Below are 72,089 nucleotides of genomic sequence, written 5' to 3'. Positions count from 1 at the left end.
GCATATACTTGACCGATAGAATTTGTGTGCTAGGTGAAAAATGAATCTAACATTACCATGCATCATTCTGATATTGAAACTGTTTGCGTGGTGTATGTGCACTCCCCTTTGCTCTCTCACTAGCTGGTGTAGCTAACCCCATTGCGCAACCCCCTTTTAGCTTACAGGTGATCTATGATGGCGATCCTTTTGATTGGAGCCCGTGACTTTGGACCTTGATGATAGCGTACACTCATGGCTTGTGCCATAGGGCACAATTATACCTTTTCATTTTGTTTAGTATCAGTATTGTATGTATTTAGTAGTATTTCTACTATTTCAGTTTTTAGTTAATCTTTTGGGTCATAATGTAAGACATTAAACTACCTATCACGTAGACTTGAACCTTTTGTATTTGTAACGCTTCCGCTCATTTTTAATCTCTTGGGAATGGAATATTCATTTACTTTCCGCGTTCTAATATTATTGTAATTTAATATTAGTGTAAGACTATTCGTTGGTCACTGCATCGAGATCCTGGTAATGGTTAGGATGTTGGTAAGCATCCTATCATACCCCATTTATAGTATTTTATCCTTTGATGGGATGGGGGTGTGACAGAGTGGTATCAGATCCGTGATGCTCTGCACCAATCACAGTCTAGCAGAGACCCTTGATTTACTTACTCTACACAATTAGGTTCAGAACTTAAAAGCTTGCAAAACAATAAGTTGATAAGTACACAACCTAGGTAGAAGACTAGTTAGGAGTGAGAGCCGATAACATCAATAATAAACAAAATAACAAGGCACAGTAATGAAGAAACAACTGTTTAGTCATAATTTCATCTGAACTTCTTGATCTCTTACATAAATGGGAAGAGAAATAAACTACTACTACTTGAACTAAAATAATGTAAAGAGCATAAAACGTAAGAAACCATAAAAGAAATAGACTCTAAGCTTAGGATTCCACGTCACTGTCACTGTCACTGTCAGTCTCCGTGTTTGAATGTAGACCTTTCTGGGTGGTTGATCAAGTGATTGTATGATCTATTTGTAACTTACACTTCAACCATCCAATCCAACTGTGGAATCTTTGACTAGCTTTCTTGGCCAGTCCAATTCTAACTCATATTATGTTTTCCCATCACTTACAACTTGTTATGCATGCATATGTGTGTGAGAACTCATTGACTTAAACTCTTCTTTTGTACTTTGATGTTTTGGCGTATTTATGTTGAGGGTGGCAAATGAGTAGGTACTTGAAATGGTCCATACCCATTCTAGTGGGAATCGTTCCCCTCCCCATGATGAGGCTGCAGACTCCTCGGGTGCGGTTCTGTTAGAGACGCCTCCAGTTCAAAATGATTTGGAGCTTACCGCAATGCTGGGGAACATGTTGCAAGCTATGCTACAGGATCAGCGGGTTATGCAACAAGAACAACGCTTATTCATGCAACCATGAATACCCAACTTCAAGCAATGGCAAGGGAAAGGCAGCTAGTGCCCCCATCGTAGGTGCCACCACCTGTACCTCCCCCAGAACCTGCTACCATGGGTGCACAGGGTAATCCACCCCTTGCATCTACTGCACAACCCATCCACACTGCTCATGATGTCACCGCTATGGTGAATGACATGATGAGAAGTTTCCTGCGATGCCAAGATGAATTTTTGAAGGACACGTTCATGGATATGCTAAAAGACCTTCAACAACGTCAAGAACTATTTATGAATGAGGTAACTATTACAGTGCAACATCAGCAACAACAGTTTGTGGCTAGTCTGAATGCATAATTTCACACTGCACAGTGGGCACAGACTGTATCAGGTACTCCTCCAGTGTCGGATACGAACCTCGTACCTGATAAGTCTGGGAAGGACAAACAAGAGGAGGAATATGTAACTCAGCCCAAATCTAGAAAGAGACCTATAAGTCCATAGGAACCCATGGGACCCAACAAGAATTTTAAAAGGGCCTACCGTGGTTCAATTCCAGTGCACCCTGAGAGACAGAATGCAACTCCACATGATCTATCATCACGATCCACCAATACCCCTCAAGTATGTGATCCAAATATTACTTGCTGTAGATGCAGCGAGCGAGGGCATCTGATTAGGAATTGCCCATACCGTAAGGCCAAGTACTTGCCGTATCTGAATGTTATGTATCCTGAGGAGTCACAGTGGGATAGTGGATCCCAAAGCAACGTCTCACCATGATTCTAGAGTGGACAGAGTCACCATCAAGCGCAGTGACAGGTATCTTATTCCTAATGCCTGGCATGCATTATTTTCTTCACATTGCTAACATGACTTTAAGATGAAGTTCATTGTGTCAGGTACCATATGTTCATACCTATTACATGTATATGCTCTGTTTTGTTTAGAACTTTGAACTCAATTTTAGTTGCCGATCATTGCTGTAGGAATCCCTTAGTGCGTAGCCTACTGTCGGTGAGAGACTCACCAAAGGACTTGTTACATAGTCTAACGATTAGAAGGGGGCTATTCTTTTCTTTTCTTTTATTTTCTCGTGGCCTCAGTGATTGGCCCGGGCTTCTTTGGGAGATATCTGAGTGCTGAGATTGGCCCTAAATACCCTTGGGTATGCCTATCCTTGGTCTTGTTCGACCCTGAGTATCACTTAGGAGTATCAGATGGAGATTTCGGTCTCAACCCTGAGCGATCCTCGGGAGAGCGGCTTGGATCTTGCCTAAGCCTGAGTACCACTCAGGAGTATCAGATGGAGATCTTGGCGTCGGCTTTGAGCGACATCATGAGAGTTGATTCTTAAATCTTGCCTGAGCCTGAGTATCACTCGTGAGTGTTAGATGGAGATTTCGGTCTCAGCCCTAAGCGATCCTTGGGAGAGCGGCTTGGATCTTGCCTGAGCCTGAGTACTACTCAGTAGTATCAGATGGAGATCTCGGTATCAGCCCTGAGCATCCTCCTGAGCTGATTCTTGAATCTTGCCTGACCCCGAGTACTGCTTAAGATTATTAGATGGAGATTTTGATATTGGCCTTGAGTGTACCTTAGGAGAGCTGATTCTTAAATCTTGCCTGACCTTGAGCATATCTTAGGTGAGTCGATCGAGTTTGAGCATCGGCCTTATGCGTCCCTTTGGGAGTGCTAGTCTTAGAACTCATTAGTGACCGTACTGGAAGCACTAGGAGTGGTCCTAAGTGCTCTAGAGTGAGCTATGGCATCCATGGCACTTGGGAGTGCCATTCCTAGGATTGTCGGTAACCCTACCAGAAATGCTGGGAATGACTTGGTATATGGACCTAGTCCATGGACCTTGTCCGGTAGGATCCCAGATGTGTGTCAAAGTTCTGGAGGGGCAGTGAAAGGCTGTAAGGCATGTAGTGGAGAGTTAATATGGCTATTCTCCCACAACTGAAGGATGGTTAGAAGAGGTAGTCTAGACTAGAGGTAAAGAAGTCGGTAATAGCTTTTCAGATGGAAGTTGGTGTAGAATATTTTGTTGGGAGTTGGTCTTGTAGTCTTACATGGTTGAATAGCTTTGGAAACTAGAACTGAAGGATTTGACAGAACTTTATTCAATAATAGGTATGAGTGGAGTAATGGGTCACTGAATGTCCCCTCCGATAATTGGAGCGAACAGCATGGGATCCATCAATATTCCAATTCATTCTAAACTTGAGTTAAGTATTGGAGAATCAGAAGTGAGAGTCTTCAGACCAAAAACCTCAGGAATAGAGACATTGGGCGTGTTACATAGAGATAGTTAGATCTGTTGATTCTTGAGGATTATTCGAAGTCGATCCTCCCAGAGCCTTGGATATGTTGAACATAAATCAATCGAACTCAGAGAATTTCAGGCCACCAATGTAAGAGTGTAAGGATGATATTATTAAAGAGAGGATTTTGGACTGTTGACAAAAGGTACCGCTAGGTCATTTACAACTTTAGTGGTACAATCATCATTGATGGAGAAGATCAGAAAAGCTTGACCTACTAATGTGGCATTACTAAAGTCGATAGACGTATTCGAGAAAAGAAATAGTAGGAGTGAAGCCAAAGTATACGTGTTGGTACTGTCACCATCCTTGACAGGTAATTATGATGTGTTCCATATATCGATGTTGAGAAAGTACACTCCCAGCCCGATGCTTGTCTTGACTCGCGAGTCGCATTAGCTTGTTGTGGACTTGGCAATAAAGAGTTATATCCCAATGGGAAGGAAGGACTTGGAGTTTGCCGTAGGAGATGATGTGCTACTTCGGGTATTGCCAACCAAATGGGTGATAAGGTTCAGTAAGAATGAGAGTTGAGAAGATCACTAACCAAAGGCGTAAAGGTTGACACTACCTTTATTGGCAGGAGTCCATGACATATTCCATACATTGATTTCGATGAGGTACATCCTAGACTCAACTAATGTTTTGAATTTGGAACGACTTGAACTTGTTGCCATCTTGACCTGTGGTGAGAACCTGAAGAGAACCTGGGGTACAATAAGCTCAGTCTCCACAACCATACTATCTCATTGAGAAGGTACCATGGAGTGAGCATTTTGATCAAGGAGCTTTTGGGTGATGAGAAGACGAAAGGTGGTCGGAGTATCCTCATCTATTTGAAACCTCAGACATGTCAAATTTTGAGGATGAAATTTTTAGTAAGGTTGGGGGGATGTTACACCCGCACCCAAAATATTCCCTAATACCCCGGGGCAATTTAGACCTTACAGAAGGGTAATGCCCTATAGCTATGGTCAACACTGATAATCTTGGACTCAAAATATTATAATAAAAATCCCCTCGAAGTTTTGGAAGTGTAGGCCAAAGCCCCGCAGCTTTCCTTGAAATTTGGGCCCTGACAACAGCACCGGAGTCACGATAGGATCCACTGTTGGTGAATCCGATCGATAATCCGCCCGTGCTATTACTTGCCCTTTTGATTTATTTTTCCGTGGGACCCACATTCTCGTATCCCAAACACCCTAATTTGGCCTTTGGACCATGTGGACCCTTACTCTTACCATTAGTTGGGTAAGTGGACCATGGAAGTGGGGCCCACAAAGCCTAACTTAATTAAATAATGGGTTTTAATACCCTAACTAAAACCAAACACACCCTAACTAATTGGATCTAAGAGCCTTAACCAAACTGGCCCCAAGGCCCATCTTGAGTTAAAATAGGTTTTGGGATTTAAGGGCCTAGGCAAACATGCCCTAAGGCCCATTTCAAGTCATAAGAGAAGGGCATGAGCTCCTTAGCTCTTTCATTTCTCCCATTTGCTGAAACCGGACAAGAAGGAGAAGAAGAAGAAGAAGAAGAAGAAGAGAAGGGAAGGGAGAAGAGAGAAGGCTGCCCTCTCCTCCTACAGCTCATCTCCTCCCTCCCCTCTTGCTGTCCAGAGAAGGAAAAGAAGAAAAAGAAAGGAAAGAAAGGAAAGAAAGGAAGAAGGAAAAGAAGGGGAGAAAAGGAAAGGAAGACGAAGAAGAAAGAGACGACGAAAAGAAGGAGAAAGGGGGCTCACCTAGCCCCAGATCCTTGTTCTCCATTGGAGGTGAGTGATTTCCAACTCCCCCTCTCTATTTCTCTAATTTTTAGTTTAGGTTTTGGATTTTGGAACTTGGGTTTGGCTTGGGTTCCATTTGGGACCCAATGCTCTTGTTGGAGGGATGATTGTAGCCCCTTTGGGATGCCTTAGCATACCCTTGCACCTCTCTTTGAAGTGCCCTTGACCTAAGCCATGAAAACCTATAGATTTCACCCAAAAACCTAAGTTTCGATTGAGGATTTGGGTATAGACCATAGATGGCCTAATGCTTTGTGCCATTAGGATATTTGGGATCCTAATGAACCTTGGAAGTCATCCCTACAAGCGCTTGAAGCCATTGGGGGCATTGGGGATCAAGTTGGATGAAGTTCGGACTTGAAAAACCCCTTCCTATTGTGAGCGGACTCAGGGGCGGACTCAGAATCGTGTATCTGCCCGTGGATCCGTCCATCTTGGATGTGTCCCGGGTGTGTCTCAGGGTTCGACCGGGATTCAGTTATGCATTTATTTAGGCCTCCATGCAAGCGATTATTCTTTTCAGGCTAGGAAAGAATAATGGGCCAGAAATAACGCAAGCCCAGGCCAGTCTGAATTTTTGAAGAGTTATATTTGGCATCAAGGAAGACAATTATGATCAAGGGTTGAGATCCTCTCAAGCATTTACCCTCTTTTTGCATTTTTCACTATTGGAGGAGAGAGAAAAACCACATGGAACCTACACCTGTTCACATGTGACCAAGGGTAGGATGGAATAATTCTCACTGAAGCAACAAAGAACAAAGGAGGAATTTTATATTCAAATTAGAAGTTTGACCAGAAAGTGGGCTGCAAGCAAGGATCGGCCAAGATGGGATTTGCGCAAGAAAGAAAGGAGAAATAGTAAGAGAGATAGGAGAGGAGAAAAGAAAAAAAATTAAAAAACAAAAAAACTCTCTCCCACTCACATTTCACTTTCCCTCTTTCCTAACTTCTTCTCTCTCTCCCCTATTTTATCTCCCTTTTCACGGTCTCTCCCATCCACTTTCCATTTTTTATATTTTATTATTTTTTTTCCTTATCCCATCTCATTCCACGGTTCTCATCTCTCTCTCTCTCTCTCTCTGTTATTTCTTATCTCCTATCTTATTTTTTTTCTCATCCACTCTCTATGTTTTTTTTAGAGCACACAAGGCTCCACGATTTTTAGAGGACATGATGGGTATTGTATTAATTGATTAAGTGGAATCCTAGTCATCAATTTCTCTCTCCTCTGACTCTCCAAGGGTATTTTAGGGATTTGACTATAGATAGATTTCTTTTGAAGAAGATTCCCTTATCCTTGGAAGGTTGAAAAGTCATTGAAGATGCCTTGACCACTTTACTTGGAGAAGACTCTTGCAAAGAAAAGGAAGCACAAGAATAGAATTAGAAAGCCCATTTTTTTGAAAATAGAAGGTTTATGTAGCTAAGCTTTGTATCTCTCCCTCTTTCTATTTTTTCTCTTTTTTCTTGGGATTCAAGCAATGTAAAGGAGGAAGGAAAAGAGAATATTCTCTTATTTTTGGGATTCTCTCTCTCTCTCTCTCTCTCTCTCTCTCTCCTCCACGATTTTAGAAGGAGAAGAGCTCCCAAAATCGTGGAGCCCTTCTCCCTCTTCTCCCTCTTCTCCCTTCTACTCTCCTCCTCTATAAATACCCTATGCTCTTGGGTTGTAAGAGACAATTCTAGTTCAGTTTTAGTTCAGCTTTTAATGCAATTTTTAGTTCAGTTTTTTATGAGTTTTTTTCTTCTTCTCCATTTAATTTGTGATTTCTCTAGTTCTAGTTTGATTTTATGAGCTTAGTTCAATGGTTGTAATGAGTTTATGCAAGTTTTAATTTCAATTAATGTCTTCAATATGGTTGTAATATCTTAATTCTAGTTTAGTTTTAAAGTTTTCTAGTCTAAGTTCTTAAGTTTGTGAGAAAACTTGGAGGATTTGGAAGAGGAAGCCATGCAAGGATTATTCAAGTTGTTCAAGCTTCTTCAATTACATTCTTGTAAAGTCTAATCAATTCATGCACTTTTAACTTTGGTAGAAGGGAGTATTAGTTCTTATTTTTATTTTTATTTTCTTCTTCTTAATCTCCTACCTCTTCCATTATTTTAATTTTAATCTCACTCTCATCCCCTCTATTGCTTCTATTCTAGTAGGACTTTGATTCTTCACTTTTTATTTTTATTCTCATTCTCATCCCCTCTATTCCCTCCATTTTAGTAGGACTTTGATTCTCCATTTTTTTGTTTTATTCTCATTCTCTTTCTCTACCTCCCTAATTCTGCCATGCTTGTGGAATTCTATTTTTTTATTTATTATCATCATCATGCATTAGGTTAAGATTTTAATTTAATTATTTTTGTTTATTTTTCAGATTTGGTAGCGCCATTTCAAGCGTGGTAGAGAAGCAAGCAATTTCAGTTTGGTTCAAGCACCTTCGGGTTTTACTTCTCTAATCTCTTAGGTTTGCTCTCCTTTGTTTTTATGATTGTGATGTGTGGCTATGGTTATTTAATCCTACAACTCTACATTAGTATTGGTAGATTAGATGCTTATGTGTTAGGACGCTAATTCAATTCGTTAGATGCGTAATTTCGCTAGATGCTTGTGAGTTAGGACACGTTAGTTTAATTATCATTAGTTTAATTCAACCCTTTAATCAATTTGGTTCACTTTGCATTGTTTTTAAGTGAGTAAAATAGAGTGGCGTACATCTCCTTGAGTACGACCCATAGCTACGATTGATCCGTACGCTTGCGGTTATTATTTCTTGCAAACACCCTCCCTGGCCGAAATTTATCTCTCACAACTCTCTCTCTTTCTACAAGTGTGATTGTGGTGTGGTGCTTTGAGGTTTTGAATCTCAAGTTGTTGGTGATAGTTCGAGTTGATTGTTGTTGAATATCTTCAAATCCCATTGTTGCTCGAGTATGGAAGAACTATTATCTAGATGAGAAACTACACTTGCGGTTCTCAGGTAACCTATGTCTCCCGTATTAATTTTGGTTATGGGAAGAGATCTCAAACTTATTGCAAAGGTAAAATACCCGATCCAAATTACGTTGTACATTCAGGTAACCAGGTTGGTGGTTAAATTCCTATAATTGGTATTAAACCCATGTCTTTCTATTCAAATTTGAGATGGTGTGAAACCATTTAATTCTTCATGTTTTTCTTATTTCCCATAAAAGTTATGAGATGTTATGTGTTAGGGCTTCATTTTGGTTTTTGGTTGGAGTTTTCTTCGGGAGTCAACTTGGCCAGATGGTGCACCGACAGAGGCCTTGGCTAGACCGTGCTACCAAGTTGGCAGCATTGGCGGCTGCTTACGTTGCCAACTTTGCAGTATGGGCAGGGGGCTTGTCCGACCACGCTGTCAGGTTGCAGAGCAGCCCAATCCACACTACCAGGCTAGCAGCATGGGCAGGGGCAGTGGTTTGACCATGCTGCCAACTTGGCAGTGGGGATAGATTTGTTAAACCCTACCCGTAACTGACTGGAATCTTGACTGAAGGACAAGAACCCCTGGCATGGCATCCAAGCATACTGTGGTGTATCACTTGAGTGATATAAATTGATGAAGAAACCCTGAGGATGTCTTCTTCATATCTGTCAGAAGATGGACAGCTGATCCCTGCAATTGCATAGCTCACAGCATAATGTATTGCCTGAACTCCATGTATTCTCTCTCCTCTCCATAAATGTGGTCCCACACCTGAAAATGAGTGCAAAAAACTCTGAGTGGCATGTGGGTGCAAGACCCTAGGCCTGGGTCAAACCTTTATGCAAGCCCACAGAGAATCAGCCTTGCTGAAATCTCTGGGCGATACAGACATCACCCAGAGACATCGCCCAGAGTGGGAAATTAGTATTTTTTCTATGATTTGATCTATGGGGACCACCCTATTGGACATCGGCACCCCCCATAGTTTGAGGGAGGTCCCCCACCTGAGAGCCCGGAATGGCTGTGAATGCAGTAAAAAATGCATTCTTAAAACAAGCCTTAGCAGCCAAATAGGCCCTAGTCATGGGATGGGCTATAAATAGTAGTGCTTTGGGCTCATTTAGAACCCTTAGCACTATTGAAACCGTGGAGGGAAGCAGAAGAAAGAAAAGAGAGAAAAGAGAAGGAGAAGGAGGAAGAGGGCAGCCTTGCATCCAAGGCTATGATTCGAGCAGCCTCTGATCACTTCAGGTATAAAATTATACCTCTAAAATGCTGTTCTTGTACTGCTACTGTTCACCACTTCATTTCCTTGGTGTTTTGATGGGTATCTGATAACTGGCAACCTAGAACAGCTAGGGGCTGCCATGAACTTTTTCAGATCTACCATGCAAGCATGATGCATGGAAGATCTAAACATTTTGTGATGATTTACATATCTGTTTGTACATCTGGAACTGAAACCTGAGCTGTAACTGGCTGCATTGCTATGTTACACTAAGAACAGGTAGTTTGGAGTCCAGATTGTATACTCTGGCTGCATGTGTCACACCCCTATCCCAATAAGGGATAAAATATTATAAAAGGGGGGAATGACTAGGATGCCACCCCACATCCTAATCACCACCAGGATCTCGATGCAATGGCTTACCTCACAGTCACATGGTCGAGAATCAGGACTAATATCAGAGTAGCGGAAGACTAATAATAAATACCGCTGATTTTCATTTAGGGAAATAACTACAGTGATATTACATGTACAAAAGGATTATCTTTAAGTACAATACTTAGCCTACAAGTTACTACATTTAATGGATGATTTGAAATACTAAGAAAAGAGAACATTACATTAAAATGCAGCAACATATACAGCATAAAATACAGAAAATAATTAAAGTATCAACATCTAAAATCCAGCTTTCGCATCCACTGCGCCCAAGTCCTCCATCGTGCCTCGATATGGTACTACCTACATCACAATCTAAAAAGAAGGGTTCCCCGAGGGGTGAGCTTCCACTAGCCCAATGAACAGAAAGTTGAACCACACACACACAACAAATATGAGACTGCAAGTCAAACCTGATGGGCAAACTTCCTTGACGTCCCATCAATGATGACTCGCACATCAGATCCAATTTACAGTCATGCAACATATACAACAATATGATATGTATATGAATATGATGATAATGATGATGATGATGAGATGTAATGTATGTATGAATGCTATGCAGTGTAGAGTACTAGAATTGTATCCCTGGTATCGGAACTTACCCTCGATCCCCAGTGATACAACACCATTAATCTACGACATAGTAGAGTCATATCCCTGGTACCAGAACTTACCCTTGATCCCCAACGATGTAACCCTAGCTACATCAGTGGAAGACTGTCGGTCTCAGAACACACCATTGGTCTCTTAGCAAACCTCCGATAATCTAAACCACGGTACCAGAACTTACCCTTGATCCCCAGGCTGGATTATCAGTAAGGTGATCACAGTGTAGGAACTTACTCATCTACCTCCCGTGTCCCTTTAATACAAAATACAAATGCAATATTGTGCAAAATGCTATATGAATCTATCGTATCGAGAGGTATTCCAGGTGCATCAACGTCCCATTCCATCTATTATTCGGGTACCAGCACGACACGACACATAACAAACCAATAATAATACATGATGAGAGACATTAACAATCACATAATCATTTCATCCATTTTCAATACATTCACAACATATAGCCATCAACTAACATTCACATGATCATAATCATAGGTAAATAATGCAAATATGCGTTATGAATGAAGTATGACAAGTAAAGTGATTGAAATGAAACATAGCAATTAAACACAGAATCATTCAATAAACAAACAAAGTCTAACCCCCACTCACTATTTGCTTTCTTGTCGTTTGGTGTGTTCGGTAAGATTTGCCTTGGTGCACACACTCCCATACCAGTTATGAAGTCTGAGGATGCGTGAGAATATTGTTAGAAGTGTATAAATGGGTCCCATGAAGGATCCCAACAATTTATTTTAAGTTTGATTCAAGACAGTAGGGGTGGATGAAGGAACGGAGTCAGTCAGGTGAGTTTGGTTGTTCCCCTGCCGCCATTCTTTTGAAATCTGAGAAGATTTTCACCTTCAGCCTTTCGTCCATGGAACCACAAGGGTCCCAGGGTTAGGGAGGTGAGTCCAATCCTTCTTTGGAGGTCCAAAATATATAGTCCTTTATAGGACTTGGAGGATATAAGGGATTGGATCCAACTCCAAGGTTTTCCCCAAGTGTTACTATTGTGTATAGCCAAACACAACTTCCTAAGTCAATTACTTTCAATCTTCATCGCTATAGGTGTTATGGTTTTTAAGACCCTAAAAGGATCACTTCAAGGTCCAACAAGGCCACCAAGGCCTAGCCTAAGCATTAGCCTTGGGATTCACGGGTTTGGAATTACTTTCAGGCTTTTTTATTTCTAGGTTGAGGTCACAAGTCCCTTAGGACAGTAAGGGGGTTTTGAGGGCATCAAGGGTAGACCTTGGCACCTAAATAGGTCAATTAATTAATATATTTATGGGGCCACTTTAGGTGGTAATTAACCTCTATTAAGATTTACTAGGTCTTACACAAGCAGCCACTGTGTGGGCGAAGTTACCGGATTACAAACATGTTCCTAAGTTGCTATCAAAATATATCATCTAGGTTTGGGCCCAATTTTGAAGGTCTTTAATTCATATTTGGTCCAAGATTCCTTCATATAAATTATAGCCCTTTGAGTGTGTTTTACAACGTAACTTGAACCGCATTGATACAATATGTATAGACAAAGTTATAGCCAAAACACTAAATAGTGGTCATACTGTAAAACTACGGGCGGATCCACGAACGGATTCTATTGTGTGAGTCCGCCCATGCATCCGGTCGAACCCTGAGACACACCCGAGACACACACAAGGGGGTGGAGCCACGGGAGAATGCACGATGGTGAATCTGGTCCTTAGTCCGCTCGCAGCAAGAATGAGTTTTTTAACTCCGAATTGCATCCAAATTGATCCCCAATGCCTGTTCATGGGCATGTAGGGATGACTTCCAAGGTTAATTAGGGTCCTAATAACCCTAATGGCACAATTCACTAAGCCATCTATGGTCCAAACCGAATTACCCAACCCAAACTTGGGTTTTTGGGTGAAATGCCTAAGTTTTCATGGCTTGGGTGAATGGCACTTCAAAGAGAGGTGCACGGGTGTGCAAAGGCATCTCAAAGGGCTAGGATCATCCCTCCAACAAGACCATTGGGTCCCAAATGGAACCCAAGCCAAATCCAAACTTCAAAATCCAAAACCCTAAGCTAGAAATTAGAGAAATAGAAAGGGAGATGGCTTCCCTTAAATGGAGACAACCATGACAGACCTAGGTGAGCCCTCTTTACTCTTCTTCCGTCTACTTCTCCTTCTCCTCTTCTTCCTTCCCTTTTCTTTTCTTCTTCTCCTTCTTCCTTTCTTTCCTTTCCTTTCTTCTTTCCCTATCCGGACAGCAAGAGGGGAGGAAGAGAATGTGAGTGAGGGAGTTGATTTCTCCTTCCCCTTCTCTCCTTCTTCTTCTTCTTCTTCTTCTTCTTCTTCTTCTTCTTCTTCTTCTTCTTCTTCTTCTTCTCTTTTCTTTCCTCTCTTCTACGGTTTGGGCATTTGGGAGAAATAAGGAAAACTTAAGAGATTCCTCCTCTTTTACCCTCTTAAGGCCAAAATAAACAACAAATGTAAACTCCCTAAACTACCCTTACCTTTATTCCCTTTTTCCTACAACAAACCATGGTCCAACTATTGGGCCAAGATTAAACCCATGGCCCTTGAACCAACCCAACTACTCAAACCTAAAAAGAATATATTGGCTGTGAAATGAAATGGGCCTTAGGGCCAGTTTGGTTAGCAGCCCAAATCTCCAAAAATCCATTATTTGTTCTAGTTAAGCCTTGTGGGCCCCACGACATAGCAAAATCAACATTCAAAGGTCAAGGGTGAGGTCCACCATGTCCGGGGGCATAGCCCTGAGGTCCGAGACACAGGGACGTGGGCCCCACATAGGAAAATAATAAAAACTAGCATGACAACACGAACGGATTATCGGCCGGATACACTAGCAGTGGATCTGGTCGTGACTCCGGTGCTGCTGTTATAGCCCAAGCTTTAAGGAAAGTTGCGGGGCTTTAGCCCACACTTCCAAGGCTTCGAGGGGATCCTTTTAGTAATATTTTAAGTTTAAGGTCTTTACTATTGACCATTGCCACCATGGCATTACCCTTTAGGTAAGGTCTAAATTGCCCCGGGGTATTAAGGTATATTTCGGGTGCGGGTGTAACAGCATGAGACCTAACCCTAGGTGGTACCAGCCTTGGATTACTGTTTTACACATAAATTCAGCTTCACATGCAGTCAAAACTTTGATTTGCAGATGAAGATACCCTGGGTTACTATTCACTGGGCTGTTTGGGCAGCTCCTGGCAGCCAAGTCATGGGCCCAGGTGAAAATCCACATGGACCAATGCAAAGTGTGCCCCTGGGGGACCAAGATGACCTGACATGCAAGGGGAGAGGATCCATGCACTGCCTATAGCTCAAAACCTTGGAATCTCAGCCTGATTCCAGTTTTACAATCTCTAGGTGATGCAGACATCACCCAGAGACATCGCCCAGTGAATGAAACTTTGCTGGATTGATGATCTGACTTGGGGGACTCTACTCATAGGCCATGAAACAGTGTAGGGAGGGGGGAAATGACCAGAATACCCTCCCCACATCTGTCCACATGTATGAATGCTTTGGGTACCCAAGTGGGCCCCGTAGGACTTGGAAACCCTGTCTGTGATGGTCCTGTTGCACTGCCAAGTTGGGAACTATACTGTGAGACTAATATAACCTAGGGACATGTACCAATGAGACAAATGACCATTCTACCCCTTGACCACAACTCTAGATGATGTTGTCGAAGAGGACCAGCCGGTTCCAACATCTCCCTACCCAGGTTAGCCCGACCGGCCCTCTGGATTAACTCCTGTGAGGTAACCGACTCAATATCGATTCACCAAACCGGTGCATAATCATTACATGTGGCATTCTGCCAAAAATTCACCTTTCGGTGCTTCCCAAGCTTGTAACCTGAGGCTTCCCGGCATATTTGCCCTGGGGCATCCCAGCTGTGCTAAGGCTTCCCGGCGTAAATGCCTCTAGGGTTTTACGGTAGTCCTCACAATTATCCAACACCCTAACCCCTGTTGGCAAGGGTGCGTAGCACGGGTGATGAAACTCTAGCCCCATGTCTATATGGCATCGTATGAGTCAGACGGTGTCAACCGTATCCCATACTACGGGCTACCACCGGCCTCATTTCCAAGCCGACTACGGCATCTAGTCTAACATTCAACGTCATCATGTAAAAATCACAGTGTTGATCAACAGACAATGAATGTGTAGTAATTTGAGTAATTGAACAGAATTTAAATAACATAGCATTAATAATTTAAGAATTTTAATTGCCGGCATAGTAATATAGTTACACATAGATATATGATAATACTTCACTCACCTGGGTCTGCTTCTAAGAACTCAGTTGGAAATTCAGTTTAGGCTGCAGTCTGGTTGTAGGCCTCGAGCACGGGATCAAATCCTAGATATAAATCAGAAATTGTCATTTTAATATTCCAAACTGTTTTTGGAGGTCCTAGGGTTGATCTAACCTCACTGGGTTGACCCGGTGTACAATTGGTCTTCACTTGGAATTCTCTGGGCCTTACACTGGGCCTTAGGCCTATGTCCCAGTGCCTCATCCAGAGTTGGTGGCCTAGGGACAAAATGGTCATTTACCACATTAGTACATGTTTCTAGGTTATATTAGTCTTACAGTGCTGTCCCCAACCTGACAATGCTGCAGGACCAATCATAGGCAGGGTTTCCAAGTCTTGCAGGGCCCACTTGGGTTTCCAAGGCATTCCCACATATGGATAGATGTGGGGAGGGGCATTTAGGTCATTTTCCACCTCCCTACGCTGTATCATGGTCAATGGGTGAAGTTCCCAAGACAGATCATCAAAATAGCAAAATTTCACACATTGGGCGATGTCTGCATTGCCCAGTGCATCGCCGAGAGATTTCAAAAATGTAAACAGGCTGAGTTTCCAAGGTTGCTGGCCATGGGCAGTAACCAAATCATTCCCCCATGCATGTTAGGGCATCATGTACCCCCAGGGGTGTTCTTCACACTGGTCCTTGTGGATTTTCAACTGGGCCCACCACTTGGTTGCCAGAGGCTACCCAGATAGCCCAATGAATAGTAACCCACGATTTCTCCAGCTTCAAAACTTGGTTTTTGGCTACATGCAAGGCTGGATTCAAGTGTAAAATGGTAATCCAAGGCCATTGCTACTTAGGGTTAGGTTCTATACAGCCAGGACAAGAAATCAGGACTCCAAAAAGCCTGTTTCCAATGTAACTGAGTAGTGCTGCCAAGCACAGTCTAGTTTCGGTTCCAGATCAGTAAAACAGGTATGTATATCGTTATTAAACACTTAGATCTTCCATGCATTATGTTTGCATGGCAGATCTGAGGTGGTACTTGGCAGTTCCCAGCTGTTCTAGGCTGCCAGTGGCCAGATAACACTTAAAACCACAGAGATTCAAAGAAGGCAGCAGGTATGTGTATGGATTTTATACCTGAGCTGAGCTGAGGAGGCACAAAATTCAGGCCAAGGGTGTAGGGCTGCCTCTCCTCTTTCTTCTTCTTCTTCCTCTCCTTTCTCTCTTTTCTTTCTTCTCCCTTCCCCCACGATTTGAACAGTACCAAGAGCTCTAAATGAGCCTAAGGTACCCCTATTTATAGCCCAGCCCATGACTAGGTTCTGTTTGGCTGCTAAGGTCCATTTCCAGAATGCATTTTTTACTACATTCTCAGCCATTCTGGGCACTCTGGTGGGGTCCACAGTGATCCAGGGGTATGAGGTGGTCTCTCAGACTCTCCTTAACCTATGGAGGGTGCCCATGTCAAATATGGGTGGTCCCCACAAATTAAATCCATAAAATAATGTTGTTTTGCACTCTGGGCGTTGTCTTTGGGTGATGTCTGCATCGCCCAGAGAATTCAGCAAGGCTAAAACTCTGTGGGCTTGCACAGGGGTTTGACCCAGGGTCAGGGCCTTGTACCCACATGTCATTTAGGGCCTTTTACACACATTTCCAAGAGTGGGACCCACAGTTGTGAAGAGGAGAGAGAATACCTAGAGTTCAGGCAGTACATTATACTATGAGCTGTGCAGCTGCAGGGGTCAGCTGTCCATCTTCTGACAGGTATGTAGGAAGACTTGCACAGGGTTTCTTCATCAATTTCAATCGCTGGAGTGATACTCCATAGTGTGCTTGGTTGCCATGTCTAGGGTTGCTGTCCTTCAGTCAAGATTCCATTCAGTCAGGGGCAGGGTTGGACAAAAGGTCAGGTCAGGTCAAGGTAAGGTAGTGCCCATTTGACACAATAGGTCAGGTCCTTCAATCTCTTCCCTTTTTGGGTCTCATCACCACAAATGTGTGGTTCATAGTAACCCTAAGCGCCATTGGGTTAAGAGTCGGTAGTTATCACATTCCAGAGGTAACCACACTATCTTCTACACTAAACTGAGTCATGAAGAACAAGAAGTTCTCTAGATCCTCCGGATCAAGTGACACCACCCAGGCTTTCACCATTCTAGTTACTCTTGGATTGCAGGACTTAACCTGCCTAGTTCCTAGCATAGGGTTTACATTCTGAATGCTTTTACTTCAGGTCCTCTTATTACCTAACCCAACTTCAAGATGATTTGGAATATTGATGGGACTTCCATATGTGTCACTCCCAGCACGGAGGGAACGCATTTGGCGACCCATTACTCCCTTCATATCTGTCATTGGAAAAGGTCTTGTTACATCCTTCAGTTTCAGGTTTCACAATCTTAACCCTATCACCAAGTTATCCCACAAGGGAAAAGTCCATACTAGTGCCTATCACCAAGTTATCCCATAGGGGAAAAGTCCATACTAGTCCTCTCTCGAGAACAACACAATCATCTCATGGTTTGAGTCTGAGTCACATTCCTTTAAGCAGGGTCCATTATTAACCTACCCGGTCCCTATTAAATTAATTCCCTATTAACTTAAGGCCGGGTGGACCAGGGTTGGGCTCAGCTAGCTATCACCAGAAGGTTAAACTAAGGTCACACTTGCGGCGCAGGAGAACTAGTCTAACACACATAAGGGTGAAAAAGACACATTATTTTATTTATTTTTACACCAATTATAGGTATAAGTTTAATAATTACATTCATATCCCTATGGACGTATCTATAACCTGAGTTGATCCATAGGAACATGGGTAGCTCTAGGTATGATATACTAGGTCTCTTTGGAAATCAAGTCACGGTGTAGGATTTCCTCGATGATTCTATACAAAGTTTGGATGAACCAAGTAAAATACAAATAGAGTCGTCACTAGCTTGAAGTGTCATGAATGATTTCCAAGTACACGTGGTCTTTATGGCTTGTTCAACTAAACCTGCCCAAACCAGCCTAGCGGTTTGCTTCCTGCAGGCCTGGCTAAGAGTTGAAACCTATGTACCCCTATAAGGGTTTCTACACCACGTAGGTTTAGGTGCACTCACTAACGGGGTCTAAGGATTTTCATCCACAAAGGTAAATATCCTTCTTTCTAGGGAGGGGAGTCATAGTGTACACTGATGCCTGCCATTTCTCATTGGCTAGCTGTAATACCCCGATCCAAGAATTTTATTTTTTATATTGGTTTACTATCTTATCTTTTTCGTATGACTGGACTGGATGGTAGGGAATCAATTTTCTTGTTGATATTGTTAACTCATGGTAAGATTTCATGTATTTATGATTTTTGCAAATTTTATAATGAATTATGAGCATGAGTTTAATTGTTGGTCATGTATGGCTATGTGAGGGTATTTAGGTAATTTTATAACCCTTGACCTATTTATATAGGCTATGTATTGATTTTATACACTATGGCACATCTTTATATACTATGGTTTATAAGTATAGACTATGGTTTAAAGTGTATGAAATATGTGTTTGGTTCACTAATTGATTCATGGTTTAATATTTGGTTCATGTTAGTTCTTTGTGAGTTACTAATTGGTTCAATGAAATAGGAAACAAGGACATTATAAACTCACTAGAAAGATTCTAAATACTAATTCACTATAGGTTGTGAGCAAAAGGAAAAGAAGAATTTAAGTGAGGGTTTAATGGGAAAGTTACAAAAGGAAAAGAAGAGTTTAAGTGAGGGCATAAAGGAGATTTCAAGTAAGATATAAATTGATGAGGGGATATAATAGGAAAGAAGAAGATAATGGAAGGGCATAAAGGAGATTTCAAGTAAGATATAAATTAATAAGGGGATATAGTAGGAAAGAAGAAGATATTGAAAGGGCATAAAGGAGATTTCAAGTAAGATGTAAATTAATGTGGAGATAAAGTAGGAAAGAGGAAGATAATGGAGGGGCATAAGTGAGATTTCAAGTGGGATAAAGTTAAGAAAGAGAGAGAGACATTCTAAGAAAGAAAAAGAAAAAAAAAGAAAAAAAAAGAAAGGAGAGGAAAGGAAAAATCGTGGAAGGGGGACGAGGTGAGCCCATAACCTAAGATTCCCTTAGCATTTCTAAAAGAAAAGAAAGAAGGAAAAGAAGACAAAGAAGGAAAAATAGAGAAAGAGGGGAAATTCACTAAAAGATTGTGAAGTTGAGGATTTTCATGGTGATTTTAAAGGGGCTATTGGAGGATTAAGGCTCTAATAGAAGAAGGAATTTCATGCACATAATTTGGAGGTAAGAAAGCCTATATTAATAGTTTAATTTTGTTCTCAAGAAAGGGTTTTAGAGGATTGTTAGTGTTAATAGCATGATTATATAATTCCAATGCTAGGTTACTAATTCATTGAAGGAACTGTAATGCAAATTTGAAGGTCTTTGTGAAGAACCCTTGGAACTTGAAGAAAGGATTAATGAAAAGAATGAATCTAAAGAAGTGTTGGATTTCCACAGATGTGTAACTGACATTGGGAAGGTAAGTTTGGTTATTTGTTCTTATTGTATAATCTAACTAGATTTCATAAGTGTCCCTTTTATAGATTAATGAGAATTTGATCGTAAACCATTGTATTCTAGAATTAGAATGGTATAGATGTAATGGAGTGAGGCAAAGACCTCCGATCTTTACCCCTTGTTTTATCCCATAAAAATTCGGACACCCTGCTCTGGCAGAATGACTTTTGGTCAATCCAGAGGGCATATCTATTTTGTTATAAATCGAAAGTGAATGATTCAAGTTGGGTTGTAAACTAGACATATGGGGGAAAATATTGAAGAAGAATTCAATCCCAGATTCTTCTCCTAAATAGGGTCAAAATGTATGCAAAGTCAGGGTACGTAAACCCCTGGGTAGAATTCTGGGTATAGGGGCAGAATGACCCTTGTTCAATAAAATGGGAATAACTCAATCATTTTAAAAGAAAATGACCTGATTTTTAATTCTGTGTTTAGAGGACTCAAAAATACAATTTTTCTATGAAGGAATCAACAACCCAGGTGCTCTGAAAATGACTCAAAAAAAGCTTTGAACAAGAAGGTATTTATGAAGTTAGGACTACTTGAACTGGATTAAAGTCTGGAAGTCTTGGAAGCGTCGAACGGTAAGTAATGATACATGATTATAATGGAATGCGTAGTTGCTTAATGTATGTTTATATGTATTAATGATTAATTGGATAAATGAATATATGTTATATGCTACTTGTAAGCCTTGTATGCATAGTACATGATAGATGTGTATGCTATAATGGAAATGAGAATTTTACATGTGCATGATTTAGTATTCGAATGAGTTTAGAAATGGAAAGAAAGTATGTGCTTATATAGTGTTGGCAACTATAAGATGCTACCTATGTATTATAATTGTATTCATGATAGGCCTAAGATTTGTTATGAAAGTACACTTGTGCATGATGAAAGATCAAGTTTAAGTGAGAACAAAAATTTAAGCCTAAACCGATAGACGACTTGGAGTGATAAATACAGGTGTTTGAGAGGCATTGAGGCTAAGGCCAAGACATGATCCAACATAAAAGTTTTGAGAGGCATTGAGACTTTAGCCAATACACGGCCCGGCATGAGGGGATACCACTTCCAATGAGGAGTTGAGGCTAAGGCTAAGATTAAAAGACGGGTATTATATGATTGATATGAAAAATAATGGAAATAGTGAAAGATGCTTGTTACCCTAGTAAATGGTTATAAATTATGTATAAGTTTTGTTATAAAGGATTGTTTATCATACTTACTGGGCTGTCAAGCTCATTCTATTGTTATGAATGTTTTTACAAAGAAAGGAGCCAAAGATAAAGGAAAAGGAATTGTGATCGAGCAGGATCACTCAGACCGAAGTTGACCTCGCTATTCTCCAAGTGTAGTTAAGGTCATTATTATGATTGTCTAAACCTCTATAAGAATGATGTTCTAAGATTGTATTCCATGTGGATGACTGTAATATACGAAGATAGATGCCAACAGTGTCACTACCCAATGGATGGGAACATGGGGTGGATGAATAGTTTATGGTTTAATGGTTTAAATTTGATGTCCCTAACCAATGAAAGTTTCCGCTAACACTTTGATAGTTATTATGGCATAGATCAAATGAATGGATTTACTATGATAGCTATGGAGTTTTAACCCTAATGAATGTTTATGATCTATGCATAGTATACTCTTTAGGGAATGTTTAAGTTGAACATGCTTAGACCCCAACTAGATCCGGTGTCATGGGCCCCACTAGGTCTAGTCATTCTGGGGATGTGACACTAGCCCAGTCGGGTATAAATCTTAGTCTTTTAAACCTTAGGGCCTTAACTAGACTTAGGTGGTCCCCGCAAATGGGTCACACAACCAAGGTGTCCAACCTAGGGTATAGGCATAAATTCATCATACATGGGTGGGGCAAAAGGTCTCCAAAATCTAGGTTCAAAATCCTAAAAAAAATCTAGCGGACTCACAAGCGGTGTCAGTACTCTGGGTCCGTTCGTGGCTCCTTCGCAAAAATAAGGAGAGCGGACTAACGGGTGGATGCGGAACATGAATCCGTTCATTTGTCCGTTCTCAGAGGGTCAAAAGGCCGACAGGATATAAATCGAACGGATCTACGAGCGGACTTGTGAATGTGGATCCGATCATTGATCCGGTCAGTTATAAAATCATAAATTCCCAAATTTTATGCGGGGCAGATTGATGAGCGGAGTCACGATAAGTGGATCTGTTCGATTGTCCATTCGAGGAATTTTAACAAAACAGAGCCGCGAGTTTTAAAACTCACTTTTCGTTCCAAATAATGAAAACACAATCGTAAGGGGAAAGAGCTCTACAGGGTTTTTCGTTTGGGCTTCCTAGCACATTCTTGGGGGTGTTCTTGCAATCTCAAACATCAAAGTTCATCTCTACTTGTTCAAGGTAAGATTCCTCCCCATTCCTCTTTTCCATTCTCTTCTTCTCCCATTGTAGGATTTACTTGTCTCTACCTATTCCTTTTTCCCATTGTAGAATTTTTGCTTGTGTCTCTTTATCTTTCTCTTCCTTTTCTTCTTGGATTTGAGATGGATAGCCTAGGTTGTGATTGGATTTGATTTTGTTTACACTTTCATGGCCATGTATGCCAAGATCATGCCCAAAATCGATTTTAGGCTAGGGTTTTGGGTGTAAATTAAGCCCTAATCGATCAATGGTACTACATGGTTGGATTCCTTGTTTGTGCATTGTATTTCTCATAAATTTTAAAGCCCTTGTAAGCATTTGGAAATTGTTTGCTATGGTTGTCAAGTGTAGTTGGACCTACTTGGATTGGTTCTAGATTTAAATTGGGGTAACACCTCAATCCTTCAATGCTTTGGGGAACCTTCAAGTTTGTGTTTGCATCTCAAATTCATGGATATCATCCCATTAACATGTCCTCAAGTACATTTTCCATTTTCTTTCTAATGGTTGCTAAAATTCCTTGATATTTATCTCATTTTTCTCAATAAATAATTCTTGACTCTTGTTGGGGTATTCCTCCCAATCATTTACTTGTTTGACATTGGTTGAAACGTATAGTAGTCAAAAGCACATATGTTGTTTGTGTTGACCTCCTATTTTGACACTATGGAATCTCATGTAGACTTCTGACTTAATCTCATTCCTTTTCTTCCCAACATATCTCTAATGGTATCCATATTCCCTATTCCATATGCTCATCATTCACATATATACTTAACTTTCCTCATCATGTATAGTCTTCTCTTCAATTCATTTCCATATCATTTAAGCATTCCATTCCTATAATTTATTTGCCCATTGTATATCATCATTTCAATTGCTCTTACATTGGCTGTCCTTCTTTGGTTTGTGCCTTATGTGTAGGAAATTCGATCATGGGTCCAAAGAGCAGGAGAGATCTATCCATTGTGTAAGCTATTCCCCGTGGTGCTTACAACATGAATTGGTTTACCTACGAAAAGATCGAAGGAATCTACAGGGAGCATCTCTTCAATAGGAAGATTCTTGTGGAGAGAGATGTCACAGTAGAGGAGCTTCTGGCCTACAAGGTGGGGGCTAGGTTTGAGAGACTGCAGTGGACCAACATGCTCGTTCAACTGGACTTCTACTATCCCACACTAGTCAGAAAGTTCTATGCAAATTTGGTCCTGACCGAGGAGGAAGATGATGAGTATAAACTAACTTCCTATGTAAAGGGAGTGGTCATTGGTTTCACTACGACAGAGTTAGGGATTCTTCTCAGTGTCTCTTTAGAGGGTGAGCAAGTATACTATCCTCCAGGTAGTCATCCGGACAAGTGTCTTCCTCCAGACGAGAGGCTACAATTGTTTAAGATTCTCTCCAATGACTGGTTCGAAGAGAATGAAGATCTTTCCAAGTTTCCTCCTTCACAGCGTGTTTTGATTTTTATAGCCAAGACCAATTTTGTTCCTTCCAAGGGACACGACACTCTTCCTCCTTTGATGTCTGCGGTTTTGGCCCATTCTCTATACACTCATGCAGCACATGGCCCGTGCGGTGATGAATCCTGCTTGCAACAACACCTTACCCTATGGTCGTCTGCTTACTAGGATTTTCTTATTCCTTGGGGTTGATCTTGATCGTGAACCCAAAGAAACAGGCACAGAGGGACCTATTGGATTCAATGCACTGCAGAAAATGAATTTATACTATGATTATGACAGTGCAAGAGAGCAGGTGTAGTACGAGGATGGCAGGAGAGCCAGGGAGGAGGGTGAGGATGACAGTGACAATGACCTAGAGTTTATGGGTTTCGGGCCTTCTGCAGCAGGTACTTCTGGTGCACCTGGGGGAGGTAGCGACATCATGATGACTATTCGGCGACTGACCCTGAGGATGGTGGATGGCTACAACGACGTCAAGAAGCAATTCTCCGATCAGGCTCAGCGTCTAAAGAGCATAGAGCGAGGGATGGTTGATCTCAATGCTTTCCTGGGTCGTAGGGGTGCAGATGCCTAGCTGAGTTTTCCTCCAACAGTCCTCTGAAGTTATTTCATTTTAGCTCTTGTTTATCCGGTCCTTAATGGATCTTTGTGGAACTATTTTATTCTACTTTTCCTTTAGTTTTCCCCTTTTCTCCTTTTCTTCTTTTCTTTTCTTCTAGTCAGTTGGTTTGGTGAACATTTGCGAACTTTTCATTGTGGTGGATGAATGTACTCTTTATTTGGGTGGAACAAATTAGATGTTTTGAGTTGGCACAGGTGAAATCTTGTGGTTTTGGATCGAAAGGGGTAAAATCATGCCCAAGCAGGAATTTAGAACAATTGGAAATTTATATATATATATTCATATCTATATATGCTGCTTAATTCCTCTTGTTTATATCATTGTGGCCTGTTGTGGGTTGGTTATGTTTAATTCATTACTGTGTGTGAAATATAGCATATACTTGCTCAACTAATATCTACTTAGGACTCAACCAAGTAATTACACAATTGTAGCTTAACAGCCTATATTCCAAATCTTAAGTTCCATGTTGCCTATTATCATCTAGGTTCTTGTTTCCACTCCAATCAGTCTTCTCCCTAAGACTGCACATAATCATTCATGTTCTTGAGATTTTTAGTTTAGAACCTAATTTGTGGAGAGTAAATCAAGAGGTTACGTCCAGACTGTGGTCGGTGCAGAGCATCATCGCTCTAATACCACTCTGTCACGCCCCTATCTTGATGTAAGATATTTTGCCACATAGGGGTATGACTGGGACAATCTCACATCATCCCAACACCTACCAGGATCGCAGATATAGTGTCTCGAGCCATAGTCCACCCTATCATCGTATCTTGATAACAGAAAGGAACGTACAAAAGGAAATAAACCGTTCCAAATACAGAGTTAGCGGAAGCAAAATTAAATTAAATCATGTAAAATTATAGAGCATCGATTCTCTAATGATAATCATATATTACAATTCTAATATAAGTAACCATTCATTACTCTCCCTATAAATAAACACACAGTTTATACACGATTGTGGAATGAAGACAGAAAAGTAAATAATAAATAATTGCCACAAGGGCACAAATCTTAGGTGTACATCTACACCCAAGTCACGGCCCCCAGCACTACTTGATTTGTATTTCATGGTGCTCATCTAAGTAGTACCTCCTGCATAACAACTAAAAGGGGTTGTGCAACGAGATTAGCTACACTAGCTAGTGAGGGAGCAAAGGGAAATGGACATACACCGTACAATCAATATCAATTAGAATGATGCTTGCTAATGTTAGATTCATTTTCCACCTAGCACATAATTCTATCGGTCAAGTATATGCTACTGTGATAACTCAGGAGACACTGAGGGTCATTTATCCTATCGCCCCAGTGAAACCTCAATTATCATGAGGAGACCTGCGCTGGTAGAAGCCATCATGGCCACCCAGTGGCAAACCCCGATAGTCATCACTACCCCTATCTTGGCCTCTCCCACCTCCACAGACCACAGGTGCTCAGACTATCCAACATATAAACCCCTGTTAGCAAGGGTCGTAGCATAAGGGAACAAGCATCCTAACCGCAGATATACTATATGCAGGTCCTATCATCCCGAGAGGTATTTCGGGTGCATCAATGTTCCATTCCATCTAGTACCTGGGTACCAGCACGACACAGCACATACAGTTCAAGATGACATACAATAGTTCTCATAATTTAATAAATTGGGGTTCCGATACCGGCACACCCGGCATCGTAGTCCGATACAATGGTGAGCATACTATCACATTCACAATAGATCACATTTGGATAATAATGCAATGCGCACAATGCTTATAAATATATGATAGTATGCTTAATATTGACAATTATATAATATTCAAACCCATCAAAATCACCCAGAACCCACTTACCTAACACGGGCATCGCTGTGTGTGGTTGACATGAATCTCACCTGGGCTTCCTGCTATCTATCGAGTTGGATAGCCTAGGAATACAAAAACAATCATTAAGGCATGCATAGAAGGGTCCCATGCTAGGCCCTTAAGGTTAAAATCAGATTTCAACCAAGATAGCACGAGCAGACTCACGGACGGTTTCAGCAGAGGTGAGTCCGTCCCTGACTCCGTTCAGGCCAAAAGGTAAAATCAGAGCGAGCGAACCCATGAGCGGAACTTCTTACATGAGTCCGGTGGTGCATCCATTCGAAATCTAAGACATACTTAAAAGGGAGCGAATCCACGGGCGCATGTGCTTCTTGGGTCCACCCCTGCATCCGTTCAATTCCTGAGACAAACCCGAGAGCAACAGGCCCCAAGCAGAGGCAAACAGAGTGAATCCATGCCTTCGTCCGCTCAAGCCAACACACAGGGGTTATACTGGGCGGATTGATGGGCGGTACCATAATTGATGGATCCGATCGTTTGTCTACCAGTAGTCTCTTATGAGATTTCAGAGGGCTTTTGTTCCAGCTTGAAGCTTGGAGTGCCCCATGCCCTCAGGGACAAGGGGGAGGTGTCTAAGCCTTCCTAGAGTCACTAGGTCCTAGGCTCACCTTAAGGATCTAAGATCCTACAAGGGTTGGGTCTCACATTGGTCCAAGGGTTGGGTTTCAAGGTTCAAACTAGGGATTCATTATCCATGGCTGCAATTGCAGCACTTAGATGCCTAGATTAGCTCCTTTAGAGCTCCCAATTAGGGCCAAGCATCACCTTGAGTCCCAAATGGAACCCTAGGTTAGCTCAAGCTCAAGGACTACCACCAAAATCAAAGGGAAATGAGGGAGAGCTAGGTTTGGGGAGCTTACCTTGGTGAGCTTCCTTCTTCCAGCCACTCTCTCCATCTTCCATCTCTTCTCCCTTGGGTCTGGCCAGCTTGGGAGGAGGTGTGGGGAAGCCAACGTCCTTGCCATGGCTTCCATCCTCTTGCCTTCCCCTCCTATTCCTCTCCTACTTCCACTTCTTCTTCTTCTTTCCTTCTTCTCCTTCTTCTCTTGTCTCTTCTCCTCCACGATTTATGGGGAGGGGGAGAGATAAGTGAAAGAGAGGGGTTTCCTTATCCTTTAAGGGGTTAGATGGGCCTTTGGGTGTGTTTGGTTTAGGCACCCCCAATCACTTAGTGGCCCTTAGGTCTTTAAATGGGTTTTAGTTAGGTCTTAGGGCTTGTTTGGCCTTAGTTATGACCATTAGGCTCATTAGATCATGTTTGGGGTGCACCCTAGGACTTAATTGTCCACTAGGGTCTGTTTGGTTTAGGTTAGGATGTAAACCCATTACTCACCTAAGTTATACCTTGTGGGCCCATTTTCATAGTCTACATAACCAACTCATGGTAAGGGCAGGGTCCATATGGCCCAAGGGTTCAATTATAGTGTTCGGGACACGGGTATGTGGGTCCCATAGGAAAATACCCAAAAAGGCAGATGACAACACGGACGGATCCTCGAGCGGATTCAGTAAGAGTGAGTCCGTTCATGACTTCGGTGCTGCTGTCAAGGCCCAAACTTCAAGGAAAATTGCAGTGCTTTGGCTCACACTTCCAGGGCTTCGAGGGGACACTTTTAGTAATATTTTAAGGCTGAGGGTACAGGTGTTAGCCAGTGCCCCCGTGGCATTGCCCCTTAGGTAAAGGTCTAAACTGCCCCAGGGTACAGGGGTATATTTGGGGTGTGGGTGTAACACTGCAGGTGGATGTTACTGTGGCGGGAGACTCCGGAGGTAAGCTATGGTGGTTATGATGATATTGGTATGGACTCGGACGGAGGTCATATCGCTGGTACAAGTATTTTTGGTGGTAGCTGAGGAAGACCCGTGAGGGGTGCAGCTAACTATGTTTTGACTGTGGGACTTCTTTTTGTTTTTGTTGGAGTTTCCCTCTTTTATACAGCTTTGTTTTTGGGCTCGGGTTGCCTTACCCTATTTATATTCTTTTGTATAAAACTGTGTCAGATAAAGTTCGGAGTTGCTAATGTTCTGAGAGTGAGAGAGTGAATGAACTAAAAATAATGTTGTTGTATATATATTCCTTGCTTTGTTTTCCTTTTTAAGTTTTATGTAAATATAGCTTTCTGCAGCACTCTGTGTTTTACATTTGTATTATTGTGGATGTGTGTGTTTGTGATTGGATTAACAGCTTCTAGATCCTTGTGGTTTGGCGAATTGCTGCAGTGCAATTTGGGTCACCTACCTAATCCTCCCAGGGGGTGGTTTGTGATGTGACATTATCTTATGCTGGCAGGCTCGCATTAATAAAGTCTATCATTATGGGTTGTATTGCCTATTGGGTGAATTTCTTTCGCATCCCACAGTGAGTATTAAATTTGCTGGGGCAATCTATGTCAAGGTTTCTTTAGTGGGGGGATGTTGAGAAGGGAATGTTTAAGGTGGCATGGAGCACTATTGATGAGCACATTTATGTGTGAAATCTTAGGGCATAAAGCATACATTTTACCACATTGGACAAAGTTACTTTGGTGCTTTCTTGTGTTTTTCAGGTTTTAGGCTATTCTGGATTATCGGGAGCTGCATCTCCCAAGTTTCACGTAAAGTTACCATTTTTCCTTCCATAGCAGTAAAGATGACTAAATTTGAGCAAGTTGGATGTGACGGAACGTAAATACGCATTCATCTAGCCCACCGTTCAGTTGATTATTCTTTTCAGCCCAAGAAAGGATAATGGGTCAGAAAGGAGCTGTAGTGCAAGTCCATAGTCACTCTACCACTGTCCAAGGACATTTTTGACATCATAGAAGATATTTCTAAGCAATGGTGGAGACCTACTGCAAGTACAGGGCCGTTTCGGTAATTTTGCATTCATGAAGAGAGAGAAGGACTGCTACCCACATGGAGGGACCCACATTGCCATTAGATTCCATTAATTTTGAAGGCCCACAAGGTGTCCACGATTTTTATGGGCTGCATTTAATGCCCCACGATTTTTAGAGGGCACATTGGGGATTTTGTTATTTGGTTGAGTGGAATCCTAGTTATCACTATCCTAGTCATCACTCTCTCTTTCTCCTCCAACTTTTCAAGGGCATTCCTGGAATTTCACTTGGGATAGATTTATTTTGAAAGATATTTTCTCATCAATGGAAGGTTGAAAAATCAAAGATGCTTTGATTTTATTGCTTGGAGAAGATATCTACAAAGAAAAGGAAGCACAAGTTAGAATTAGAAATTTACTTTTCTAGAAATAGAAGGTTTATGTAAACAATATTCTTTTCTCTCCTTCTTTCTATTTTTTTTCTTTTTTCTTGGGATTCAAGGCAATGTAAAGGAGGAAGGAGAAGAGACTATTCTATTTTCTTAGGGAATATTTCTCCTACACTTCCCTCTTATCTCTTCTCCCCTTTCCCCTATAAATACCCCCTATCTCTCTTGTAAATTTTGCTCATTCACTTAGTGAAATTTCTTCTCTTCTTCTCCTTCTAATTTGTGATTTTTGGTTTTTCTAAGTTCTAGTTTGCTTTTATGATTTTTAGTTAATGGTTATAATAGGTTTAGTTTATGCTTTAATTTCAATTTAAGTCTTCAATTGGGTTATAATTTCTTAATTCTAGTTTAGGTTTTAAGCCTTCTAGTCTAAGTTCTTAAGTTGATGACAAGACTTGAAGATTTAGAAAAGGGGGCCATGGTAAGTTTATGCAAGTATTCAGGCTTTTCAAGTACATTCATGCAAGCACATCCAGGTTTTACTATCTAAACTCTCAATCTCATTCTCCATCTCCTCTAGCTCTCTCTATCTTCTTCTTCTTCTCCCTCTATTTCTTTTATTTTAATTTTATATGGTTGTCGTTTGTGGATACATTTGTATTCCCTTATATCTTTTTATGTGATTAGTACGTGTGGTTGCATTTTTATTCCTTTCAATTCGCTTTAGTTTGATAGGTTAGATGCTCATGTGTTAGGACGCCGATTTAATCCCTTAATTTTGTTAGATGCTTATGAGTTAGGATGCATTCATTTTTGTTAGTTTAATTAGTTTAATTTAACACTTTAATTTGGTTCACTTTGCATTATTTTTAAGTTAGTTAAATAGAGTGGCGTATGTCTTCTCGTGTTTGACCCTTAGCTATGATTGACCCGTATGCTTGCGATTTTATTTTAACTCAAACAAGTTTTTGGCACCGTTGCCGGGGAGATTATTGTCCATTTTATTTATCTGATTTTTAAGTAGTTCAAAGTGTTTTAGTTTATTATTTTCTCTTCTTTTTCTAAAAAAAAAATCAGTTTTTGAAAACCTCTTCTTGTTTCTCTTCTGTTTTAAATAGTGTGCGTCCAATCTAAAATCCTTTATATGCTTCAACCCTCCATCTTTTGGTGTCCCTCATAGGATTAAGTTACCTATGATGCTACATCTTGACTTGGTTGGGTGGATTAGCATGTGACTTATCTTTGGAGGTGACCACTCTTGATAACAGGAAAGTGACATAGTGAGAGCATTGGAAACATAAATGTATAGTAGTCCTCCACTCTACATCGGAATCCATTTGGAGTCGCCTGTAGGTGGCTATAGAAGACTATACGGGTTCCCTTGCTATCAACCTATATGGCATCCTTACAGCTTTTGAACATTTGTTTCGATTTTTGAGGGATAGATGCACTATCTACCTTGGGCTCCCTCTTACTTTTAGTATTTTTTTTTCCTTGAGTCTTATTTTTTTCTTTAATTTTTCAAAGGAGACCTCATATTTGTTTAGGTGGCTACGGTGTGGACTCGTGATTCATCTAATCGTCTTATTAGAATACCACCTTCTCCACTACCCTTAACCCCACCTTTGACCATGGGTGACCAACAACCCAAGACTCTTAAGGATAGGTTTTACCCCACCAGGGCTGCACAGCCCTCATGCATTAGTCTGTCTGTTGTTACAGGGAATAACTATGAACTCAAGACCAACTTCATCAACATGCTATCACATTTCCATGGGATGGCTAATGAGGAAGCATATCTCTTCCTTAGGGAATTTGAGGAGGTCTGTGTTCTAATTAAGGTCCAGAATTTGACTGATGATGCAGTTAGGCTTAGGTTTATACCCTTTGCCCTAAAAGACCAGGCCAAGAAGTGGCTCTATGGACTGCCAACAAACTCCATTAATACATGGGATGAGTTCACCAGTGTCTTTTTGAGAAAATTCTTTCCTCTTCACAAGACCAATAAGCTTAAAAGTGACATCCTCCAGTTCAGGCAAAAACCACATGAGTCCTTTTCTAAATTCATGGAAAGATTCAAGGACCTCCTCTTAGAATGCCCTCACCATGGTTTTGACTTGTGGCAGCTATGGTAAATTATTTATGAGGGTATTGATTATCAGACCAAGCAACTTGTAGAGTCCATGTGTCCAGCAGGCTTTACTTCTTTTTCTGAGGAGAATGATGTATGGACATTCTTAACCGATTTGGATGATAAGACTAGGGAATGGGAATCTTTCCAAGAGGCTGAAAGAACCACTAAGGGGTATCTCATTGAGGGTATGCTAGCCAAGGAGGCCAAACTTGACAGCCTCATAAAATGGTTGGAGTTCATAGTTCTTAAAGAGTCTATACCAATTAATCCGGTCAACCATGTGTCGGTATGCAGTTGGTGCCAAACCCCTGGGCACCTTTTTGAGGAATGCCCCAACACCTTGGTGGGCAATTCCAGTACTGAGAATGTATGTGCTCTCTACCAAAATAACCCATATAGCAATATTTACAATCCAGGATGGAGAAATCACCCCAATTTCTCCTGAAATCAAGGGAACCAAGCAGGCCCATCCAACTTTAACCATCAAGGCCAGCTTGGTGCCCAAAGGCCCAACTATGCACCACAAAGCCAAGGAATGTCTCCTAACCCCTTTCCCCTTCAACCTCATCCAGGACCCTCTATTAATTCTGCTAGGCCTCCTCTCCTTGCACCTTATCAGCAACCACCAGGGTTTACCAATACAGGAGAGGCAATAAGACTGAATAAGATGGACAACAAGATAGCTCTTCTCATAGCAAGCCACAATAACATAGAAAAATAACTCACCCAGCTTGTCACAATCCTGCATGAGAGGGAAACAGGAAAGTTACCTAGCCAATCTGAACCAAATCCTAGGCATCAGGTTTATATTCAACAAGGTACCCAAGCTCATCCACTTAACTGGGTACAAGCCCAACAGCTTCAAGGGCCCTCCAACCAGGTTAATGCTGTCTATACTTTAAGGAGTGGCCGTGAGCATCAATAGGCTAGTATACCTCAGTCTGTACCATCTCATACTCCTATTGACTCTCCCCCTTCTGAAGAGGTCATTGAAGTGCCTACTGTTCCTGGTTTATCTGATGAACCTGAAGACATCCCAGATGATTTGGTTAAGAAAACCAAAGATGATTATGTTGAGAAAGTAAAAGAGACCACCCCTGAAAGAGTTTATACCCCACCTGGCCCTTTCCCAAATAAGTTGGTTAGCAAGAAGTCTCCTTCTGTGGAGAAAATTTTGGATATTTTTAAACAGGTTCAGGTGAATATCCCCTTGTTGGATGCTATTGCCCAGATCCCCGCTTATGCTAAAGTCCTCAAAGACTTATGCACCCAAAAGCGGACTACTAATGTGCCCAAAAAGGCATTCTTGGCTGCTAACATTAGTTCTCTCATCTCACAGCCAGTAGCAGCCAAGCATAAGGATCCTAGAAGCCCCACCATCTCTTGCACTATAGGCAATACCACTATTGATCATGCCTTATTAGACCTTGGTGCAAGTGTGAACCTCTTACCCTTTCAAGTCTACCAACAACTGGGATTGGGAGAACTGAAATCGACCTAAATTACTCTTCAACTTGCAGATCGGTCGGTTAAAAGAAATGATTGAGGATGTCCTATTGAAAGTTGGGAAATTTATTTTTTCTGTGGACTTTTTTGTTTTAGATACCCAACCTACTGCCAACTTCAAGGACCAAATCCCTATTATCTTGGGTAGGCCATTCCTAGCTACCAGTAATGCTTTAATCAATTGTAAGAATGGTCTCATGAAATTATCTTGTGGCAATATTTCTGTTGACTTCAATATGTTTAGGTTGGGCAAGCAGCCTAATATGGATGAGAAGGTGCATATGCTTCAAGGATTTTTCGAGGAAATTGATACGTTCTTTGAGATTGATTTTGATTCAGGATTTTAAGAATGTATGCAGGAATTGGAGGGTGTTGATGATACCCCCTTATTTGAGGTCTGGAGCATCCAACCACCTTTGCAGCCCCTTGGACCCCTATCTACTTCCATTCTCAAACCCTCTATTATTGAGCCCCCCACATTAGAGTTGAAGGCATTGCCCTCCAACCTCAAGTATTCCTTCTTAGGACATGATCATACTCTTCCTATTATTATTGCTTCTGATTTAACTTCTATTCAGGAAGAAGAGTTGATTAAGCTTCTAAATGACCATAAGGAAGCCGTAGGTTGGACCATGTCTGACATAAAAGGTATTAGCCCCTCCATTGTTCAATATCATATACATCTGATGGAGAGGTCCAAACCTTCTAGGGGCTAATCTTGTGATGAAAGAGGCAATCAAGAAAGAGATCCTAAAATATTTGGATCATGGCATCATTTATCCTATTTCTGATAGTCAATAGGTGAGTCCTATGCAGGTTGTGCCTAAGAAAGGAGGAGTCACTATAGTTGAGAATGCCAATAATGAGTTGATTCCAACCCGTATCCAAATGGGATGGAGAGTGTGCATTGACTACAGAAAATTGAATGCGGTAACTTGGAAGGACCACTTCCCCTTGCCTTTTATTGATTAGATGTTAGAGAGACTAGCTGGCCATGAATATTATTATTTTCTTGATGGTTATGCAGGATATAACCAAATTCCTATTGCTCTAGAGGACCAACACAAGACGACTTTCACATGCCCTTATGGAACCTTTGCTTACCGGCGTATGCCTTTTGGGCTTTGCAATGCCCCTGCTACATTCTAAAGGTGCATGATGAGTATCTTTTCTAATATGGTAGAGCACTTCCTAGAGGTGTTTATGGATGATTTTCTATTCACAGCTCTACTTTTTCTAATTGCTTGCATCATCTCTCTTTGGTTCTTGAAAGATGCATAGAAAAGAACTTGGTCCTGAATTGGGAGAAGTGCCACTTCATGGTGAAGCAAGGCATAGTTCTTGGTCACATTGTGTCCAAAGAAGGGATCAAGGTTGATAGATCTAAGGTGGACCTTATTACCAATTTACAGCCACCCAAGAGTGTAAAGGACATTAGATCGTTTCTTGGCCATGCAGATTTTTACAGGAGATTCATCAAGGACTTTAGCCAGATAGCTAGACCTCTTACTTCTCTTTTGGCAAAGGACTACCCATTTGACTTCTTTTCTGAGTGTCATGATAGTTTTGAGCAATTGAAAAGAGCTTTGACCATAGCTCCTATTATTCAAGCTCCAAATTAGACAGTTTTATTTGAACTTATGTGTGATGCCTCTAATTTTCCTGTAGGGGCTGTTCTTGGGCAAAGAATCAACAAATTGGCCCATGTGATTTATTATGCAAGTAGGACTCTTAATGATGCACAGCTTAATTATACCACCACTGAGAAAGAATTTTTAGCTGTTGTGTTTGCTTTAGAGAAGTTTAGGCCGTACTTGGTTGGATCACATGTGATTGTTTATACTGACCATGCAGCTATCAAATATCTTGTGCAGAAGAAAGATGCCAAGGCTCACCTCATTAGGTGGGTCCTTTTGTTATAAGAATTTGATCTTGAAATTAGGAATAAGAAAGGGTGTGAAAATTTGATTGTAGACCATCTATCCTGGCTGCCTAATTCCTTGACTGTTGATTCTCCAGTCAACGAGAATTTTTCTGATGAGTATCTAATGGCAGTATGTAGTGAACCTTGGTTTGCTGACATTGTTAATTATCTGGTTACGGGTGTAACACATGTACATTAGTCCACCCAAGATAAGAATCGTTTCTTTTCACAAGTTAAGTATTTCTTTTGGGATGATCCTTATCTTTTTAAGACCTGCCCGGATCAAGTATTCCGGAGATGTGTCCCTGATCATGAGCAACAGTCTGTCTTATCTTTTTGCCATGATCAGGCTTGTGGAGGCCATTTTGGGCCTAATCAGACTGCGGCCAAGGTTTTACAGTGTGGATTTTATTGGTCTAGTCTATTTAAAGACACTTTTACTTATTGCAAGGCATGTTCTTCATGCCAATCTTTAGGGCATCTTTCTAGGAGGAATATGATGCCCCTCAACCCAATTTTGGTGGTTGAGGTGTTTGATGTATGGGGTATTGATTTCATGGGGCCTTTCCCTAACTCTTTTGGTAACCTGTACATATTACTTATTGTGGACTATGTGTCCAAATGGATTGAGGCAGTTTCTTGTAAGACCAATGACCACAAGGTGGTTGTGAAATTTCTGAAAGAGAACATCTTCTCCCGTTTTGGTACTCCCCGGGCTATCATTAGTGATCAGGGCAAGCATTTTTATAATCGCCTTTTGAGGCCCTCATGAGAAAGTATGGTGTCGTCCATAAGTTGGCCAGACCCTACCATCCCCAGACCAGTGCCCAGGTTGAGGTTTCAAATAGGCAGATCAAGCAAATTCTTGAGAAAACCATCAACCCGAACCACAATGATTGGTCTAACCAGTTGGTAGATGCGTTGTGGGCTCATAGGACAGCCTTCAAGATCGATCTTGGTCAATCTCTATACCGTCTGGTGTATGGAAAGGCATGTCACTTACCTGTAGAGATTGAGCACAAGGCCTTTTGGGCTATCAAGAAGCTTAACTTTGACCTACCCACTGCAGGTGCCCATAGGAAACTCCAACTATCTGAGTTGGAAGAATTTAGGAATGAGGCATTTGAGAATGCCCAGATTTATAAGGCAAAAACCAAGGCTTTCCATGATAGGCACATTTTGAGAAAAACTTTTGAGGTAGGCCCGAAAGTTTTGTTGTCGTTTGCACATCATTCCAGGTAAGTTGTGCTCTAGATGGGATGACCCCTATATAGTTCAGACTGTCTCTCCTCATGGGGCTGTTGAAGTCTTCAATCCAAGTACAGAAGCTACTTTCAAGGTCAATGGCCAAAGATTGAAGCCGTCCATAGAGATGCCTACTCCAGTTGAAGAAGAGGTCATGGATCTCCATGAGCCTCTTTACCTTGACCCCTGATATCCTGGTATGTATCCCCTCCCTTGTCCTTATTCTTTCTTTTCTGCATGCATTGAGGACACTGCATGAATTAAGTGTGGGGGGGTGTGTTGGACTTTAATTGTGAATTTTGATTGTGGCGATAGTTTTTGGTTATGTGCATAAGTCTCTTTGATTTACAAAGCGAGAGTGAGAGGAAATTAGGTGCCCTAGTATGCGAAATAATTAAAAAAAAATCCCTTTTCAAGGATGGTAGTTGGTTTATATCCGGTGATGGGGATTGAGTTTGAAAATATTAGTGCTACTTCATGTGATGGTTAGATTCCTCTATGTGTTTATGGACCCCTTTGATCTTTTGGCTAGCAATTTGTTTGTGGCAAGGCATGAAAGTGAAAGTGAATGAAAAAAAAAAGAAGAAGAGAGAAACAGAAAGAAAAGTGGAATTCCTTGGGACTAGACAGGGCACTGTGCCTCATGAAGCAGGGTGACTTGATCGAAATTCCTTGAAAGGAAACTCAAAAAAAAAACTCTTGCATCAATGTCTCAAAGTCTTCATAGATACATGCAAAAAGTGAAGCTACCAAGTATTTGGGTGTCTGGTGTATGCTCCACCATGTCATTCAGGGAACAGTAGTGGAGTAGAAATAGAGTTTGTGGAAAAAGAAAAAAAAAACTTTTGCCTTAATGCCTAGAAAAAAAGAAAGTATGGTCAACAATACTCAATGCCTAAGTCTTTGGTTCCATCGATGCTATAGGGGATTTACTTGAAGGTGAGTAGTGTTCAGAAGATAAGAGGAGATCCCTTAATCTTGATATATGCTAGTTGCTTGAATTGATGTGGGGTGATAAAATTCAAGTGTGGGGGAACCTTTGGGTCCTTAATCTTTAGTTGAGTAGTTCTTTGAGACTGTGTGCACTATCTTACTTATGCCATGAGAAAAAATTTACATCATTCTTTTTTATTTATTGAATTTTGGGTGTATATTCACTGTAAACACCCACGAGATACAACTAGTCCACTAGGGGTAACCTAGGGGTTTAAAGGTTTGTTGCACATGCTAAGTATAACCGTGATTCCTATAAAAGTGAGTTAGGATTTTCTGCATTCTAAGTTAGTTTTTCTTTTGTTTACTTGAGGACAAGTAACATTCAAGTGTGGGGAAAATCTGATGAGCACATTTATGTGTGAAATCTTAGGGCATAAAGCATACATTTTACCACATTGGACAAAGTTACTTTGGAACTTTCTTGTGGTTTTCGGGTTTTGGGCTATTCTGGACTATCGGGAGCTGCATGTCCCAAGTTTCACGTAAAGTTGCCATTTTTTCTTCCATAGTTATAAAGATGACTAAATTTGGAGCAAGTTGGATGTGATGGAACGCAAATACGCATTCGTCTAGCCCACTGTACAGTTGATTATTCTTTTCAGCCCAAGAAAAGATAATGGGTCAGAAAAGAGCTGTAGTGCAAGCCCATAGTCACTCTACCACTGCCCAAGGATATTTTTGACATCATAGAAGATATTTCTAAGCAATGGTGGAGATCTATTCCAAGTACAGGGCCGTTTTGGCAATTTTGCATTCTTGAAGAGAAAGAAGGACTGCTACCCACATGGAGGGACCCACATTGCCATTAGATTCTCTTAATTTTGAAGGCCCACAAGGTGTCCACGATTTTTTTGGGCTGCAATTAATGCCCCCACGATTTTTAGAGGACACATTGGGGATTTTGTTATTTGGTTGAACGGAATCCTAGTCATCACTCTCTCTCTCTCCTCCAACTTTTCAAGGGCATTCCTGGAATTTCACTTGTGATAGATTTATTTTGAAAGATATTTTCTCATCTATGGAAGGTTGAAAAATCAAAGATGCTTTGATTTTATTGCTTAGAGAAGATATCTACAAAGAAAAGGAAGCACAAGTTAGAATTAGAAATTTACTTTTCTAGAAATAAAAGGTTTATGTAAACAACATTCTTTTCTCTCCTTCTTTCTATTTTTTTTCTTTTTTCTTGGGATTCAAGACAATGTAAAGGAGGAATGAGAAGATAATATTCTCTTTTCTTAGGGAATATTTCTCCTACACTTCTCTCTTCTCTCTTCTCCCCTTTCCCCTATAAATACCCCCTACCTCTCTTGTAAATTTTGCTCATTCACTTAGTGAAATTTCTTCTCTTCTTCTCCTTCTAATTTGTGAAATTTGACTTTTTTAAGTTCTACTTTGCTTTTATGATTTTTAGTTAATGGTTATAAGAGGTTTAATTTATGCTTTAATTTCAATTTAAGTCTTCAATTGGGTTGTAATTTCTTAATTCTAGTTTAGGTTTTAAACCTTCTAGTCTAAGTTCTTAAGTTGATGACAAGACTTGAAGATTTAGAAAAGGAGGCCATGGTAAGTTTATGCAAGTATTCAAGCTTTTCAATTACAGTCATGCAAGCACATCCAGGTTTTACAATCTAAACTCTCAATCTCATTCTCCATCTCCTCTATCTCTCTCTATTTTCTTCTTCTTCTCCCTCTATTTCTTTTATTTTAATTTTATATGGTTATGGTTTGTGGATGCATTTTTATTCCCTTATGTCTTTTTATCTGGTTAGTATGTGTGGCTGCATTTTTATTCCTTTCAATTCTCTTTAGTTTGATAGGTTAGATGCTCATGTGTTAGGACGCCGATTTAATCCCTTAATTTTGTTAGATGCTTATGAGTTAGGATGCATTGATTTTTGTTAGTTTAATTAGTTTAATTTAACACTTTAATTTAGTTCACTTTGCATTATTTTTAAGTTAGTTAAATAGAGTGGCGTATGTCTCCTCGTGTTCGACCCATAGCTACGATTGACCAGTACACTTGCGGTTTTATTTTAACTCAAACAACTATCTGTAGGCCGAAGGATGAGGGAGGTCTTGGGCTGAAACGGGTAGAGGACTGGAACAGAGCCGCGCTTATGTGACGAATTTGGAACATCACGTCCAGAACAGATTCATGCTGGGTGAATTTTGTCTATCACGGATGGTTGAGGAGACATTCTATATGGTCCATGTCTGTTCCTGTGCAATGTTCTCCTACGTTCAAATCAATCCTGAAGACACGGGCTGCAGCTGCAAAATGCATTCGATACTTGTTGCACTCGGGTGCAAATACCTTATTATGGTTTGACCCATGGCTCCCTCATGGTCCCATTTACAAGCCAGGGTTGCAGGTCTCTGATGCACTGGACCGTGTTAAATTTGATCGGGTAAATATAATCCGTGAAGATGATGCAGTGTGGTCGAATAATATCACAGACCCAATGCTTCAAGAAAGATGGGGGGAGATATTGAGCACCAAATTCTTTGGGAGGTTTGAGTCAAATAGACCTGTTTGGACTGCTTCTGTTAATGGAAAATTCTTCAGTAAGACTGCTTGGGAATCTATTCGCCAACAATTGTTAAATGGCATAAACTTGTGTGGGTTTTCTTTGACCCAATCGAGGTTCACTTTCATAACCTGGTTGGCATTTCATCAAAGGCTAACTACCAAATGTCGACTTGCATCGTGGGGTGCTGCTATCGACACAACTTGTTGTCTTTGTTCGTAGGCTCCTGAAACCATTGATCACCTCCTATTTCAATGCTCCTATTCCAAAAAGATCTGGAGAGAGATCCTTACTTTAAATGGATTTCAGAGAGGACCGCTTAGTTTGTGGCAGGAGGAAATAGATTGGCTGACCGATCACTTTACGGGTGATTCACGCATAAATTGCTTTCGAAGGTTCAGCCTAGCATCTACAATCTATAGAATCTGGGGAGAGAGGAACTACAGAGCTTTCAAGCAAAAGCATCAAGATTTTTTTGTAGTTCTTAGACATGTTATTCATGATACTAGAGGGCGTTTCCTGGACATGGCGAAACCTGTTCCAGATAATGATATGAATAGAAGCTTCTTCCATCGCTGGCAACTAAATGTCTCATACCAGAACTCTATAGCAACGCCTCATGTTTGGTCTATGCCACCTTCTCAGTGGGTGGCCATTAATAGTGATGGATCTGTACGTGCGGACCAAGGGGGATATGGTGCTATTGGTCGTGATTCGGCTGGTAAAGTGCTCTTTGCAATCGCTGGTGGTGCCCGGGATGCTAACAATCTGGTGATGGAGTTGATGGCTATTAGAGGGGGTCTTCAGAAAGCTCGAGCCTTAAATCTTTCCTAGGTTCAGGTTCGGTTAGACTCACAATATGCGGTGCAGATGATCATTGTCTTATACCAAAAGTTGTGGTATGTACTTGGTTTGATCGAGGATATCCATTGCCTTCGTGATAGCTTCAAAAGTTGTGGTTTTTCGCATCAAGTTCGTGAAGTGAACCAATGTGCTGATTTCCTTGCAGGTTTTGTTCAATCCTATCAGGAGATCCACTTAAGCCCTGATTGCCTCCTAGAGTCTCTCTCTGCCTTGGTTAGAGATGATGTCAATGGAAAGATATTTTACAGAATGTAACTCTCACGTAACAATAATTTAATGGGAAAAAGATCTCTGTCCAGGAGTGTGGCCTATGCCAGCACTCCCATGAGTCTATATCTCTCCTCCCCATGTGAAAAGACATCTCTACCGCCTTGTTTTAAGGAGGAAACAAATAGACACATGGGAGTGCTGGCATAGGCTACACTCCCGGACAGAAAACTGCTTCCCTAATTTAATTTATATAAATATTTACCTCCCTTTTTCCCCCAAAAAAAAAAAAAAAAAAAAGACATCCTCTCAGTTTTAAAATTTACCGTCGGATAAAATGTATCCACGTATCAACAATCGAAATAGAAAACCGTAGCAACCATTGGGTGTCAGAACCGTAGACCATAAAAATCCCCTCCCCCTTCTTTCTCCTTTCTCTCTAGCTCGCCAGCGCACCCTCTATAAAACAGGACAAGAAATACTTGATTTCGTTACCCTAGGAGGCACAAAAGACAAGAACATGTCGAAATCACCGGAAGAAATTCACCCAACAAAGGCTTTCGGCTGGGCCGCAAGGGATTCTTCTGGCGTACTCTGTCCTTTCAAATTTTCTCGAAGGTTAGTTTCTCCTCTCCAGTACTCCTTCGCCACTCCAGATTGTTGAATTTGCAGAAGTTATCTTTATTGTCGCTTTCTCTATCAATCCTTTTAAAATCGGATCAAAACTTCTATTTTTCTATTAAAGAGGAAAGCATTAACTGATTGATATGATTGTTTCGTGATGTTTTTGAATTGTTTCAGGACCACCGGCGATGAAGATGTGAGATTTAAGGTGTTGTTCTGTGGAATCTGTCACTCAGACCTTCACAGCATTAAGAACGACTGGGGATTCTCTAGGTACCCTTTAGTTCCTGGGTATGACCCCTCTCTCTCTCTCTCTCTCTCATTCTTCATCGAAGTTGCAATCTGACTGTACCAAGCACTACTGAAGAAAGTTTTATGCAGAAACTTTTGATGGTTCGTAATGTTGTCCTCCTTTTGCCAAAAACCAAAAAAAAAAAAAGAAAAATAACGCTACCGGGTAATGTCAGTTGGGATTTTTTTTCCCTCTCCGGTTTGCTGTCCGGTACGGTTGTTAAGTTGCTCTCATAGGGCAGTGTGTTCAGATAAGGGTTTAGGTCGTCATTTCTGTCTATGAGAGGAACTGGACAATTGTATTGGACAGAAAACCTGGGAAGATAATGATCCGACGGACGATTATAGACACATAACCGCCTTAGCACGTCTGGAAATGACTGCCTTACCCCCATGTAAAGGCAGAAATGAAAGTGGATGTGTCTGGGCGTATCGCCACACCTAATGACCGGGTGGCTTTCCATTCCCACCCCCCACCCCTACCCAATTCTTATTTCCAGAAGGGCATACATGTATAACACATCAAAAAGACACTTTTACAAAATTTTGATACGTTTTTGTCAAGCCATACCTCCCAATCGTCATGGTCCATTGTCATGCACGATTTAGCTATTGCTATTGTATTAGCCATGAAGTATTGGTGAAACGGCCATCAACCCTAGATTTTAGGCAGAAAATTGGACTTTTGATCCTGTATAAAATAAATCCAGATTTATACTGGTGATATCAGCATCTATCGTATACTAAAATCATGGTTTTTTATTTTTATGGAAAATAGTTTATGTGGGGGACCACCTAGACATAGGATGGGATGAAATGATCATTTTCCACCCTTGATGAAATGCGAAATGACCGCCCCTATTGATGCTCCACACACATTCCCCACCCAAAACACTTCCATATGGTGAATACGTATTGTTTAAAAAAAAATTGTGAATCATGTATAATGCCCACACTTACCAAAAAGGTAAATTTTTGGATGAAGTTTTCTTGTACCAAGCAATGAAATATTATGGCCCCATCAATGGTCATAAAAATCTGGCCCCCTATTTATGAATGGTCGAGCATAACCCTCCTATTGTAAGTGATCCCCTAAGGACACCAATTAAAGACCTCAGTCAATAGATACCCCATTGACTATGGTTCAAGGAAAACTCGGACCTAATTTTTTTTTTTTTCAAATAAGCATGGGATGTGATTGAATTTTTTTTAAAACCTCATGAAATTGCTAGAATAATATTGAAACAAGATTCTAAAACTCAAATTCAATACAAAAACATATTCCGCATTAGATAGATCTCCATCGATTCCAATTCAATCTCCGTTAGAATTAGTTGGTAATCGACCAGAATCATATATATTTTTTTTCAGAATCAGTGAAATTGAGATCGGCTCGGTCAATGTCAGTTAAAATCGAAAAATTCAGCCAATTTAATTCCGATATTTGAAACCTTTCAATGGATAATATATACTTATTTTTTGCTAGAAGTCTACAAATATATATTAAGTAAAGAAAAATTTGTTACAGCAAGTTTATGTACTCTTTTTCTTTATAATATGCAGGCACGAGATTGTGGGCGTAGTAACAGAGGTTGGGTGCAAGGTAAGGAGATTCAAAGTTGGGGATAAAGTGGGTGTTGGATGTATGGTTGGAGCTTGTCACTCCTGTGAGAACTGCAACAACGATCTTGAGAATTACTGCCCCAAACTCATCTACACCTACAATGCCACTTACCATGACGGAACTCGAATCTATGGGGGTTACTCTGATGTCATGGTTGCTAACGAGCGGTATATCGTTCTAATGCCGGAAAATCTGCCCCTTGATGCTGCTGCGCCGCTATTGTGTGCCGGGATCACGGTGTACAGCCCTATGAAATATTATGGACTCTGTGAATCTAACCTGCATTTGGGTGTGGTAGGTCTTGGTGGGCTTGGACATGTTGCTGTGAAATTTGCCAAGGCTTTTGAGATGAAGGTAACTGTGATTAGCACCTCCCCGAGTAAGGAAAAGGAAGCCATTGAACAACTTGGTGCTGACTCGTTTCTGGTCAGCTGTAATCCGGGCCGAATGCAGGTAATTTCATTTTTTCAGTTTTTTATTAGGGTCGGTGGAGCGTGGCCTCTATACATACACATGGGGCCAATGAGAATGTACACATGAGCATCAGTGTCTCACCCATAAAATCGTCATATGTTGGAGGTTCAAAATTCCTTTTATTGTTCTTGAGCATCCATCCAAATGTGATGATGACCATGGGTGAAGGAATTCCAACTTCACCTCTTTGAGTTGCGTATCTACATACTGCAGAGTAAATTGATTGGTCTGGACCAGTATAGGTCCGTCTGATTTGGGCCTTTAACCTCAATTGGCCCAAAACAGACTGATTCGGCCAATTGAAATTGATTTTTTATCCGGTCTCAAGCTATCAGTCCCTAAACGGGCTGGGCCTGACTTTAAACCAAGTATGGGCTGGTTATAGGAGTATTTGTTTTTATCCTATTTTATACAAAATATTATAGTTAAACCGGGCAAAGGGTATTGAAGGAACTATGAAAAATGGGAAACATGAAATTTAAGGGTGGGGGAGTGAAATTAGGCATTTGTTATTCTTACACTGGGCCTTGTAGGAAACCCAAACACTTTGCTCCGGTGGGGTCCTCCCCCTTATTAGAGGCATCGGGGAATTGGGTCGGACAGAAAACTGGAGGGGATAATTTTCCTAAGAAATCCTCACCAATTTACTTTTTAACCAAAACATTAGTCTATTTAACAATGGGTCCAGATCGATCCAGTCAATATTTCTTGAGACCCGGTTAGCTAATTCCCATGTCTATTTGCTTCATATATGTAGGTTGCCACGGGTACAATGGATGGAATCATTGACACAGTCTCTGCCGTTCACCCTTTGCTGCCATTAATTTGTTTGCTGAAATCTAATGGGAAGCTCATCATGGTTGGTGCACCTGACAAGCCGCTTGAGCTACCGACATTCCCATTGCTCTCGGGTGAGTATAAACTATAGAGGTACCAGAAACTGGGAAGAGTGATTCGTCTCTTTGAAATTTGAATTGACTAGGAAAAGGTAATTGCCTTATTGGGTTAAGTAACTCGGCAATTCGTGGGTTTACTATTGACTCCTGACGCAGGGTTTTATTAATTGATATCGATCTCTGTATGTTTTGGTCAATACCATCAGTATTGGTCCATACTAGATTGGACAGATTTACCCCTCTTTTCTTCGAAAAAGATTGAATTTTTTATTTTTTATTTTTTATATTTTTACCCTTATCCATACAGATCCACTGATCCCGATACAAATCAATCGATCTGACCGATATGAAGTGATCGATCTGACTAATCCGATAACGATTCCTCAAACCATGCTCTTGAGTATGGAGAAACATATTTGGAAGAAACAAAAGAATATTAAAGAAGCCTAGAGGGTGGTGTGGCTCCTGGGCCCAGACAAAGAGGAGGGCAAAATTACCACCCTACCCCTCATGAAAGGTGGAAATCCTGCCCCAATTGATGCTTCTACTTGCGCAATAATTGGCTCTTGTGCTGGTTAAGAGTCCGTCCTGCCTTCAAGGAACCTTCTCCCATTTTTAAAAATTTTGAATAGATCAAAAATCATATCAACTTGCTCACCCGAGTAGCTCATTCAATGAGTTGTTACATAATCCAGCCGAGTGGAGTCTAATTTACTGAATTTTTGTTTCATTTTTCAGGTTTGAGTAGGGTTTAGATTTCTATAACCTATAATCACATTCCCAATATTTTTTATGTGTGGGCTAAGCCACGTGTCAAATTTCAAAATCAAATTCAATCAAATATACTCCCGTGTTTGTGGTTCCAAGTTCTGTTATCTCAATTTTATGTTAAGCATGCACTGTGGTTTGCTCTTGGTTTGTTTCATACAGGGAGGAAGCTTATAGCTGGAAGTTGGATTGGGGGAATGAAGGAAACACAAGAGATGATCGATTTTGCGGCAACGCACAATATTACAGCAGACATTGAGGTTGTTCCGATGGACTATGTGAACACTGCAATGGAGCGTCTCGCTAGGGCTGACGTTAAATACCGATTTGTCATCGACGTTGCAAAAACCTTGACTATTACATAGCAAAACAGCTATCCAAATTATGCATATAAATAGAACTAATAAGACCTGGCTAAATAGCATACTTATATATAGAACTATGGATATCTTCAGTAAAAATTTGATTTTAGATGATTGAATTCTTTTACAGTTAGTGATACTTTTAGATTAGCCAGTACTCATCACTAAACTTGTTGAAGAGATGACACGTCAAGTTATGGTTCTCATTTGAATTTTTATCCTATGCAGTTACTACACGATGCAGTATTGCATAGTGCGGCGGTTGCAGAGATCATGTGCACCATGTGGGGTCCGCTGTGCCACATGGCCTTTGCTGCACAGCACGATGCAGTACTGCACCGTGCAGCTACTGGAGAGGATAACGATTCTTTTCATTTATATATTATGGTCCTCCATATTTATATCTTGATCCTGTACTTCAGCAATTGAACCAAAGTACCATAGATTTGCCAAAGTTGAAATATTTAATTTTCCTTTGGTTTATATCTATAATCTATCAGTTCATATTGAGTCCTTCTTGGATTCAATCTCTTACTATCCATCTCTTACCGAGAGCACTATCGAATGTGAGACTCCCCTTTTTATTGCTACATAGAAAGAGTGAAGAAAAAATGGAGAGAAGGAAAGTGGGAAGTCTCATTTATATAATGTTTCTTTCGTAGTACTATAAGCTCCAACCATTTCTTCCATTTCTGCTGGTAAATATAAGAAGGATCTTGGACCAAATTTATTCAGTGGCTAACAATTCAAGAATTTGGAAGTTATTATCTACTCTTGAAACCAAAAATTGTGAAAGAATTTAAAATTAATACAATATTGTACATAGCCCCTTAAATTTTTTTCCTGTCAATTATCCATTATTAATCTGTGGAGGTTTTTTTTAAAGTGTCAATACCTAGCCTGGCCCGAAGGACAAAATTGAGGCTGAACGGTTAAACATGAGATCATCTGATTGTCTAGATGTAATACCCTGATTTTGGGTTAGGGATAATTTGGTCTTTTTTACCTAATGCAGGATTAGGGCAAGCTAAAGTGTAGGAACTTGGACTAGTTGGAGATGCACACATGCATGCATTGTAAGTAGTGTACCCTAGTGTAATACCCTCATTTTGAGTTTATTCATTGCCTAAGTGTAGAATTAAGATTTTATTAAAACATATATAATTTGATTTGAAAAACAATTTATAACTGGTAACCTAGCATAGTACTTAGACATTTAATTCAATTTGCTAGAGGTCTAAGGTTCAATTCTTTAAAGGTGGAGTTAAATATTTTATTTTTATAATTTTATAGGGCTTAAAAAGGGGGCTTCCACAATTCTAACTTAGGAGGTCTTAGATTTAAAATTTTTAACTAGGGAAGTATTATGGATTGATAAGAAAAAGTGAAGTGGCAATCTCTAATTGGCTAGAAACTCAATCTTGGAGAAAGAAAGTCTCATAAAATAAAATCCCAACAAAAGAAAAATTTAGCTAAAATTAAACTATCTAATCTAAAATTTTAATTAAAAAATCTTAAGTCAAGATTCCTTTTAAAATAAATTGATTGGAGGGAAAGTAAAGAGATCTAATTAGAGACTAAATCGAATTCTTCTCATCTCCTTCTCTCTTGTTAGGAATAAACTCTCATAACCAAATCCCAAACCCCATTCCCTTTATCATAAAGTTGAGAGAGAGGGAGAGAGGAAAATTCAAGGACTATAGAGAGGAAGAGAAGAAGAAGGAGATTTGGATTGTGCAGAATCAGTCACTTGAAGGACAATTTCGACCCTTTTTTGAGTCTAATTGAGAAAATCTTATTTCACGATAAGACATAGTCTCATCTCTTATCTTCACAATCCAACTTGAATCAGCCCAATCGGAGATCTAAGCAGAGAGATATCGCTAATTTACTAAGGGTAAGCCTTTCTATAAAAAATCTGTGTTTCTCAAATCCGAGTTTAAGCAATACCTTGAAGTCGATTTCATCATTACCTTAATCATAGGACTCCATTAAAATGATTCTAAACTAGGAAGAGGTAAATCAATATCATTGAAGCATTAATTTGAGGTTACTTATAGAAACCCTAGTCGCTTCACACAAGGTGAGTAGATCTTTAACCATTATACTTGATATTTTTCTTACATATAAAATTTGTTTTGAAACATTGTTTTAAATCTGTAATTTAATTTTAGATTGAGATTTACCATGCCAAAAACATATTTCATTCATATTTTTTACTCTATTAAATTGTTCACACATGATTGCTTGAAAGGAATAATGAATTTTCTTATAATTTAATTCACATATGTGTGTGCATAAATTTTTAATAATGTTATGTTTATAGATTAATGAATCCAATGCTTGTTTGTTGATAGTATGAGGAAGGTCTATAAATGATTCTTCATGATTATAACCTAATACATGATGTTTTTGGATGATGCTTTTAAATCTGATTTTTATTTGATTTATTAATTTATATTCTATTGGAATTGAAGATGCTTGTTGACAACTTTGTGCGAAGATTTTTCCAAATCTTCTCGATTTATGTATTACATTCTATGCCATGTATATTGATGAAACTCGATTTATTTCTAAGTTTTTTTTTCTTTTACAACTCTTGATTAAACGTTTGTGTTTGGAATATAGGAAGTTGCTAACCCTAAGTTCTAGACTTGTTGTATAGCTTTATGTATAAGCATGGATGTTCTTTTCGATCTGTTACCTTACCGATATGGGTTAAAACATTGGGGTAAGGATAAGTCGGCGGATTTTTGAGCTACGGACTTACCCTTATTGGAGGTATATGGACTACTAGAAAGAGGGAGATGATAAAAAACTCTCCAGGAGGGCATTGCTGGTAAAACCTTCGAGGGCTTTGACTCGGTCTGGGGCAAGTTTGGTCACTAGTTTCTCCATTAGTTTCTTGATGTTGAGAGGGGACAGTGGTGTTGTAGTTGAACATAACTGGAGTTTATACGCCGCTATCATGAGGGCCTTGACCAGTGTATGGTAACTAGTTCACACTAGTCTATTAGGGAGTGATGTGTTTGTTATTTTCCATTTTTTTTATGCATCTTTTGTTGATTGTTTTCATATATACTTTTCATTACGATAGTGGTGATAAGCAAATATGATTATGATCATTTTGTTTTGTTTTGTTTCAGATCTATATGTACATATTATTGTATGTCTTTACATTTTGTATTACTTATGCATGTTTTCACACCTGTATAGTTATTGTGGATTTACTTGCTAAGCTTTCCCCGAAGCTTACTCTCAATAATTTTCAGATGAACAACTTTATGAATGCGAACCTGGATGTATGGATGTACAAGAGGAGGAGGTCTAAGAGGACGAAACGTTTGGATTAGAAGAGGACAACTACTATTAGAAACTTTACACTTTCTTTCAATTTTAGAAGAACTTACAATTTGTTTGAGTTTAATTTAATTTTGGAGATTGTATGTCATGCCCCAATCCCAATAAAGAATAAATTACAAGAAAATGGGTGACTGGAATGACATGTGTCATCCCAATACTACCAGGATCATAGATACAATGTCCCAAGCCACAGTCTACCTAATATCAAGGCATCATAATATCAGGGAACGTAAACCATTGGAATAATCATTCCAATTAAAGAGATTGAAATTAGCGGAAGCGTAAATCATTTTAAAAACCGAATAAATACAAGGTATCAGTTCTCTAATGATAACATATATTACAGTTACTATATCCCATATCCATCTGGTAAATTTCGTACATTTACACATGAAGTCCATGCATGAATGAAGATGAACACGGAAGTAAAGATTTAAATCACACCACAAGGGCACCATTCTTGGGTATACATCAACATCCAAGTTCAAGCCACCGGCTCCTCTCGATTCGCATCCATAGGAACTCATCAAGAGGTTACCTGCATATCAACTAAAGGAGGATGTGTAACGGGATTAGCTCCACAAGCTAGTGTGACAGCAAAGGGGAATGCACATACACGCAAACATACAATTTGAAGTCAATCCATGATGCATGCACATATTAGATTCATTTTTCACCTAGCACACAAATTCTAAGTTAAGTGTATGCTACTGTGATAACTCAGGAGACACTGTGGGTTACTTAACTTATCGCCACAATGAAGCCTCAGTTATCACATGGGAGCCTACGCCAGTAGAAGCCATAAGACCACCTAGTGGTAGACCCGGATAGCCATCACTACCCCTGACCTGGCTTCTCTCCCCCATAGACAATAAGTGCTCAGACTATCCAACACATAAACCCCGGTTGGTAAGGGTCGTAGCATAAGGGAACAAGAATTCTAACCACATATATACTACATGAAAATCCTATCGTCCCGAAAGGTATTCCGGGTGCATCAATGTCCCATTCCATCTAATACCCGAGTACTAGCATGGCACGGTACATATAGGACAGAATGACAGTCAACATATTTTATAATCATTTCTGGGGTTCCGGTACCGGTACACCCGACACCGTGACCCGATACATTAGTGAACCATTAACAGATCACATTCATTTCGTGTTCACAATCAAGATAAATAATGTAATGCGTAAAATGCTTATAATTTGTTCAATATCATGATAATGATTGTTTAATAGATATTCAAGCCCAAACAAATCACCCAAAACCCACTCACCTAACTCAGATATCACCCGGCATGGTTGACATAAATCTCACCGATGCACTTTCTATCCATCAAGTTGGGTAGCCTAAAAATGCGAGAGCAAATGTTAAAAGATGTATAGAGGGGTCCTATGTTATGCCCCCAAAGTTAAAGTTGAGTTTCAACCAAGACAGCACAGACGGACTCACGGACGGAACCGACAGGGTGAGTCCGTCCCTGATTCCGTTCAGGTGAACAGGTCAAAATATGAGAGATGGATCCACGGACGAAACTTCCACCTAAATCCGTCTTGCATCCGTTCAAACCTTAAGACACACCCGACAGAGAACGAAACTACGGATGAAACCTCTTTATAAATCCGTCCCTACATCCGTTCGATCCCTGAGACATTCCCGAGAAGGAACAGAACCATGGATGGAGGCAACAGAGTAAATCCATTCCTGGCTCTGCTCGAATCAGCTACCAAAATACACTGGATGGACTTATGGACAGAACCACGATGGTGACTCCGTTCGTGCATCCGTCGGGGTTCTTTCTGAGATTTCGTAAGGTTTTCTCCTGCACCTTAGAACCTGGAGTTCACATGGCCCTTAGGGTCATGGAGGGGTGTCATAAGACTCTCTAGGGTCACTAGAACATAGGCCTAGGATCTAAGACCACACAAGGATTTAACTCCTATTTTGATCCAATGTAGGGTTTGGGGTTTGAAAACCAGGGAATCAGCAACAATGGCTTCAAGGTGACTGATAGGAGACTTCATTAGAGCTTGGTTTTCATTTATAGAGCTCCCATTCAAGGGCTGAGCTCCATGTTGAGTCCTAAATGGGACCCTAAGTCAGCTCAAACTCAATAAACCTGGTCAAACTCAAGAATAGATGGAGAAGAGGGAGGTACCAAGAGATAGAACATACCTTGGTGAGTGGAGCTCCAATCCCAGCTCTAGCCAGCCTTGAAGATCCATCTTCTCCTCTCTCCTTCTTCCCTTTTTCTTCTTTTCTTTAATCCTTGTTCGGACAGTAAGAGGAGGGAAGGTAGGGCAGCAAAACCCCTTTGGCTTCCCTTCCATCTTCTTCCTTTCCCCTCCCATTCGTCTTCCTTACTTCTTCTTCTTCTTCCTTTCCTCTTCTCCTCCACGGTTTGGCTTGGAGGGGGAGAGATGGGAGAATATTGGGCTAAGCCCTATCTTTTAAAGATCAAAAGAGGCCTTAGGGCTTGTTTGGCTCAAGCTAAATAAAAGAACCCATTATTCATTTAAATTAAGTCTTGTGGGCCCATTTTCATGGCCCAACCAACCAAAAGAAGGTAAGGGTGGGAGTCCATCTTGTCCGAGGACCTAGTTGGGTGTGGAGTCCATCTTGTCCGAGGACCTAGTTAGGGTGTGCGGGACGCGGGGACATGGGTCCCACATGAAAATACATCAAAAGGGTAAGAAACAGTACGGATGGATCCACGAACAGAACTAGTTTGGTGAGCTCGTTCGTGACTCCGTTGCTGCTGTCAGGGCCCAAAGCACGAGGAAAGTCACAACATATACTAATGTCTGCCATTTCTTACTGGCTTGACCGGCTGGTGCATGCCCTAACATTTGACCTCAAAGTATAAAATAAAGATCAAACAACATGCGTGTAAGTTTAGGGTATAGGCATATAATCATCACATATAGGCGTGGCCACATGGTCTAAAAAATTTGGGCTTAAACTCCCAAAAGAAAACGGACGGAATCAATGCTCTGAGTTTGTTCGTGGTTCCATTGCAAATCAGGCAGGATGGATTAACGGACGGATCATGTAACATGAATCCGTTCATTCGTCCGTTCTCAGAGGGCTTGGTTTGGTAAAAATACTGAGACGAATGGAACTACAGATGGAATCATGATGCTGGATCCGTTCGATGTTTCGTACAGTTCTAGGAACAAAAAAATTACAATTTTGTGCTGGACAGATTCACAGACAGAATCCCAATGGTGGCTCTGTCAGAGCATCCGTTCACTAAATTTTATAAAAACACAGCCACGAGTTTTTCAAACTCATTTTGGCTCCAAAGGGTGAAGACGGAACCGCAGTGCAAAAGCTCTCCAAGAGACCTCTGTTCGTGCATCCCTTGCCCCGTTTGAGACTCAAGGCATCAAGGCTTATCTTCATTGTCTCGAGGTAAGGGATCTTTCCCTATTTCTCCCTTCCTTACCCTCTCTTTTCTCCATTTCTAGGGTTTTTGATTATGCTTTCCATTTCCTTCCTCTTTTCCACCGATTAGGGATATCCATTTTAAGTCTGTGATTATATGTTGCTTTAAGTTGCATTCTCATAGCCATGTAAACACCGAAACTATGCCAAAATTCATTTGAGGCTAGGGTTTTTAGTTGAATCAAGCCCTAACCGATCAATGCCATTGTTTTTGTTAATTATTGTGCGCATATTTGTTTTGATTGGGTTTAAAGTTCCTTTCAAGGAACTCTTGAAATTATTTGTCAAGTTTACCATACCTAATTGAACTATTTTTAATTGTTTCTAAGTAATTCCAATGTATGCCCTAAAATTTCATGGAAAATAATTTCGTTGGCATATCCTCAAGCATGTTTACTTGTTTGTGTGGTTGTTAGTATAGAATTTGAAATTCATCCCCTTCCTTTTTACTGTATCACATTCAATCTTTGTCTCTTGTTGGGGTTCTCGTTTGATCAAGTTACTTGTTTGATATTTCATTCGGGATATGGGGTAGTCAAGAGCATAGGTTGTTTCTATCAATCTCATCCCTTCATGTCCATGCTCTAGGGATTTTCTATGTATCTTATCTCTTTCCCCAAGTTGATCATACTTCTCAATGGTAATTATGTCTTGTCTAATTATTGTGTAACCTTTCTCATCCAAGAAATTCCCACACAACACATGTATTTGTACCTATAATTGTACACACTAGTTATATCTTATTTGTTTAAGTTTGGCTTAGTTATTGTTGTCTTTTGGTGGTCTCTTATGTGTAGGGATTATCCATGGCTCCTTGCAAGAGAAGTGACCTAGCCATCGTGCTAGCTCCTCCCCTTGCCTTCAATGTTGAACGATTTACATCTACAGAGACAGAGGGAATTTATCAAGAGCATCTCCATGATAGAAAGATTTTGGTGGAGAGAGATACTGTAGAGGAGGAATTGATTGCCTTCAAGGTGGGGCATTAGATTCAGTAAGCTGAAGTGGAGTAGCATGTTGACCCATCCAGACTTCTACTACCCCACATTGGTCAGGGAGTTTTACTCCAATTTGGTGCTAGTCAAAGAGGATGCAGAGGGCATTAGGTTAACCTCATTCGTGACGGGGGTAACCATTGCCTATAATGAACTGGAATTGGGGATACTTCTGAGCATTTCTACAGAAGGAGATAGAGTCTACTACTATCTAAGCAGCGACCCTAACAGATGCCTATCCTCTGCAGACCGTCAGAAGTTGTATAAGACGCACGCCAATGACAAAACTGATGAAAATGATGACCTTTCAAGGTTCGGCCCCTTTTAGCGAGTTCTCACTTTCATCGCCAAGACCAACTTGGCTCCCTCTAAAGGACATAGCACCCAGCCTCCTTTAATGGTAGTAACTGATGAGCACATTTATGTGTGAAATTTTAGGGCATAAATTATATATTTTACCACATTGGACAGAGTTACTCGGTGCTTTCTAGTGCTTTTCAGGGTTTAGGTGAATTCTTGTGAAAATGAAGGAGATGATGCTAAGGAGATGTTTTAAAGCTTTTTAGAAGTGTAAATGGATGCATAGCCCATCAAGTCAGCTTCGTAATGGTTCAAACGGCACTTAATTCCGAGTTGAAACGAAGAAGTTATGGCCGTTTCCGTAACGACGCGTGAAAATGGTCTGCAGGGGTTTATTTATAATTATTGACAGTCGGATGGAGACAAAGTGAAATGGAAGTTCGGATTTTAGGAGCCTCAATGAAATTATCAGAAGTTACTTTACTGTACCCGAAAGATTCCATTTGGAAGGCTCTGGACAGTCCAACTTCAACTTGAGATATCTTGGGCTCCCCAACTCCGAATTGGATGAAATTTGGGTCTATTTTGTGTGATTTTTCGCAAGGAACACAATGGTGAAACCTATATAAGCACCCAATGCTCCACGTTTTCTGAAGGACAGAATGAGTATTTTGTTTATTCTTGAAGGAATCCTAGTCATCACCCTTACTCTCTCTCTCCTCCAACTTCTCAAGGGCACTTCTGAAATTCTACTTGGGATAGATTTATATTTTCTCATCTATGGAAGGTTGAAAAATCAAAGATGCTTTGATTTTATTGCTTGGAGAAGATATCTACAAAGAAAAGGAAGCACTTGTTAAAATTGGAAGTTTATTTTTCTAGAAATAGAAGGTCTATGTAAACAATCTTCTCTTCTTCTTCTTTCTATTTTTTTCTTTTTTCTTAGGATTCAAGGCATTGTAAAAGAGGAAAGAGAAGAGAATATTCTCTTTTCTTAGGGAATATTTCTCCTACACTTCCATCTTCTCTCTTCTCCTCTCTTCCACCTATAAATACCCCCTACCTCTCTTGTAAAAATTAGCTCATTCACTTAGTGAAATTTCTTCTCTTCTTCTCCTTCTAATTTGTGATTTTTGGCTTTTCTAAGTTCTAGTTTGCTTTTATAATTTTTAGTTAATGCTTATAATAGGTTTAGTTTATGCTTTAATTTCAATTTAAGTCTTCAATTGGGTTGTAATTTCTTAATTCTAGTTTAGGTTTTAAGCCTTCTAGCCTAAGTTCTTAAGTTGATGACAAGACTTGAAGATTTAGAAGAGGAGGCCATGGTAAGTTTATGCAAGTATTCAAGCTTTTCATTTACATTCATGCAAGCACATCCAGGTTTTACTATCTAAACTCTCAATCTCATTCTCCATCTCCTCTATCTCTCTCTATCTTCTTCTTCTTCCCCCTCTATTTCTTTTATTTTAATTTTATATGGTTGTGGTTTATGGATGCATTTTTATTCCCTTATTTTTTTTTATGTGGTTAATATGTGTGGCTGCATTTTTATTCCTTTCAATTCGCTTTAATTTGATAGGTTAGATGCTCATGTGTTAGGACGCCGATTTAATCCCTTAATTTTGTTAGATGCTTATGAGTTAGGATGCATTGATTTTCGTTAGTTTAATTAGTTTAATTTAACACTTTAATTTGGTTCATTTTGCATTACTTTTAAGTTAGTTAAATAGAGTGGCGTATATCTCCTCGTGTTCGACCCGTAGCTACGATTGACCCGTACGTTTGCGGTTTTATTTTAACTCAAACAAGTTTTTTGGCCTCGTTGCCGGGGAGATTATTGTCCATTTTATTTATCTGATTTTTAAGTAGTTCGAAGTGTTTTAGTTTATGATTTTCTCTTCTTTTTTTTTGAAAAAAAAAAAATCAGTTTTTGAAAAACTCTTCTTGTTTCTCTTCTGTTTCAAATAGTGTGCGCCCAATCTAAAGTCCTTCATATGCTTCAACCCTCCATCTTTTGGTGTCCCTCATAGGATTAAGTTACCTATGACGCTACATCTTGACTTGGTTGGGTGGATTGACATGTGACTTATCTTTAGAGGTGACCACTCTTGATAACAGGAAAGCGACATAGTGAGAGTGTTGGAAACATAAACGTATAGTAGACCTCCATTCTATATCAGAATCCATATTGGAGTCGCACGTAGGTGGCTATAGAAGACTATACGGGTTCCCTTGCTGTCAACCTTTATGGCATCCTTACAGCTTTTGAACCATTGTTTCGATTTTTGAGGGATAGAGATGCACTATCTACCTTGGGGTCCCTCTTGTTTCTAGTTTTTTTTTTTTTTTTTTAAGTGTTTTATTTTTCTTTAATTTTTCTAAAGGAGACCTCATATCTATTTAGGTGGCTAAGGTGTGGACTCGTGATTCAAGTAATTGTCTTATTAGAAGACCACCTTCTCTACCACCTTTGACCATGGGTGACCAACAACCCAAGACTCTTAAGGATAGGTTTTACCCTACTAGGGCTGCACGCCCTCATGCATTAGTGCACTTTTGTTACAGGGAATAACTATGAACTCAAGACCAACTTCATCAACATGCTACCCCATTTCCATGGGATGGCTAATGAGAATGCATATCTCTTCCTTAGGGAATTTGAGGAGGTGTGTTCTAATTAAGGTCCGAGAATTTGATGATGATGCGTTAGGCTTAGGTTTATACCCTTTGCCCTCGAAAGCCCAGGCCAAGAAGTGGCTCTATGGACTGCCAACAAACTCCATTAATACATGGGATGAGTTCACCATTGTCTTTTTGAGAAAATTCTACCCTCTTCACAAGACCAATAAGCTTAAAAGTGACATCCTCCAGTTCAGGCAGAAACCACATGAATCCTTTTCTAAATTCATGTAAAGATTCAAGGACCTCCTCTTAGAATGCCCTCACCATGGTTTTGACTTGTGGCAGCTATGCCAAATTATTTATGAGGGTATTGACTATCAGACGAAGCAACTTGTAGAGTCTATTTGTCCAGAGAGCTTTACTTCTTTTCGAGGAGAATGATGCATGGACATTCTTAACCAACTTGGCTGATAAGACTAGGGAATGGGAATCTTCCTAAGAGGCTGAAAGGACCACTAAGGGGTATCTCATTGAGGGTATGCCAGTCAAGGAGGCCAAACTTGATAGCCTCATAAAACGGTTGGAGTCCATAGTTCTTAAAGAGTCTATACCAGTTAATCCGGTCAACCAGGTCAACCATGTGTCGGTATGCAGTTGGTGCCAAACCCCTGGACACCTTTCTGAGGAATGCCCCAACACCTTGGTGGGCAATTCCAGCACTGAGAATGTAAGTGCTCTCTACCAAAATAACCAATATAGAAATACTTACAATCCAGGATGGAGAAATCACCCCAATTTCGCATGGAATCAAGGGAACCAAGCAGGCCCATCCAACTTTAACCATCAAGGCCAGGTTGGTGCCCAAAGGACCAACTATACACCACAAAGCCAAGGAATGTCTCCTAACCCCTTTCCCCCTCGTCCTCATCCAGGACCTTCTATTAATACACTAGGCCTCCTCTCCTTGCACCTTATCAGAACCCCGGGGTTTACCAATATAGGAGAGGCAACAAGACTGAATGAGATGGACAACAAGATAGCTCTTCTCATGATAAGCCATAATAACATGGAAAAACAACTCACCCAGCTTGTCACAATCCTGCATGAGAGGGAAACAGGGAAGTTACCTAGCCAGCCTAAGCCAAATCCTAGGCATTAGGTTCATATTCAGCAAGGTACCCAAGCTCCTCCAACCAATGTTGCACAAGGCCAACAGCACCAAGGGCCCTCTAGACAGGTAAATGTTGTTTATGCTTTAAGGAGTGGCCGTGAGTATCAACCGGCTAGTGCACCTTAGTCTTTATCATCTCATACTCCTGTTGACTCTCCCCCTTCTGAAGAGGCCATTGAAGTGCCTACAGTTTCAGGTTCGTCTGATGAACCTAAAGATATACCAGATGATTTGGTTGAGGAAACCAAAGAGGATTCTATTGAGGAAGTTAAAAAGACCAACCCTGAAAGAATTTATACCCCACCTGCCCCTTTCCCAAATAGGTTGGTTAGCAAGAAGTCTCCTTCTATGGAGAAGATATTGGATGTGTTCAAACGAGTTCGGTGAATATCCCCTTGTTGGATGCTATTGCCCGGATCCCGCTTATGCTAAAGTCCTCAAAGACTTATGCACCCAAAAGCGGACCACCAATGTGCCTAAAAGGCATTCTTGGCTGCTAACATTAGTTCTCTAATCTCACGACAGAGCGCCAAGCATAAGGATCCTGGAAGCCCCACCATCTCTTGCACTATAGGCCATACTACTATTGATCATGCCTTATTGGACCTTGGTGCAAGTGTGAACCTCTTACCCTTTCATGTCTACCAACAATCGGGATTGGGAGAACTGAAACCGACCAAAATTACTCTTCAACTTGTAGATCGGTCGGTTAAAGTTCCTAAGGGAATGATTGAGGATGTCTTGTTGAAGGTTGGGGAATTTATTTTTCCTGTAGATTTTATTATTTTAGATACCCAACCCACTGCCAACTTCAAGGACCAAATCCCAATCATATTGGGTAGACCATTCCTAGCTACCAGTAATGCTTTAATCAATTGTAGGAATGGTCTCATGAAATTATCTTTGGGCAATACTTCTGTTGACTTCAATGTGTTTAGGTTGGGCAAGCAGCCTGACATGGATGAAGAGGTGCATATGCTTCAAGGATTTCTCGATGATATTGATACGTTCTTTGAGATTGATTTTGATTCGGGATTTCAAGAATGTATGCAAGAATTGGAGGGTGTTGATGATACTCCCTTATCGAGGTCCGGAGCATCCAACCACCTTTGGAGCCCCTTGGACCCCTATCCACTTCCATTCCCAAATCCTCTATTATTGAGCCCCCCACATTAGAGTTGAAGGCATTGCCCTCCAACCTCAAGTATATCTTCTTAGGACATGATCATACTCTTCCTGTTATTATTGCTTCTGATTTGACTTCTATTCAGGAAGAAGAGTTGATTAAGCTTCTAAAGGACAATAAGGAAGCCATAGGTTGGACCATGTCTGACATCAAAGGTATTAGCCCCTCCATTGGTCAACATCATATACATCTGATGGAGAGTTCCACACCTTCTAGGGAACCCCAAAGGAGGGCTAATCCTGTGATGAAAGAGGCAATCAAGAAAGAGATCCTAAAATGCTTGGATCATGACATCATTTATCTTATTTTTGATAGCCAATGGGTGAGTCCTGTGCAGGTTGTGCCTAAGAAAGGAGGAGTCACTGTCGTTGAGAATGCTAATAATGAGTTGATTCCAACCCGTATCCAAACAGGATGGAGAGTGTGCATTGACTATAGGAAATTGAATGCGGTAACTTGGAAGGACCACGTCCCCTTACCTTTTATTGATTAGATGTTAGAGAGACTAGCTGGCCATGAATATTATTGTTTTCTTGATGGTTATGCAGGCTATAACCAAATTCCTATTACTCTAGAGGACCAACACAAGACCACTTTCACATGCCCTTATGGAACCTTTGCTTACCGGCGTATGCCTTTTGGGCTTTGCAATGCCCCTGCTACATTCCAAAGGTGCATGATGAGTATCTTTTCTGATATGGTAGAGCACTTCCTAGAGGTGTTTATGGATGATTTTTCTATTCACGGCTCTACTTTTTCTAATTGCTTGCATCATCTCTCTTTGGTTCTAAAAAGATGCATAGAAAAGAACTTGGTCCTGAATTGGGAGAAGTGCCACTTCATGGTAAAGCAAGGTATAGTTCTTGGTCACATTGTGTCCAAAGAAGGGATCAAGGTTGATAGATCTAAGGTGGACCTTATAGCCAATTTACCACCACACAAGAGTGTGAAGGACATTCGATCTTTTCTTGGCCATGCAGGTTTTTATAGAAGATTCATCAAGGACTTTAGCCGATAGCTAGACCTCTCACCTCTCTTTTGGCAAAGGACTGCCCATTTGATTTCTCTTCCGAGTGTCATGATAGTTTTGAGCAATTAAAAGAGCGTTGACTTCAGCCCCATTATTCAAGCTCCAATTTGGATAGTTTCATTTGAGCTTATGTGTGATGCCTCGATTTTGCTATAGGGGCTGTTCTTGGGCAAAGAATCAATAAATTACCCCATGTGATTTATTATGCAAGTAGGACTCTTAATGATGCACACTTAATTATACCACCACCAGAAAGAATTTTTAGCTATTGTATTTGCTTTAGAGAAGTTTAGGCCCTACTTGGTTGGATCACATGTGATTGTTTATACTGACCATGCAGCTATCAAATATCTTGTGCGTAAGAAAGATGCCAAGGCTCGCCTCATTAGGTGGGTCCTTTTGTTACAAGAATTTGATCTTGAAATTAGGGATAAGAAAGGGTATGAAAATTTGGTTGCGGACCATCTATTCCGCTGCCTAATTCCTTGACTGTGATTCTCCAACAACGAGAATTTTCCGATGAGTATCTCGATGGCGGTGTCTAGTAAACCTTGGTTTGCTTGACATTGTTAATTATCCGGTTATGGGTGTGACACTGCACATTGGTCCACCCAAGATAAGAATCGTTTCTTTTCACAAGTTAAGTATTTCTTTTGGGATGATCCTTATCTTTTTAAGACCTGCCCGGATCAAGTAATCCGGAGATGTGTCCCGATCATGAGCAACAATCTGTCTTATCTTTTTGCCATGATCAGGCTTATGGAGGCCATTTTGGGCCTAATAAGACTGGCCAAAGTTTTACAAAGGTGGATTTTATTGGCCTAGTCTGTTTAAAGACGTTTTTACTTATTGCGGGCATGTTCTTCATGCCAATCCTTAGGGCGTCTTACTAAGAGAAATATGATGCCCCTCAACCCAATTCGTGGTTGAGGTGTTTGATGTATGGGGTATTGATTTCATGGGGCCTTTCCTAACTCTTTTGGTAACCTGTACATATTACTTGCGTGGACTATGTGTCCAAATGGATTGAGGCAGTTGCTTGTAAGACCAATGACCACAAGGTGGTTGTGAAATTTCGAAGGAGAACATCTTCTCCCGTTTTGGTACTCCGGGCTCTCATTAGTGATCGGGGCAAGCATTTTTGTAATCGGCCTTTTGAGGCCCTCATGAAAAAAGTATGGTGTCGTCCATAAGTTGGCCACACCCTACCATCCCTGCACAGTGGCCAGGTTGAGGTTTTAAATAGGCGGATCAAGCAAATTCTTGAGAAAACCATCAACCCGAACCGCAAGGATTGGTCTAACCGATTGGTAGATGCGTTGTGGGCCCATAGGACAGCCTTCAAGATCGATCTTGGTCAATCTTCGTGCCGTCCTGGTGTATGGAAAGGCATGTCACTTACTGTAGAGATTGAGCACAAGGCCTTTTGGGCTATCGTGGAAGCTTAACTTTGACCTACGCCTGCAGTGCCCATAGGAAACTCCAACTATCCGAGTTGGAAGAGCTTAGGAATGAGGCATATGAGAATGCCCGAATTTACAAGGAAAAAACCAAGTCTTTCCATGATAGGCACATTTTGAGAAAATCTTTTGAGGTAGGCCGAATGTTTTGTTGTACAATTCTCGTTTGCATATCTTTCCGTAAGCTGCGTTCTAGATGGGATGGGCCCTATATTGTTCAAAAGTTCATCCTCATGGGGCTGTTGAAGTCCTCAATCCAAGTATAGGAGCTACTTTCAAGGTCAATGGCCAAAGATTGAAGCCGTACATAGAGATGCCTACTCCAGTTGACGAAGAGGTCATGAATCTCCATGAGCCTCTTTACCTTGACCCCTAATATCCTGGTATGTATCCCCTCCCTTGTCCTTATTCTTTCTTTTCGATGCATTGAGGACACTGCATGAATTAAGTGTGGGGGGGTGTGTTGGACTTTAATTGTGAATTTTGTGAATTTTGAATTTTATGAATTTTGATTGTGGCGATAGTTTTTGGGTTTGTGCATAAGTCTCTTCGATTTGCAAAGCGGGAGTGAGAGGGAATTAGGTGCCCTCCTAGCATGCGAAATAATAAAAAAATCCATTTTCAAGGATGGTAGTTGGTTTTATCCGGTGATGGGGATTGAGTTTAAAAATATGAGTGCTACTTCATGTGATGGTTAGATTCCTCTATGTGTTTATGGACCCCTTTGATCTTTTGGCTAGTAGTTGAGACCAATTTGTTTGTGGCAAGGCAAGGCATGAAAGTGGAAGTGAATGAAAAAAAAAAGAAAAGAAAAAAACAAGGAATGAAAAAAAGTGGAATTCCTTAGGACTAGACAGGGCCTGTGCCTCATGAAGCAGGGGTGACTTGATCGAAATTCCTTGGAAGGAAACTCAAAAAAAAAAAAAACTCTTGCATCAATGTCTCAATGTCTTATGGATATATGCAAAAGCGAAGCTACCAAGTATTTGGGTGTCTGGTGTATGCTCCACCATGTCACTCGGAGAACGATAGTAGAGTAGAAATAGAGTTTGTGGTTGAGAAAGAAAAAAACTTTTGCCTTAATGCCTGAAAAAAAAAAGAAGTATGGTCAACAATACTCAATGCCTAAGTCTTTGGTTCCATCGATGCTATGGGGGTTTACTTGAAGATGAGTAGTGTTCAGAAAATATGAGGAGATCCCTTGAACTTGATGCATGCTTGTTACATGAATTGATGTGGGGTGATAAAATTCAAGTGTGGGGAACCTTTGGCTCCTTGATCATTAGTTGAACACTTTTTGGGATTATGTGCCTTGTCCTACTTATGCCATGATTAAAATTTATAGCATTTATTTATAATTGAATTTTGGGTGTATATTCACTGCAAACACCCACGAGACACAACTCGTCCACTAGGGGTAACCTAGGGGTTTAAAGGCTTGTTGCACATGCTAAGTGCAACCGTGATTCCTACGAAAGTGAGTTAGGATTTTCGCATTCTAGGTTAGTTTTTGTTTTTGCTTTACTTGAGGACAAGTAACGTTCAAGTGTGGGGGAATCTGATGAGCACATTTATGTGTGAAATTTTAGGGCATAAATTATACATTTTACCACATTGGACGAGTTACTCGGTGCTTTCTTGTGCTTTTTAGGGTTTAGGTGAATTCTTGTGAAAATGAAGGAGATGATGCTAAGGAGATGTTTTAAAGCTTTTAGAAGTGTAAATGGATGCATAGCCCATCGAGTCAGCTTCAATGGTTCAAACGGCATTTAATTCCGAGTTGAAACGAAGAAGTTATGGCCGTTTCGTAACGACAGCGTGAAAATGGTCCGCGTGGTTTATTTATAATTATTGACATCGGATGGAGACAAAGTGAAACGGAAGTTCGGATTTTAGGGGCCTTAATGAAATTATCAGAAGTTACTTTACTGTACCCGAAAGATTCCATTTGGAAGGCTCGGACAGTCCAACTTCAACTTGAGATATCTTGGGCTCCCCAACTCCGAATTGGATGAAATTTGGGTCTATTTTGTGTGATTTTTCGCAAGGAACACAATGGTGAGACCTATATAAGCACCCCATGCTCCACATTTTCTGAAGGACAGAATGGGTATTTTATTTATTCTTGAAGGAATCCTAGTCCTCACCCTTACTCCCTCTCTCCTCCAACTTCTCAAGGGCACTTCTGAAATTCTACTTGGGATAGATTTATATTTTCTCATCTATGAAAGGTTGAAAAATCAAAGATGCTTTGATTTTATTGCTTGGAGAAGATATCTACAAAGAAAAGGAAGCACTTGTTAAAATTGGAAGTTTATTTTTCTAGAAATAGAAGGTCTATGTAAACAATCTTCTCTTCTTCTTCTTTCTTTTTTTTTTTTCTTTTTTCTTAGGATTCAAGGCATTGTAAAAGAGGAAAGAGAAGAGAATATTCTCTTTTCTTAGGGAATATTTTTCCTACACTTCCATCTTCTCTCTTCTCCTCTCTTCCACCTATAAATACCCCCTACCTCTCTTGTAAAAATTAGCTCATTCACTTAGTGAAATTTCTTCTCTTCTTCTCCTTCTAATTTGTGATTTTTGGCTTTTCTAAGTTCTAGTTTGCTTTTATAATTTTTAGTTAATGCTTATAATAGGTTTAGTTTATGCTTTAATTTCAATTTAAGTCTTCAATTGGGTTGTAATTTCTTAATTCTAGTTTAGGTTTTAAGCCTTCTAGTCTAAGTTCTTAAGTTGATGACAAGACTTGAAGATTTAGAAGAGGAGGCCATGGTAAGTTTATGCAAGTATTCAAGCTTTTCATTTACATTCATGCAAGCACATCCAGGTTTTACTATCTAAACTCTCAATCTCATTCTCCATCTCCTCTATCTCTCTCATCTTCTTCTTCTTCCCCCTCTATTTCTTTTATTTTAATTTTATATGGTTGTGGTTTATGGATGCATTTTTATTCCCTTATTTCTTTTTATGTGGTTAGTATGTGTGGCTGCATTTTTATTCCTTTCAATTCGCTTTAGTTTGATAGGTTAGATGCTCAGGTGTTAGGACGCCGATTTAATCCCTTAATTTTGTTAGATGCTTATGAGTTAGGATGCATTGATTTTCGTTAGTTTAATTAGTTTAATTTAACACTTTAATTTGGTTCATTTTGCATTACTTTTAAGTTAGTTAAATAGAGTGGCGTATATCTCCTCATGTTCGACCCGTAGCTACGATTGACCCGTACGCTTGCGGTTTTATTTTAACTCAAACAGTAACACTAACGTACTCTCCTTGCATAGGCCAGCAGACTTGTCTTGCCTATATGATCATCCAGCACATGGTTCATGCGGTGGTCAATCCTCGCCGCAAGAACACCTTGCCATATGGTAGACTGCTCACCCAAATTTTTATTTATTTTGGAGTAGACCTCGACCATGAACCCAAGGAAACAAGCTTCGAAGGGCCTTTTGGGTTCGATGCATTGTAGAGGATGGGATTGTATTGTGACTATTACATCTCTGGGGAGGGTGGAGGGCCCCGAGAGATTGATGATGATGATGATGATGATGATATAGAGTTTATGGGATCCATACCACATTCTGCAGGGGCTTCTAGTACCAGGAATGCAGGTGCAGGTGATGTTCTTTTGGCCATCAGGCAGATGAATCTGAGAATGATGGAGGGGTTTGAAGAAATCAAGGGGCAGTTCTCTTCTCACAGTTAGTGCCTTGAGAGGATTGAAAAGGAATTGAACGACATCAACACTTTCCTCTTCTATGGTGGTAGCGAGAGGACTGATGATCGTGATGGCATGGAGAGTTAGCCCGCCTCTCTTTACAAAATCAATAGTTATCTTTAGTTTGAACTTTTCTTGACTTGTTTCGGATGTGTTGGAACTCTTTTTACTTTTAACTTTTCTCTATTTTCTCCCCTTTTTTTTTATCAGTTAGTTTTAAAAGTTTGGTGATGATGAAAATGTATATTTTTGGGTTGGAAGGGATACAATTACCTCCAAGGGAGGCATTTGAACAATTAGACAGATAGAACTAGCTCAATATATCTATGTTTATATATTTACCTATTTCCCTTAATTTCTGGGCTTTGCTTGGATTATTATTGATTATTGTGGATTTTTATTATGATTGTCCATCTATCACTCACTTAGGGGCCTAACAATGCAGCATAATAGCTATCACTCAAACAACATGCACTTCAAGTCCTAGATTCCATATTTGCCTATTATTTTCTAGAATTCTCAGTTGCACGACAACCAATCTTCTCCTATGTTTGTATACACTTATTTATGATTCTGAAACTTTTAATTTAGAACCATAATTGTTGAGAGTAAATCAAATTATTATGCCAGACTGCGGTTTGTTCAGAGCATCATGCTCTAATTCCAAGCTGTCACGCCATCATCCCAATAAAGGATAAATTACAAGAAAAGGGGAGACTGGGATGATAGGTGTCATCCCAATACTACCAGGGTCACAGATACAGTGTCTTGAGCCACAGTCTACCCAATATCAAGGCATCATAATATCAGGGAACAAAAACCATTGGAATAATCATTCCAATTAAAGGGATTGGAATTAGCGGAAGCGTAAATCATTTTAAAAACCAAATAAATACAAGGTATTAGTTCTCTAATGATAACATATATTACAGTTACTATATCCCATATCCATCTGGTAAATTCCGTACATTTACACATGAAGTCCATACATGAATGAAGATGAATACACAAGTTAAGATTTAATTCATGCCACAAGGGTACCATGCTTGGGTGTACATCGACATCCAAGTCCAAGCCACTGGCTCCACTTGATTTGCATCCATAGGAGCTCATTAAGAGGTTATCTACATATCAACTAAAAGAGGGTGCACAATGGGGTTAACTCCACAAGCTAGTGAGAGAGCAAAAGGGAATGCACATACACACAAACATACAATTTGAAGTCAATCCATGATGCATGCCCATGTTAGATTCATTTTTCACCTAGCACATAAATTCTAAGTCAAGTGTATGCTACTGTGATAACTCAGGAGACACTGTGGGTCACTTAACTTATCGCCATAATGAAGCCTCAGTTATCACAAGGGAGCCTATACCGGTAGAAGCCATAAGACCACCCTGTGGCAGACCCTGATAGCCATCACTACCCCTGACCTGGCCTCTCTCCCCCACAGGCAATAGGTGCTCAGACTATCCAACACATAAACCCTTGTTGGTAAAGGTCATTGCATAAGGGAACAAGAATCCTAACTATATATATACTACATGCAAGTCCTATCATCCTGAGAGTTATTCCGGGTGCATCAACCTCCCATTCCATCTAGTACCCTAGTACTAGCATGGCACGGCGCATACAGGGCAGGATGACACTTAACATATTTTATAATCATTTTTGGAGCCCCAGTATTGATACACCCGGCACTATGACCCGTTACATTAGTGAACCATTAACATATCACATTCATTCCATGTTAACAATCATGATAAATGATGTAATGTACAAAATGCATATAATTTGTAAAATAGCATGATAATGATTGTTTAATAGATATTCAAGCCCAAACAAATCACCCAAAACCCACTCACATAACTCGGGTATCACCTGACATGGTTGACATGAATCTCACCGGTGCACCTTCTATCCATCGAGTTGGGTAGCCTAAGAATGCGAGAGCAAACGTTAAAAGATGTATAGAGAGGTCCTATGTTATGCCCCCAAAGTTAAAGTTGAGTTTCAACCAAGATAACACGGATGAAACCGACAGGGTGAGTCCGTCCCTTACTCCGTTCAGGTCAACAGGTCAAAATATGAGGGACAGATCCATGGATGAAACTTTCACCTGAATCCATTCCTGCATCCGTTCAAACCCTAAGACACACCCCGAGAGCGAACGAAACTATGGACGGAACCTCTTTATAAATCCGTCCCTACATCCATTCGATCAATGAGACATTCCCGAGAGGGAACGAAACCTTGGACTGAGGTAATAGAGTAAATCCATTCCTGGCTCTACTCGAACCAGCTACCAAAATACACGAGACAGACTTACAGACAGAACCACGACGGTGATTCTGTTCTTGCATCCATCAGGGTTCTTTTCAAGATTTCTTAAGGTTTTCTCCTCCATCTTGGAACCTGGAGTTCACATGGCCCTCAGGGTCATGGAGGGGTGTCATAGGTGTTATATCCGCACCCAGATTTACTATTTAATTATAGTTTCTCTCTCTTATGATGTATAGATACTGCTGTCGTGCACACTAGTGAGCTGTTTTCACTTATGGTCAAACCTAGCCACAAGATCATTGACCAGTTCACAGGCCTGCCTATGGGAGAGAGGTTCCTCAACCAACAATGGGGGAGATTTATTGATGGTGATTTCATCGACCATCCTCCTAGCACAAGTCCCCGGAGTGAAGAGTACCGAAAGGCATTTCCTGTGTCCCCACATTTAGACACCTCTTTCGACGATGAGTTTAGCATCACGATCGGGAAGCTCTTCGGAATCATGAGGGACACATCATGAAGGTCGAGGGGTAAGATACTGCCCTTATGAATGTTGGTATACCCTCCCCTTGTTGGCCTTGAAGTGTGGGCCAAAGCCCAATAAATTTTCTTAGGGTTCCATCCTTTACAGTAGCGACAGAGTCACGAACAAAATCACAAGACATCTTCCATCTATGAGTCCGTCTGTACTATTTTAGGCTTTTGGGTGTTTTCCTTGTGTGGGACCCACGCCCCATGCTTCAAGCATCCTACCTGAGCACCTAGACAAGGTGGACCCCACCCTTTATCTCCTTGATTTGTGTGTGTGCTATATAAGTGGACCCACTTGCCTATGTTGGCATTTAAATGATCTATAACTCTTAAAGCTCCAAGCCAAACAGGCCCTATGTGGGAGCTTAGCTATAAAAGCACAGCTCAACCATTTATGGCCTTTTCACTTCTCCTACCTACCCAAAGCCGTGGAAGCTTGGTGAGCTTTGAGGGCATTGAAGAAGGTGGTTGGAGGGGAGCTGATGGAGATGGAAACCATTCATTGGCTCATCCTTGAGGTGAGTACTCTCCCTTCTCCCTCTCTGTCCATTTTCAAACCTGTAAATCCCTTGGGATCAATACCTAGCTTAGGGTTTCCTCTTGGAAACCCAATACCCCTCTTTAATTCCTAATTTGAGACCTACCTTTCCTCTCCCTTAATGCCTTAATGGGTTTAATGGCTAGAGCTGCTGCTTAATGCCTTAAGACCTAAACCTAGGTTTGGAAAACCTTGGAGATGGTTCCAATCCATTAAAATCCTCTAAGTCCCATGTAGGGCTAGGTGTTTTGGACCATAACGAAGCTTCGGACTCACCTCCCTAACCCTAAGACCCCAATGGTCTCATGGATGAAAGGTTGGAGATGGAAATCTTTCCAAATCTCAAAGAGAGATTCGACGGATCCACGAACGGATTCACTATCGTGATTCCGTCCTTTGATCCGTCCGCTATAACCTGGTTGATTCGCTGGGACGGAGCTAGGAACGGACTCACTTAGAAGCTCTGTCCGTAGTTCCATTCGCTCTTAGGAAAGTCTCATGATTCGGACGGATACACGAACAGATTTACTTGGAAGTTCCGTCCGTGAATCCGTCCCATCTATTTTCACCATATGCTTGGATGGAGCCAGGAACAGACTCACCTGGTTGCCTCCATCCTTGCATCTGGCCGTGTTGTCTTGACTTAAACATCAAACTAATTGTTGGGACCCCTCATGGGACCCACCTATACACTTTTAACTTTATCCTCACGCATCCTCAGACTTCGTAATTTGTATGGGAGTACGTGCACCAAGGTAAATCTTAGCAAACACCCTGAGCAACACGCAAGCAAACTGTGAGTGGGTTTTGGGTGATGTTTAGGCTTGTTATATATATATATATATATAATTATATAGATCATATAATTGTGCTTATGCTGGCATCCATTCTTAACATGTTGCTGTTGGTCTTGTGTGTCCATCAAACCCGGTTTGGTCTGGTTCAATCCGGTTTTACTTTGTATTGAACTTTTATACATTTTGGTTTAATATTATCACATGCGATATAAACTTTTTGAGCATTATGTGTCCATAAGTTTTACTTAAAATGGTAGTCACAACTAGAGTTTGGGCTGGGCACCCTTATTATATGGTCGTCGCATTGGGTATGCCTAGACATGTGATGTCAGGGTACGAATGCGAGTACTCATATGATTGATTTGTGTATTGGAGAATAATCTACTTTGTTGATTCCCTCATGTATTACTGCCAAATGTAGAAAGGGATAGACATGTGTCACCGACACCCTTTGCCTGAGGGAACCCTGTCACTGCAAAGTGTGATCGTATTCTTTGGTTCATCAATGACTGAGACTTAAGTGAGTCAAAGCCAGTGTTCTGGGAATGCGTGAACACTTTATGAGTGAAGGAGTTACTCAACATGGTCACCACTGCCCTATTGGGGAACACCAAGATTGAGATTGTCTGTGTATGGTCGGATCGGAATCTGGATCTAGTGCCGTTTTGCAAATGGTTTTTGCAACATCTATTTTACATAAAATAATAGATTATTTATGATTATTTGAACAAAATGTTTTATCAAGTTTTGTGGGACCCGATCAGATGCACAAACACTCTTATATGAACTATGGATTGGGGTTTGGCAATACAAGTGTACATACCCTAGATTCCATAATGATGGTGTTGATTAGTGGGGGGGTTGTACATGATAATTTGTTATCATGTAGGGAGTTATTTGAAATTTACTATATTAATTGGTTCTTTATTTAATTAATGAATATGGTACTAATTGTAATTATCCATAAATTTAAATAAAGTAACTAATTAAATCATTCCCTATTAGATTTTGCTTCTTTACCTTTTAGAAGCACTTTGAGTTTAAATAGAATTGCCAAACAAAGAGAGAGAGAGAGAGTCAGACTCTCACAGGGATTTATTTAAATCCATCTAGGGATTAAATTAAATCCCATTATTATAAATAGGACCAAAACACAGAGGGGGAGCAAGCTCTCCACGTTTTTTGGCTCTCCCCCTCCTGGAGTGTTTTGGTCCATCTCTCCCTCTTGTGATCTCTTCTTCTTCTTCTTTTTTCTCTCTTCTGTGATTGAGAGTTAGGGTTTTAGAAACCCAGATTTGTGCTTGAAGAGTTGAAGAGCATCTGGGATTGGCTTGAAGAACCTTAGCTGCACCATTGGAGGTTCAGATCTATTTACTTGGAGTGCTTATTGGAGGAAGAACCACTGTCTATTGGAGGAGCAACACTTGATGTCAAACCTGCCCCTGACTGGCTGGAATTTTGATTAACGGACAGGAACCCTTGACATGACATCTAAGCACATTGTGGAGTATCACTCTAGTGATTGAATTTAATGGAGAAGCTCCGAGGATGTCCTCCTACATACCTATCAGAAGATGGATTGATGATCCCTTCAGTTGCTCTGCCCACAACATAATGTACTACTTGGAGTCCAAGTATTCTCCCTCCTCTCCATGAATGTGGGTCCCACAGCTGATAATAGGTGCAAAGGGCCTTGAGTGACATGTAGGTGCAAGGCCCCAACCCTGGGTCAAACCCCTGTGCAAGCCCATAGTGAAACAGCCTTGTTGTATTCTCTGGGCGATGCACACATCACCCAGAGACATTGCCCAGAGTGGAAAAATGCATTATTTTAATCTGCAGATGTGTGGGGGCCACCCATATTGGACATGGGCATCCTTCATAGGTTGAAGGAAGTCTGGGGGACCACCTCATACCCTTGGACCCCTATGGACCCCACCTTAGTGCCTAGAATGGCTGAGAATCAGTTTAAAAACACATTCTCAAAAGAGGCCTGAGCAGGCAAACATGCCTCAGTGGGAGCTGGTCTATAAATAGAAGACCCCAGCTCATTTTAGAGCTCTAGTCATTATTGAAATTGTGGGAGAGGAAAGAAGAGAGAAAAGAAAGAAAAGAGAAGGAGAGGAAGAAGAGAGGAAGGGAAGGAAGAAGAAGAAAGGAAGGGAAGCTGTCCCTGCCTCCAAGCTCAGTTCCAGCAGCCCCTCTACATATTCAAGGTATGACATCATACCTTAGAATACTATTTTAATGCTATTACTATTCACCTCCATACATCTCTGTGTTTTTCTATGGGTTTTGGTCATGGTTTGCCCAAAACACTGAGGGGGCTGCCATGTATGGCTCCAGATCTAAAATGCAAACATGTTGCATGGAAGATCTGAGCTCTGGGACATGATTTTCGTTGCTGTTACATACCTGAGACCAAAATCCATGCTTGTGCCAGACTGCACTGCACTGTTGCACCAAGACTAGACAGTCTGGGCTTAGATCTACGTGCCCTGGCTGCATGCAGCCTAGCCATGAGTTGCAGAAGCCCTAGATTACCTTAATACACATGAAACAACCCTTGCATGCAGCCAAATCCATGGTCTGTAGCTGAAGCTCTACTGAGTTACTATTTACTGGGCTGTCTAGGCAGCTCTTGGCAGCCAAGAGGTGGGCCCAGGTCAAAATCCATGAAGACCAGTGCAAACTACACCCCAGGGGGTCCATGATGACCTAGCATGCATGGGGGATTGATCAAGGCACTGCCTATGGTGCAAAACAAAGGAATTGGAGCCTATTCACGTGTTAAGCAGGCTCTGGGCGATGCAGACATCACCCTGAGAATTAAAATGGGTATTTTTACTGGTCTACTTTGGGGACCTCCCCATATGGACTATAAACAATGTAAGGAGATGGTAAATGACCAAAATACCCCTCCTCACATCTGTCCATAATTATGAACACCTTGGGTGCCCAAGTGGGCCCGACAGGGCTTGGAAACCTTGTCTGTGTTG

The 72,089-nt window shown here is 40.6% G+C and overlaps 1 protein-coding gene across 2 annotated transcripts; it reads left to right on the top strand.

The window, feature by feature from the left end:
* Positions 1 to 41,068: 41,068 nt before the first annotated feature.
* On the top strand, positions 41,069 to 45,696 carry LOC122645627 (probable mannitol dehydrogenase). 2 transcript variants are annotated; one of them, XM_043838943.1, is made up of 5 exons: positions 41,069 to 41,223; positions 41,407 to 41,520; positions 43,084 to 43,597; positions 44,376 to 44,529; positions 45,445 to 45,696. In XM_043838943.1, exons 1-5 carry the CDS (start codon positions 41,126 to 41,128, stop codon positions 45,645 to 45,647), a joined length of 1,083 nt encoding a protein of 360 aa, XP_043694878.1. In that variant the 5' UTR covers positions 41,069 to 41,125; the 3' UTR covers positions 45,648 to 45,696. The 2 variants fall into 2 exon arrangements, with proteins under 2 accessions (XP_043694878.1, XP_043694879.1); XM_043838944.1 differs by lacking the exon at positions 41,407 to 41,520.
* The last annotated feature ends 26,393 nt before the right edge of the window (positions 45,697 to 72,089 follow it).

Source organism: Telopea speciosissima, chromosome 11 (assembly GCF_018873765.1).
Source record: "Telopea speciosissima isolate NSW1024214 ecotype Mountain lineage chromosome 11, Tspe_v1, whole genome shotgun sequence".
NCBI classification, from domain to species: Eukaryota; Viridiplantae; Streptophyta; class Magnoliopsida; order Proteales; family Proteaceae; genus Telopea; species Telopea speciosissima.
Note: the sequence above shows the minus strand (reverse complement) of the source record. Positions and strands in the feature narration are given on the sequence as shown.

What these genes read in the sequence shown, in the direction of transcription:
- LOC122645627 (XM_043838943.1), top strand. Translation starts at nt 41,126, where the DNA reads ATGTCGAAATCACCGGAAGAAATTCACCCAACAAAGGCTTTCGGCTGG. An exon ending in CCTTTCAAATTTTCTCGAAG is followed by an intron (nt 41,224 to 41,406) that starts GTTAGTTTCTCC and finishes GAATTGTTTCAG; the next exon opens with GACCACCGGCGATGAAGATG. An exon ending in AGGTACCCTTTAGTTCCTGG is followed by an intron (nt 41,521 to 43,083) that starts GTATGACCCCTC and finishes TATAATATGCAG; the next exon opens with GCACGAGATTGTGGGCGTAG.